This window comes from Salmo salar, chromosome 16 (assembly GCF_965601325.2).
Source record: "Salmo salar chromosome 16, fSalSal1, whole genome shotgun sequence".
Classification (NCBI taxonomy): domain Eukaryota; kingdom Metazoa; phylum Chordata; class Actinopteri; order Salmoniformes; family Salmonidae; genus Salmo; species Salmo salar.
The window spans coordinates 24,924,532-24,996,620 of record NC_138306.1 but is presented as its reverse complement, the minus strand read 5'-3'; positions in this window follow the sequence as shown (position 1 = coordinate 24,996,620).

The following is a 72,089-nucleotide window of genomic DNA, read 5'->3' as shown; positions in this document are numbered from 1 at the left end:
TGGCAGTTTGTAACAGAATTCTCTCCCCGTTTTCTGCGTGTTGTGGGTGACTCCCTAAGGCTGTAGAAGCTCTTCTGACTGATGTAATATTGTTCTTCCCTCTATTGGCTTGAAACCTCAACTTACTGCTTTAATACACTACCCTCCTACTGTATCTGCTACTTATTGGAGTGGAGAGAGCAGGAGACTGAGAATCAGACTGGTGACTAAGACTTTCTCCAAAAGAGTGTGTGTGTGCATGCTTGTGCGTGTGTTTGATTCCCTGATGAATGACATTAACAGTAGGTCTGTTTGGCGTGTGCTGTCTCGCCTGTCAGTGATTGGAGAAGAGAGGCGGTTTGAAGGACAGAGGATAGGGGTGTGTGTGTGTGTGTGTCTGGGTGAGTGCATGTGTGTGTGTGTGAGTGGGGATTGGTTAGAGTGAGAGAGTTTAATGGCTATTTGAAGGCTATATAGCGAGATCATGTCCTTCAAATCTGACAGTGTGTGTATTTGTGTTTGACTCTGTGTGTGAGTGGGTTGGGCGATAATGACATCACTTGTAACTTCCATGTTTCCTTAACTTCTGGCCTGTTTTGGAGCAGAGATTGCTTTATTACTGTGTGTCAATCTCCTTGTGTGTGTGTGTGTGTGTGTGTGTGTGTGTGTGTGTGTGTGTGTGTGTGTGTGTGTGTGTGTGTGTGTGTGTGTGTGTGTGTGTGTGTGTGTGTAAATTGGGCTGTCCACGGTTGTTTATACAGTACTAGTCAAAAGTTTGGACACACCTACTCATTCCTGTGTTTTTCTTTATTTTGACTATTTTCTACATTGTAGAATAAGAGTGAAGACATCAAAACTATGAAATAATGAAATTACCACATGGAATCATGTAGTAACCAAAAAAGTGTTAAACAAATCAAAATATATTTTATATTTGAGATTCTTCAAAGTAGCCAGCCTTTGCCTTGATGACAGCTTTGCACACTCTTGGAATTCTCTCAACCAGCTTCACCTGGAATGATTTTCCAACAGTCTTGAAGGAGTTCCCAAATATGCTGAGAACTTGTTGGCTGTTTTTCCTTCCCTCTGCGGTCCAACTCATCCCAAACCATCTGTCACCTGCATTCCAGGTTACCACCTCATGAAGCTGGTTGAGAGAATGCCAAGAGTTTGCAAAGCTGTCATCAAGACAAAGAGGGTCTACTTTGAAGAATATAAAATATATTTTGATTTGTTTAACACTTTTTTGGTTACTACTGTCGTGACTTGACTTTAACATGAATTCGAAGACTGCTACTTATCTAATTAACTAACTACGTTTAATTTTTACCTGATTAAATTAATCATATAACAATTAACTCATTAGGATCTGGGGCACCACGAGAGCGGTTATTTAAAGAGTTACCATCTTCCGAATTAAACTCTAAAAAGTCTTTACCTATCACGTCTATAAACAGTCAACTTTCAATCATAACCTCGTATCTTATCATCATTCTGAACAGTCCTCCTTGCATCTGCAAAAACCTTATTTAGAGGAATGACAACAACATGGCTGCTTTTTAAAGAAGAGATGAAGAGGGAGAGAGAGGGACAGAGAGAGGGACAGAGACACTTAACATTGGTATATTCAGAAACTACTCTCACCTACAGTAACCATATGTTTTGCACTACCACCGCCCGCTTTGAGTAAGAAGTCATGAATGTATTTACGTGAAATGCCTGGGTTCGTAGGGAATCTCTCTCGGTGAACAGGGCAGATACCGATATAGCGTTAAAAGGCCAATATCGGCTGATAATATCGGCTGATAATATCGGCTGATAATATCGGCTGATAATATCGGCTGATAATATCGGCTGATAATATCGGCTGATAATATCGGCTGATAATATCGGTGAATCGATATATTGTCTAGCTCTAGCTAAGATACTCAATACCAGAACCACACTATAGCCAAAAAAGGAAGGGCTATTACCCAAGGTCACTAAAGGGCACTTGATCCAGACAAATCTTTTGAGTTCAATATCATTACATTTGACATGTTTTATGTACATATTTCAGAGACAGCCATGGAGGCATGAACGAATCAATTATACAATCAATTCACTTAGTTTTTTCCAATCTAACTACATACAGTTGAAGTCGGAAGTTTACATACACCTTAGCCAACTACATTTAAACTCACATTTTCACAATTCCTGACATTTAATCCTAGTAAAAATTCCCTGTCTTTGACCAGTTAGAATCACCACTTTATTTTAAGAATGTGAAATGTCAGAATAATAGTAGAGAGAATTATTTATTTCAACTTTTATATCTTTCATTACATTCCCAGTGGGTCAGAAGTTTACATACACTCACTTAGTATTTGGTAGCAGTGCCTTTAAATTGTTTAACTTCAAATGTTTTGGGCAGCCTTACACAAGCGTCCCACAATAAGTTGGGTACATTTTGGCCCATTCCTCCTAACAGAGCTGGTGTAACTGAGTCAGGTTTGTAGGCCTCCTTGCTCGCACACGCTTTTTCAGTTCTGTCAACAAATATCTATAGGATTGAGGTCAGGGCTTTGTGATGGCCACTCCAATACCTTGACGTTGTTGTCCTTTAGCCATTTTGCCACAACTTTGGAAGTATGCTTGGGGTCATTGTCCATTTTGAAGACCCATTTTCCGACCAAGCTTTAACTTCCTGATTGATGTCTTGAGATGTTGCTTCAATATATCCACATACTTTTCCTCCTCATGATGTCATCTATTTTGTGAAGTGCACCAGTTCCTCCTGCAGCAAAGCAACCCCACAACATGATGCTGCCACCCCTGTGCTTCACGGTTGGGATGGTGTTCTTCAGCTTGCAAGCGTCCCTCTTTTTCCTCCAAACATGACGATGGCCATTATGGCCAAACAGTTCTATTTTTGTTTCATCAGACCAGAGGACATTTCTCCAAAAAGAACGATCTTTGTCCCCATGTGCAGTTGCAAACCGTAGTCTGGCTTTTTTAATGGTGTTTTTGGAGAAGTGGCTTCCTCCTTGCTGAGCGGCCTTTCAGGTTATGCCGATATAGGATTCGTTTTACTGGGGATAGAGAGACTTTTGTATTTGTTTCCTCAAGCATCTTCACAAGGTCCTTTGCTGTTGTTCTGGCATTGATTTGCATTTTTCGCACCAAAGTACGTTAATCTCTAGGAGACAGAACACGTCTTCTTCCTGAGCTGTATGACGGCTGCGAGTTCCTATGGTGTTTATACTTGCGTACTATTGTTTGTACACATGAACGTGGTACCTTCAGGCATTTGGAAATTGCTCCCAAGGATGAAACAGACTTGTGGAGGTCTACAATTGTTTTTTTGAGGTATTGGCTGATTTCTTTTGATTTTCCCATGATAGTCAAGCAAAGAGGCACTGAGTTTGAAGGTAGGCCTTGAAATACATCCACGGGTACACCTCCAATTGACTCAAATTATGTCATTTAGCCTATCAGAAGCTTCTAAAGCCATGACCTCATTTTCTGGAATTTTCCAAGCTGTTTAAAGGCACAGTCAACTTAGTGTATGTAAACTTCTGACCCACTGGAATTGTGATACAGTGAATTATAAGTGAAATAACCTGTCTGTAAACAATTGTTGGATATATTACTTGTGTCATGCACAAAGTAGATGTCCTAACCAACTTGCCAAAACTGTAGTTTGTTAACAAGAAATGTGTGGAGTGGTTGAAAAACGAGTTTTAATGACTCCAACCTAAGTGTATGTAAACTTCCGACTTCAATTGTAACAACATAATGGTAATAATTTATTTGAATGTTAAATCTCTATTGATAAAATAGGTAAATCAAGATGTAGCCTAGGCCTATTCACAATATTCAATTCGAGTGTGCATGGGGCTGTTTCCCTTCCATTTGGAACTTTTATTGTACTGATCAACAGCATTTGTATAGAAGAAGCAATCTCTTATTTTATAAAATGTGAAGAGAGGGAGACGAAGTGAATGAATAATGTTTTTGCTAATGACTGTATGGTTTTCGGTGACATCAGCTTTGAAATCAGCAAAGTTTGCATATTATCACAAAGTACTAAGGTACTAATCGCTCTAAGAGGAGTGGGTGCGGCTCCAGATGGTGAACGGAAGCAGGTATTTGTGTCTCTGCGGGTTTGTTACACTTTCTGTAGCTATTTTGTTTGTAAAGTCCAAAGTGAGTCAGTTTTTGTCCAGTTAGATGTGGCAAATGTACTAAATGTTTTTTATGAGATTGTTTGTTTCACTCATTTGGTGGATTATACTGAATCTCACCACAGGCCTGCATGAACTCCGTCCCTCACAAACAAACAGAAAACAATACTCACTGGAGCTCCTGCTACTGTGGGATCGCCCGGCTTTGTTGGAGAAATCCCTGAGGACTCTCTTCTGAAACACAATGTGTTGGCCACAGATGAATAGACAAATTATTGGAACTGTGAAAAGGCTGGGCGTGTTCACGTGTTCGATTACGGATTAAACATCAGCAGCAGGCTAACCGCATCCCCTTATGTTCTCTAATCCTGGCGAACGTGCAATCTTTGAGGAATAAGATGCCTGTTGTATGGCTTTCTCTGAGACTTGGCTGACTGACTCAGTCATGGACTCATCTTTGGAGATAAACGGATGTGGGTGTCCGCTTTGACTGGACCTAGTCTGCCTGTAAATCAATTGCTGATGGTGCAATAATGTAAGTGTCAGAGAGAGGCTATGTCTACCTGATATTGAACTGCTGTCAGTGTCAGTAAGACATTTCTATCTCCCAGGAGAGTTCCACCAAATATTCATCACTAAAGTGATCATATTTATACTATGACTCAAAAACTGCAATCTCTATCTCCCGATGCCCCCGCTATTGTTTTAGGAGATTTTAATCTCTGTAATTTAAAGAAATCACTGAGTTATTTAAATGTCACCTCCCCAAGAAACCATAACTAGACCCTAGGGGCCTATAAGTCCACAGCGAGAGCTCCGCTCAGCTCATCTGACCACAATACTGTGCATATTTATAGGACTGTGCTGAAGAGGGCGAAAGCACAAAAACATGAATTGAAGGTTTGGACCAGTGACAGCACTCTGGACTGTCTTTCAAGACTAGTGACAGTATAGATGAACTTACTGATGCGGTGTGCAGTTATATCTCCTTCTATGAAGATACAGTGATTTCTAGCAAAAGTGTATCTATCTATCCCAACAACAAGCCTTGAGTTACCAAGTCATTGCAGGGCTTATTGTATAATAATGATACTGCTAAAAGGGAATCTAGAATTGAGGTGAGATCAGAAATCAAGAAGGCCAAACTGAAATAATGATAACTATGGTTGGGCTACAATACAAGGGAATCAAGGTGATACAGGTTGATGGTTTTAACTCAAACAAATAACTGCCTGATGAGCTAAATGTTTTTCCAATCTCAGATTTGACAATCAGTACTTCAGTGGAGAAATCACTGAGATGTGTATGAGGACAGCTGCTACTCTCAAGATGGAATTTAGCATCCAAAGTGTCACCAGCCGATTCAGACAGACCAAAGTTATAAGAGCCCAGGACCAGACAACATTGGTGGACAGGTACTGAAGTCATGTGCAGAGCAACTGAGTGAAACGTTCCATTACATTTTCATGCTGTCACTCAAGTTGCAGAGGGTTCCCTAATTCTGGAAGCTCCTATGGCCAAAGCGAATTCCCCAAGGTGCTAAATGACTTCAGGACAGTGGCACTGACATCCTTGGTAATGAAATCATTTGAGAAGCTAACCAAGAAGGATGTACAGTACTTTGTCAGGTTGACTCCCTGGACACCCTGCAGTTTGCTTACAGAGTCAAGAGGGTGGTGGAGGATGCCACTCTAACCCTACTCAACTTCATCTACAAGCACTTAGAGGGTGCAAACTATGAAGTTAAATTATTGACATAATGATTTGAGCGTGTAGAATAGATTTGTAGTTGTAAACACAATTTGCAATTATGTTACTGATGAGTTGTGAACATGAAAGAGCAATCTGTAGTTGTTAACACATTACAACACATCTGTAGTTGTAAACACATTGTCACAAAATCCTTCGTTGTGTTGCAGGGAAGACCAAAATGCAGCGGACTTGTGGATACTCGTTTTTTAATTAACAAAAAAAGAGTAAAGCATCCACTTGACAAAACAATAAATGATACCCACAACACTAAACAGTTTTGCAGGCTCACCAACGCAGTGCAAAAACAACTACCCACAAAACCAAGTGACAAACATACTCCTACATATATGACTCCCAATCAGGAACAACGATCCCCAGCTGTTCCTGATCAGGAGTCACAAGACCAACACAGAACAATCACACACACACACACACACAAAAGACTGCCACGTCCTGACCCCAAAACTACTACAACAGCTCCATCTGCTGGTCAGGACGTGACACACATTCTCAAACGTGTAATTGATTGTGAACAATTACACGTTTGAACAGTTGTGAACATGAATAAAAAACAAATTTGTAGTTGTAATACTATTTGTAAACTTGTAACTTACTAGTTGCAAGCAATATTTGCATCTGTACACCCGCCCATGTCAATTTCGCACACTCAGACTTTTGGCAGTGCTTTACATTTACATTTACATTTAAGTCATTTAGCAGACGCTCTTATCCAGAGCGACTTACAAAATGGTGCATTCACCTTATGATATCCAGTGGAACAACCACTTTACAATAGTGCATCTAAATCTTTTAAGGGGGGGGGGGGGGGTTAGAAGGATTACTTTATCCTATCCTAGGTATTCCTTAAAGAGGTGGGGTTTCAGGTGTCTCCGGAAGGTGGTGATTGACTCCGCTGTCCTGGCGTCGTGAGGGAGCTTGTTCCACCATTGGGGTGCCAGAGCAGCGAACAGTTTTGACTGGGCTGAGCGGGAACTGTGCTTCCTCAGAGGTAGGGGGGCCAGCAGGCCAGTGGTGGATGAACGCAGTGCCCTTGTTTGGGTGTAGGGCCTGATCAGAGCCTGAAGGTATGGAGGTGCCGTTCCCTTCACAGCTCCGTAGGCAATCACCATGGTCTTGTAGCGGATGCGAGCTTCAACTGGAAGCCAGTGGAGAGAGCGGAGGAGCGGGGTGACGTGAGAGAACTTGGGAAGGTTGAACACCAGACGGGCTGCGGCGTTCTGGATGAGTTGTAGGGGTTTAATGGCACAGGCAGGGAGCCCAGCCAACAGCGAGTTGCAGTAATCCAGACGGGAGATGACAAGTGCCTGGATTAGGACCTGCGCCGCTTCCTGTGTGAGGCAGGGTCGTACTCTGCGAATGTTGTAGAGCATGAACCTACAGGATCGGGTCACCGCCTTGATGTTAGTGGAGAACGACAGGGTGTTGTCCAGGATCACGCCAAGGTTCTTAGCACTCTGGGAGGAGGACACAAGGGAGTTGTCAACCGTGATGGTGAGATCATGGAACGGGCAGTCCTTCCCCGGGAGGAAGAGCAGCTCCGTCTTGCCGAGGTTCAGCTTGAGCTGGTGATCCGTCATCCACACTGATATGTCTGACAGACATGCAGAGATGCGATTCGCCGCCTGGTTATCAGAAGGGGGAAAGGAGAAGATTAATTGTGTGTCGTTTGCATAGCAATGATAGGAGAGACCATGTGAGGATATGACAGAGCCAAGTGACTTGGTGTATAGCGAGAATAGGAGAGGGCCTAGAACAGAGCCCTGGGGGACACCAGTGGTGAGAGCGCATGGTGCGGAGACAGATTCTCGCCACGCCACCTGGTAGGAGCGACCTGTCAGGTAGGACGCAATCCAAGCGTGGGCCGCGCCGGAGATGCCCAACTCGGAGAGGGTGGAGAGGAGGATCTGATGGTTCACAGTATCAAAGGCAGCAGATAGGTCTAGAAGGATGAGAGCAGAGGAGAGAGAGTTAGCTTTAGCAGTGCGGAGAGCCTCCGTGACACAGAGAAGAGCAGTCTCAGTTGAATGCCCAGTCTTGAAACCTGACTGATTAGGATCAAGAAGGTCATTCTGAGAGAGATAGCAGGAGAGCTGGCCAAGGACGGCACGTTCAAGAGTTTTGGAGAGAAAAGAAAGAAGGGATACTGGTCTGTAGTTGTTGACATCGGAGGGATCGAGTGTAGGTTTTTTCAGAAGGGGTGCAACTCTCGCTCTCTTGAAGACGGAAGGGACGTAGCCAGCGGTCAAGGATGAGTTGATGAGCGAGGTGAGGAAGGGGAGAAGGTCTCCGGAAATGGTCTGGAGAAGAGAGGAGGGGATAGGGTCAAGTGGGCAGGTTGTGGGGCGGCCGGCCGTCACAAGACGCGAGATTTCATCTGGAGAGAGAGGGGAGAAAGAGGTCAAAGCACAGGGTAGGGCAGTGTGAGCAGGACCAGCGGTGTCGTTTGACTTAGCAAACGAGGATCGGATATCGTCAACCTTCTTTAGCACCCTAACCTGACAAAAATATTTGTAGTCAAGGAGAGTGAGAGAGAAACAGGAACATCCGGCTAGAAATTTAAAGGAAAATTATTTCAACAGACAAAAATGTCCTCAAGTGTGCTACCTACGGTATATCCCCCAAATAGAATCCCCATACTTTAACGATGACAGCTTCTCCATCCTAGAGGGGGAGATCAACCATATTCAGGCCCAGGGACATGTACTAGTCTATGGTGACCTCAGTGCCAGATCTGAACAAGAACCTGACACTCTCACCATGCAGGGGGACAAACACCTACCTGGAGGTGACAGCATTGCCTCACAAATATGGCCCCTTAGACACAACTAAACAACCAACAAAAATGGGTCACAACTCCTGCAGCTCTGTCGCACGCTGGGTCTGTGCATAGGCAATGGTAGGCTTCGAGGGGACTTCTATGGTAGGTACACCTACAGCTCATCCTTTGGCAGTAGTACCGTAGATTACTTTATCACTGGCCTCAACCCAGAGTCTCTCAGAGCGTTCCAAGTCACTGACACCCTTATTAGATCACAGAAAAATCACAGTCTACTTGAACAGAGTATTACTCAATCATGAGGCATCAAAGCCAAAGGAAATGCATAATATTAAGAAATGCTATAGATGGAAGGAAAGTAACGATAGCTAACACACTTTTGTACATCGCGCTGTTCCATACATTTGACCTTATTTTAGCACCCCAAAAACGTAATAATTCCAGGTGAACTGTAATATGTATACCACTGTAAAGCATAATGTATCTTCTTTCCAGCTAAATCGATGACGAGACCATCAGGCAGGCTCAGGGTCAGGGTAGGCAGAGGTCAATAATACAGTGGTGGGACAAAGGTACAGGACGGCAGGCAGGCTCAGGGAAGGGCAGAGTGGTCAGGCGGGAGGGTACAAAGTCAGAACAGGCAAGTGTCAAAAACCAGGAGGAAGAGAAAAAGAGAGGCAGGGAAAAAGACAGGAGCAGACAGGACGAACACTGGTAAGCTTGACAAACAAGACAAACTGGCAACAGAAAAACAGAAAAAACACGTTTAAGTACACAGGGGATAATGGGGAAGATGGGTGACACTTGGAGGGGGTGGAGACAAGCACAAAGACAGGTGAAACATATCAGGGCATGACAGAGACCTTCTTGCTGCCCGTCTCGGCATGATTGAAGAAGACAATGGAGCTCCGCCGGGTCTTTTTAAAAATGGCAGGTGGGGAAGCGAAAGCTTTGTCCAACTTATCACCTCTAAAATGTAAATAAAACACTATGAAGAGTTTATATAATGTCTCATTAAATACGTATTTGAAGGTTTGTGTCGAATTTCATTAGGGTTTTTAGGGCAGCGCTAAATTTATCTTCACAATTAAACTGCAGCTGTCACAGTTTTTGAGTCATGATGGCTCGCAGTGATTATTCAAAAAATGAGCAATTGATTGAATTAACTATTAATTAACTCACGAGTAATTAACTGTACAATCACCATTACACTCACCATTGATAATTTCTTGTTTTTAATCTGCGAGAGAAGCACTACACCTGGTGGAAATAGGCTGTATGGCACAGAATGAGTTAAATTTTACGTCACAATTTAACGTACAGCGTCAGAGGGTTCCGTTTTTTCAACTTTTCTCCACTATTGGTCCATTACCATGTAAATCAACGCTTGAACAGCAACGTAGTTCACACCCTGCATTTTGATACCAACACAGTCGCTACAGTCCCATTAGTTTTCATTGCAGCCTCTTTTGAATGCTGATGTTGCGCAAATGTGTACGAATCGGGGTTAGTCACCGATAGCGTAGAAGCCTAACAAAAAACAATTAGGCAACAAGAAATTCAATCCCTTTTAGAAAACTTCCTGGACTAAACCTTTCACTGTCATAGTGAAGGTGTAAACTTGGGAGTAGAAAGCCTAAACAGTATATTTGACCTTTTTTTTGTGCAACTTTTTCAAATCATAGTTGCATGCCTCATGAAGCCTAGCCCATATGCCTATATGTTTTGATAAGGCTTGTATCACAACAAAGTGGCCAAATAACTTTTTAAAATTAAGCACATTAATCTGCGTTACAAGGGGTGTAGAGCCTAACTGGCATACATAAACAGCATGTGTCACGAGTGTGCGTACTGGTGGAGAAGTCAGGTGCAGGAGAGCAGAGAGTTGTGAACAGGCGCACACTTTATTTAGGCAGGAGCAAACAGCAGACGGACGCAACTGCGTCAAAACCTCCAGCTACAATGGCAAAAGTGCAAAGCGCGAAAACAGTCACAAAAGCTATAGTTTACCAAATAAACATTTACCAAATAAACACGGATCATGGAAAACCAGCCTGGCGCGTCACATAAAACACGTAACACAAAACAATTCCACACAAAGACATGGGGGGGAACAGAGGAAGATATAGCAGTGTAATTAGGGAATGTAAACCAGGTGTGCAGGGAAAAAGACAAAACAAATGGAACAATGAAAAATGGAGCGGCGATGGCTAGGAGGCCGGTGACGTCGAACTCCGAACGCCGCCCGAACAAGGAGAGGAGCCAACTTCGGCGGGAAGTCGTGACAGCGTGTGAGTTTCAAGTTTGGAGAAGATCATTTTCACCATTTTCACCTTGTAGTAAAAGCATTACATGCATAATCGCATTTGAAGTCACTTTTGATAATGGTGTTTTCTCACTAACGGAACATTTGCGCTTATAGCCTAATGCCATGTGTACATTGCTGCCCTTATAATGTGAAGATATAGCCCAATAGTTTATCAACATTTTAAGCTAAACGTTCTGATCTGTTGCGTCAGCCACATTGCGTAAAAACGTTTTGTTGAAACTAGTTGTTGTATTAATTTGGGATCTATCGCATCCCACAACTGTCTCCGACTTTGTTTGTAATATTTATTTCTCGCACAGAATACTATGGGGGATAGTAGATTGACATATGCGAGTGCTTCTGCTGTTCGTTAGGCCTACTCATGTTGTTGGCTGTGGACAGTCCTTCCAACATCTTCAACATGCATCTCGGAATTGGATAAGGACCCAAGCAGTTGCCTTCCTGATGTGTCTTGTGTTCACTTGTAGCCTGTGAGAAACTCCCGGTCAAGTGCTGGAGAGCCATGTGAGTGAGAGGTGCTTCTGAGCGCAGCAGAGGGAGAAGGGCACAATGCAGCACTCAGGGCCAAGGGCACAACGGCCACTGGCCGCAAAAGGCATGGATATTTTTAGGTTGCATTACATCCACACGAAGGGGATGCCGCCATGAAGTTCGAGGCATTATCAACTACTTGTCAAATTGTGAATGAGAGACAGCCTGCGCAAGTGTGTACAGCCTGCGTAAAAAACTAAGCAGAGCTCATGCCTTTCAAGCAATCATCATTAGAGTTGCATCATACAGCCTTACAATGTAATAAACATCTAAACATATAGCCCAATGTTTGTAGATCAACTAAAGTTACATTAATAACTCTAAATGAAGCATATAGGAGGACCTATTTCTTTGTTATCCGCTCAACAAGGAATAGCCGCATGTGCACACTCCCTCAAATTGTTTGCCGAAAATGTCCTTTCTATTTTATTCAGCTTTGTTCAGTTGAATTCTTCATACCACAAAATGATATAAAATAATGCTACAGAATTCTAAGCAAGTCTTGTCTGCTAAATGAACTAGTGAGCCCACAGCCATTTGGCATAGCCAGATCGGGGCCTAACATAAAGACAACTCAGAGTATGCTATTCTGTTCTTCTGAAGTAGACTACTTTTTGCTCATATCATGCTTCATTAGACATGTCTAAAATAAGTAATAGATTTATTCTGATCGTGTAGGCTATATTAGAAGGATTTATTATACTTTTTAAAATGTAGATGTTCCAAAGGTCTACATCAGTGGCTTGTAGGCTATGTGTTAAAGCCAGGAGATGCTAAATGTGTTCATATTAATTAATGGTCAATTACTGTGAGACCGACAGTAATTTTCTTGACAATCACTGACTAACGATTTTCGTGACCGCCACAGCCCTAGGATGGACACAATCTTGTTGGCTGTCATGTAGCATCAGTGATATGGGAACCTGTCCAAATTGTGTTTTTACACAACTAGTTCAAGCCACTGTCAGCCAAACATTTTGAATTTTCAACTGATATATACCCCTTGATTATAGCTTATACCTTATTTGGTATAACTGTGATATGATACCAAAATTAGAACAACAAAGAACTGCTTCTGGATAGTCGCATGGGAGACTTCGAAAACAGATTACGTGGCTTGCCAAAACTAATGTTTACAACTCGGAAAGCATTAACACAGTTTCGCTAAGCGATTGTCCTCAAAGAACTTGTTTGAAGGTGAAATTACAATAGGATAATTCCTAGAACCTTAGTTTTGAGTTACAGCAGCACACTGACAATATGCAGCAGAAAGGCAAGGGGTCAAATGCTAATGATAAGTCCAATAGTGGATATCACATAACTTTTTTGGATGAGCTTGAATTTACACTCATTTAGTGATACTGTTTTTACCCCTATTTACGATTTTTGTAGTGGTTGACTGTCCTTAGTAGTTGCATTTATTTGTATTTATTATGGATCCCTATTAGCTCCTGCCAAGGCAGCAGCTACACTTCTTGGGGTCCAGCAAAATTAAGGCAGTTTATACAATTTAAAAAAACTAAATCTATGTGTATGTGTGTGTATAGTGTGTGTGTATAGTGTGTGTGTATAGTGTGTGTATAGTGTGTGTGTGTGCGTGTGTCTGTGCTTGTTTGTGTTGCTTCACAGTCCCCGCTCTTCCATAAGGTGTTTTTTATCTGTTTTTTTAATCTAATTTTACTGCTTGCATCAGTAACTTGATGTGGAATAGAGTTCCATGTAGTCATGGCTATATACAGTACTCTGCACCTCCCATAGTCTGTTCTGGACTTGGGACTGTGAAGAGACCTCTTGTGGCATGTCTTGTGAGCTATGCATGGGTGTTGGAGCTGTGTGCCAGTAGTTTAGACAGACAGCTCGGTGCATTCAACATGTCAATACCTCTCATAAATGCAAGTAGTGATGAAGTCAATCTCTCCTCCACTTTGAGCCAGGAGAGACTGACATGCATATTATTAATATTAGCTCTCTATGTACATCCAAGGGCCAGCCGTGCTGCCCTGTTCTGAGCCAATTACAATTTTCCTAAATCCTTTTTTTGTGGCAGCTGACCACACGACTGAAATGTAGTCAAGGTTCGACAAAACTAGGGCCTGTAGGACCTGCCTTGTTGATAGTGTTGTTAAGAAGGCAGAGCAGCACTTTATTATGTACATACTTCTCCCCATCTTAGCTACTATTGTATCAATATGTTTTGACCATTACGGTTTACAGTCTAGGGTTACACCAAGCAGTTTAGTCATCTCAACTTGCTCAATTTCCATGTTATTTATTACAAGATTGAGTTGAGGTTTAGGGTTTAGTGAATGTTTTGTCCCGAATACGCTTTTAGTTTTAGAAATATTTAGGGCTAACTTATTCCTTGTCACCCACTCTGAAAATAACTGCAACTATTTTAAGTGTTGCAGTCATTGCAGTCACTGTAGTAGCTGACGTGTATAGCGTTGAGTCATCTGCATACATAGACACTCTTGCTTTACTCAAGGTCAGTGGCATGCCGTTAGTAAAGATTGAAAAAACAAGGGGCCTAAACAGCTACCCTGGGTAATACCTGATTCTACCTGGATTATGTTTGAGAGACTTCCATTAAAGAACACTCTCTGTGTTCTGTTAGACAAGTAACTCTTTATCCACATTATAGCAGGGAGTGTAACACATGCGTTTCATAAATTGCTTATTCCAGTTTAGTACAACAGCTTTAGTACAACTGTCTTGCCCCATCATATAACTCCAAATAAATAGTTTTAACCCTTTCTTTGTTTTTGTAGTAATATAAGGCTTTGTACCACTTGTACCAACTGAGTCATATGTGTAGACCTGTCTGTCCTTGCAGCCATATTCCAGATAGCATAGTAGCCCACACATGCATAGTCATTTTATTCCTAATTGTATGGTCACTGTCTTAAACTCTCATTACTTAAAGGGCTGTGAAACAATGAACACAATATTAGGATGCAAAGCAGGGGCATATTTATTACGCCAATTTTGTTACAAAACGTTTATTAAACTGAAGCAAATGTAATGAAACAGGGCGGGACCTTTCTGAATTTGTCCAATATAAACTTGTCCAATAGAAACTTGTTTTTCTCTGTTTGGTTATGATATGGTAAATTGTTTCTGTAATGAATATGCTCCTGGTGCATGTAGGATCTTCTGAGCCTTTCCCTTTCATGGAGGACAAAACTTGCAGTCGTGCACCTCACTAAAGACAACTACTGAATTGGGAGTAGGATATGGTTGGGGGAGATGGTGGTGCAGAGGGCTTAGTAGACCTAAATGCAGCCCTTCTCACCCTTCTGGAGGCAGGAACAAAGCTAGCCCCCTCTTGGTTCTCACTGGCAAAGACTGTGGCCTGCACCCTAATGGTAGGAAGGTGCACTGGTGAAACATTACGGTACTAAAACCCATAGACAAATGGCTTTAAACAGATCAATTACACAGAACTCAGGTTGGGTTAGTGTTGAGATTTCATGTTAGACTCACCAATACCAATCTTCACCAAAGATTGTAAATGAACCCCTTTTAAGCTTATACCTATATTATAATCACAGTACACCTAACAGCACACATAACATACATAACATGGAATTATTGCTAGCAAATATTAAGCTAGAAGTTTGCGAATCTACACTAATGACTGTTGTAGCGAGTATGAAAACAGACACATCATCAAGTTCGATGATGATTCTTTCTTAGTCAGTTTACTACAGGATGGAGAGTCTGAGCATGGGCCTTTGGTAGATTACTTTCTGTCATGGTGTGACAACTGTTCGATGGTGGCCTGATTGACAATCTTTATGATGGCAACAAAAACAGGATAGACAGGGGTGTTAAAGGTGGCCAGCATGGTCATTGGGGTGGAACAGGCACAGCTCTCAGAGACATTTAGGAAGCAAGTTGTGAGGAGAGCTAACAGTATTCTAGACTGTCCGGATCACTCTCTCCTTGCCAATTTTGAGCTCCTCCCATCAGCTCATAGTTTTAAACTTCCCAAAGTCAAGAGCAACAGATCCAATAACTATTTTAAACTTTCTAAATCTCCATATTAAACAAAATAATTGTATTTATTGCTGCACTTTGCAAAATGACTGCTCCTCTTTATTGATCGTAGATTCTAACAGATCTCATTATTTATCTTATGCGTATATCGGTTGTATTGTTGTCACTGTTTTTATTGTTGTTGAGCATAAATATGTTGAGCATGAAATGCAATGGATGGCAGCCGTCTTACGGGCTCCCGATCAATTCTGACCAACTTTTTTGTACATAATGTCTCCACCATCACCAGCTTCACCAGACTCAGTTAAGATGAAGGACGGAATGGTGTGTTTCTTTGTTAATAACAGCTGGTGTGCAAGCTCTAATGTTAAGGGAGTCTTCAGTTTTTGCTCGTCTGAGTTAGAATACCTCATGATAAGCTGCAAGAAGGTTTTCATCTATATTTTTTTTGAGCTGTCTATTTACCACCACAAGCCAATGCTGGCACTAAGACCGGACTCAACAAGCTGTAAGCATTAGCAAACAATAAAATTGCGGGGTGATTTTAATGCAGGGAAACTGAAATCATAAACTCTAGATCACCTTTATTCCACTCACATAAATGCATAAAAGGCCCTCGCTCACCTTACATTTACAAAATCAAACCATGACTATATTCTCCTGCTTACTGCTTGCAAGCAAAACTCAAACAGGAAGTACCAGTGACGTGCTTAATACGGAAGTGGTTCGATGAAGCGGATGCTAAGCTACAGGACTGTTTTGCTAGCACAGTTTGAAATATGTTCCGGGATTCATCCGATAACATTCAGGAGTATACCACATCAGTCACTGGCTTCATTAATAAGTGCATTGACGACGACGTCCCCTCAGTGACCGTACATATATAACCCAACCAGAAGCCATGGATTACAGGCAACATCCGCACTGAGCAAAAGGCTAGAGCTGCCGCTTTCAAGGAGCGGTCCACTAATCCGGATGTTTATAAGAAATCCTGTGACAACCTCAGACAAGCCATCAACAGGCAAAGCGTCAATACAGGACTAACATCGAATCCTACTCTGACCCACGACTGATGTGGTAGGGCTTGCAAACTATTACAGATGACAAGGGGAAACCCAACCATGAGCTGCCCAGAGACGTGTGCCTACCAGACATTCTCTGCTTGCTTTGAGGCAAGCAACACTGGGCCATGCATGAGAGCACCAACTGACGACTTTGTGATCTCGTTCTCCGTAGCCGATTAGAGTAAGTCCTTTAAACAAGTTAACATTCGAAAGTCCATGGGGTCAGACACAATATCAAGACGTACTTAGAGCATGTGCTGATCAGCTGGTAAGTCAATTCACTGACATTTTCAAATTATCACTGACTCAGTCTGTAATACCAACTTGTTTGAAGCAGACCACCATAGTCCCCGTGCCCAAGAATTCCAAGGTAACCTGCTTAAATGACTATTGCCCCTCAGCACTCACATCTATAGCCATGAAATGCTTTGTAAGGCTGGTTTTGGCTCACATCAACACCATCATACCAGACATCCTGGACCCACTACAAATTGCATACAGCCCCAACAGATCCACAGATGACGCAGATGGCTCACTGTTCGCCCATGGCTGTGTGGCCAGGTACGACTCCAAAAAGTTTGCTGATGACACGACAGTGGTAGGATTGATCCCTGACGATGATGAGACAACCTATAGGGAGGAGGTCAGAGTCCTAGCAGTGTGGTGCTAGGACAACAACCTCTCCCTCTTTGCTGACGAAGAAGCTGATCATGGACTTAAGGAAAAGGAAGGCCGAGCGTGCCCCCATTGGCATTGTTGGGGCTGTAGTGGGTTGGGTCGAGAGCTTCAAGTTCCTTAGTTTCCACATCATTAAGGAATTAACATGGTCATACACACCTACACAGTTGTGAAGGGCATGACAGCACCTCTTCCTCCTCGGGAGGATGAAAAGATTTGGCATGGGCCCTAAGATCCTCAAAATATTCTACAGCTGCACCATTGAGAGCATCTTGACTCATTTCATCACCGCAAGGTGCTACAGAGGGTTTTGGGTTGGCCCAGTACATCACTGGGGCAGAGCTACCTGCCATCCAAGACCTCTATACCAGGCAGTCAGAGGAAGGCCCAAAAAATTATTAGACTCCAGCCACCCAAGCCATAGACTATCTTCTTTGCTACCACACGACAAGTGGTACCAGTGCAACAAGTCCGCAACCAACAGGCCCCTGAACAGCTTCTACCCCTAAGCCATGAGACTACTAAACAAGACTGCTAAATAGCTAATCAAATGGCTACCCGCTGCTGCTACTGTCTATTAACTATTCTGTTGTCTAGTCACTCTTACCCTTCCTATATGTACATAGCTACCTCAATTACCTTCTCCCCTGCACATTGACTCGGTACTGACTGTATATATAAAATAAATAGAGCCTGCAAACTCACAAGCTCCACCATGTACTTTTATTAATATACAAACAAGTTATGATCCTGCAAGGATCTACGTCAGGTCATTTCACCAAAAGTGTACCACACCCATATTTATAGACATAAGACAAGCACCAATTAGGCAATCTATATATATTTAACCTGTTTAGGATAGGGGGCAGTATTTTCACTGCCGGATAAAAAACGTACCCGATTTAATCTGGTTATTACTCCTGCCCAGAAACTAGAATATGCATATAATTATTTGATTTGGATAGAAAACACCCTAAAGTTTCTAAAACTGTTTGAATGGTGTCTGTGAGTATAACAGAACTCATATGGCAGGCCAAAACCTGAGAAGATTCTATATGGAAAGTGCCGTCTGACCATTTCTTGGCCTTCTGTAGCCTCTTTATCGAAAATAGAGGATCTCTGCTGTAACGTGACATTTTCTAAGGCTCCCATAGGCTCTCAGAAGGCGCCAGAACGGGGAATGATAACTCTACAGTCCCTGGGCGAAAAAACAGTAGGGCTTTTGGAAAGTGGTCGTTCGGAGAACAATGACACTGGGCGCGCGTGCATGTGAAGACTCCATTTTCTATTTTCATTGTTTGAATGAAAACAAGGTCTCCCAGTTGGAATATTATCGCTATTTTATGAGAAAAATCGCATAAAAATTGAATTAAACAGCGTTTGACATGCTTCGAAGTACGGTAATGGAATATTTTGAATTTTTTGGTCACGATACGCGCCGGTGTGTCACCCTTCGGATAGTGTCTTGAACGCCAGAACAAAACGCAGCTATTTGGATATAACTATGGATTATTTGGAACCAAAACAACATTGGGTGTTGAAGTAGAAGTCCTGGGAGTGCATTCTGACAAAGAACAGCAAAGGTATCTACTCAGAATATTGCAAAATGTGCTTTCACCGAAAAGCTATTTTAAAATCGGACACCGCGATTGCATAAAGGAGTTCTGTATCCATAATTCTTAAAATAATTGTTATGTTTTTCGCGCCACGCTCTATCATTGGATATTGGCGAGGCGTTCCGCTAGCGGAACATCTAAGGTGTTAGCACAAAAACAATAATATATATACAATTATTGAATATTATGACTTTATAACCATTTGTATCAGGTAGACAACACATACAGCACATTCGGAAAGTATTCAGGCCCCTTGACTTATTCCACATTTTGTTACATTACAGCCTTATTCTAAAATGGATAAAGTATTTTTTTCCCCTCATCAATCCACACGCAATACCCCATAATGACAAAGTGAAAATAGGCATTTTGAAATGTTTGCAAATGTATTAAAAATACTAAACAGAAATACCTGACTTACATAAGTATTCAGATCCTCTTCTATGAGCCTCAAAATTGAGCTCAGGTGCATCCTGTTTCAAGAACCATCCTTGAGATGGTTCTACAACTTGATTTGAGTCCACCTGTGGTAAATTCAATTGATTGGACATGATTTGGAAAGCACATGTGGCTATATAAGGTCCAACAGTTGACAGTGCATGTCAAAGCAAAAACCAAGCCATGAGGTTAGAAGGATTTGTCCGTAGAGCTCCGAAACAGGATTGTGTCGAGGCACAGATCTGGGGAAGGGTACCAAAAAATGTCTGCAGCATTGAAGGTCCCCATCATTCTTAAATGGAAGAAGTTTGGAACCACCAAGACTCTTGCAAGAGCTGGCCGCCTGGCCAAACTGAGCATCGGGGGAGAAGGGCCTTGGTCAGAAAGGTGAAGGTGACCAAGAACCCAATGGTCACTCTGACAGAGCTCCAGAGTTCCTCTGTTTAGATGGGAGAACCTTCCAGAAGGACAACCATCTCTGCAGCACTCCACCAATCAGGCCTTTATGGAACAGTGGCCAGATGGAAGTCACTCCTCAGTAAAAGGCACATGACAGCCCGCTTGGAGTTTGCCAAAAGACACCTCTAAAACTCTCAAGAGTTTCTCTAGTCTGATGAAACCAACTCTTTGGCCTGGATTCCAAGTGTCACATCTGGAGGAAAGCTGGCACCAGCCCTACTGTGAAGCATGGTGGTGAAAGTATCATTCTGTGGGGATGTTTTCAACGGCAGGGACTGGGAGACTAGCCAGGATTGAGGGAAAGATGAATGTAGCAAGCTTTAGAGAGATCCTTGATGAAATCCTGCTCCAGAGCGCTCAGGACCTCAGACTGAGGCGAAGGTTTACCTTCCATCAGGACAATGACCATAAGCACACAGCCAAGACAACGCAGGAGTGGCTTCGGGACAAATCTCTGAATGTCCTTCAGTGGCTTAGCAAGAGCCCGGACTGGAACCCGATCGAACATCTCTGGAGAGATCTGAAAATAGCTGTGCAGCGACGCTCCCCTTCCAAACTGACAGAGCATGAGAGGATCTGCAGAGAAAAATGGGAGAAACTCCCCAAATACAGGTGTGCCAAGCTTGTAGCATCATACCCAAGAAGACTTGAGGCTGTAATTGCTGCCAAAGGTGCTTCAACAAAGTACTGAGTAAAGGGTCTGAATACTTATGTAAAAGTGATATTTATTTATTTTTTGCAAAAGAAAATTCAAAACCTGTTTTTGCTATGTCATTATGGGGTATTGTGTGCAGATTGTTGAGGACAAAAATATTTTTTATCCATTTTAGAATTAGCCTGTAAAGTAACAAAATGTGGGAAAATGCAAGTGGTCTGAATACGTTCAAAGGAAATGGCTAATTGGAAAGTCCTCATTAAATCCTTTTGGAAACATGGTTCCAACCCGAATATCCAGTAGGATTCTCTTTGCAATAGAAGTCTATCGATGTCCCCCCCTTGCCTCGGGACTTTGACATGCTCGATACCCATGAATTTTAATGAAGCAATGTGTCTGGCAGTCATAAAGTGCATAGCAACTGGACTTTGGGGGTCTTGGATTCTGATGCTACTCCTATATTCAGATATGCATCTTGCACGGCGTCTCTTTCCCACATAGGCCAGGCCACAAGGGCATTTCAATAGGTGGACTACGTTCTTTATAGAGCATGTTATGATACCTTTCATTTTGAAATGTTTTCCTGTCATAGGATGGTTGAATGTGTGGCATTTGTTCATGAAATTGCACTGTGCATACACACCTGTAATTGCCCTCTTGGACATGGTCATGCAAGATGTTCATTTGTGTGTTTGTGTGGGGGTGATGGGGGGGGGGGTGTATAGTCTGAGGTCTGTGTTCAGTGCCAGTGTTTTTTGATTATCCCTTCAAAATCTTTTTCCAACGGGAAATATTGGAGGAAACAAAGTGTTGAATCATCTGAGTTCTTTTTCCGTTTAATTTCCAGACACCCGTCTTGGATTACATTCTTGAATTTTTCAGATGCCCTGTCCAGCCAATCCTCTTGGTGGCCCATTTTTTTTTTAAATCGGTTATACAGGTGATCTGCCTGTTTGTCAAAGTCATCTTGTTTGGGACAGTCTACATACACAGCTATATTTGCTGATTGGGAGGATCCTTAAGATGGTCATACCATGGGTCATTTAGCTTTTTTATTTAGGATTTTAGGACCCATTTAGGTATACAAAAATAAAGTAAAAAAAGATTCACTTGGGTAACTTGTTGCTCTAAAACACAGATTGATTTGGTGTTCAGTAATAAACCAGAGAGAGTGACTAAATCATTCAATATGGTTACTGGGCTGTCTGATCATAATCTGACACTTATAGCCAGAAAGCTTTCTAAGAGCAGGTTTAACCTCTCTACTGTTAGAAAGCCGGATCAACTAAGAATACCTAAGAGTGAATTAAACTATTTTGAAAATGCAATTAATGGAATTAACTGGAATGATCTCTTGTCCTATACAGACGTGGAAGCTGATAGTGAGGTTTTTCTATCCACAATCCAGGCTACAATAAATGGTTTCCTAAAGAAAATCAAATCCAAACCTGGCCAAAAGAGCACTCTTCCATGGCTAAATGGAGAAATCTGGAAATTGATGAAAGAACGAGATTATGCTCTAAAAACAGCCCTAAAATTAAAATTAGAGCATGACAGACGTAGGTTTACCATGTTGAGAAATAAGGTGATGAAAGAAATCAGACAGGCCAAGGCAAACTTTTTTATTAACATAATTGGTGAGGCAAAGGGAAATTCTAAATTGATCTGGGAGAATCTAAAAAAGTTAACAGGGAAAGACCATAATAACAATGCAAAAAGACTAGAAATCATGGTGAATAACAATCTAACACAGGATGCAGTCGAAATAGCAATAGCCTTCAATTCCTACTTTATTGACTCTGTCAGGGTACTGACACAGAACCCCTCCACTGGTTTATTGGGCTCAGTGCTAGTGAATGACGCTCAACCTGTTTTCATCATAAGGGAGGTTTCTGAGTCAAAGGTGAACAAGGTGATTAGCTCACTAAAGAACTCTAAATCCAAAGATGTGTTTGGGCTGGACTCTACCTTTCTTAAAAACTACAAAGAGTCACTCATTGGCCCCATTACTAAGGTCACCAACACATCTATTGGTCTGGGGGTGTTTCCAAGGGTATGGAAGTCAGCCATAATAACGACCATCTTTAAATCGGGCAACCCTGCTGACGTGAGTAACTACAGGCCCATTAGTATACTACCTGTAGTGTCGAAGGTTGTTGAAAAGTGTGTAGCAGAACAACTGATTTCCCACCTCAACAACAGCCCCTTCACATTACACTCCATGCAGTTTGGCTTCAGAGCGAAACACTCCACAGAAACGGCCAACTGCTTTCTTCTGGAAAATGTGAAGTCCAAGATGGACAAAGGGGGCATTGTTGGGGCTGTGTTTCTGGACCTAAGGAAGGCTTTTGATACTGTTAACCATGAGATTCTCATCACAAAATTGTCCAAGTTCAACTTTTCCCCCGATGCCTTGAGATGGATGAAATCATACCTTGAAGGCAGAACTCAGTGTGTCAGAGTGAGCAATGAGCTGTCGCCCACTCTTAGCTATGATGTGGGCGTACCCCAAGGGTCAATACTGGGGCCCCTCCTGTTCAGCCTGTACATTAATGATCTGCCTTCTGTCTGTACTGGGTCTGAAGTTCAAATGTATGCAGATGATACAGTGATATATGTGCATGCAAAGAGCAAACAACAAGCTGCACAAGAACTCACTATGGTAATGGTCAAGGTTACAAAGTGGCTCAGTGAAAAAAAACTGTTTGCATGTTCTTCACAAAGAGGGCAACAGATGCTACTGAGCCAGATGTCTATGTGTCGGGGGAGACCTCTCTTTTCAAAAGCATGTGAAAAAGGTAATTCAAATAACCAAATTCAACCTAGCTAATTTCCGATTTATACGAAATTGTTTGACCACAGAGGTAGCAAAACTGTACTTCAAATCGATGATACTTCCCCACTTAACATACTGCTTGACTAGTTGGGCCCAAGCTTGCTATACAACATTAAAACCTATTCAGTCTGTCTACAAACAGGCTCTCAAAGTGCTCGATAGGAAGCCCAATAGCCATCATCACTGTTACATCCTCAGAAAGCATGAGCTCCTGAGTTGGGAAAATCTTGTGCAATACACCGACGCATGTCTTGTATTCAAGATCCTAAATGGCCTAGCTCCCCCTCCACTCAGTATTTTTGTTAAACAGAAAACCCAAACATATGGCAGCAGATCCACAAGGTCTGCCATGAGAGGTGACTGTATAGTTCTCTTAAGGAAAAGCACCTTTAGTAAATCCGCTTTCTCTGTGAGAGCTTCCCATGTCTGGAATACACTGCCATCAGACACACATAACTGCACCACATATCACACTTTCACAAAATGCATGAAGATATGGCTAAAGGTCAATCAGATTTGTGAACATAATCGCTGTGTATTGCCACTTTCCATGTTGTCTGTTGTCTGTAGCTTGTGAGGTGTGGAAACACTTTGTTGATTTATGGATTTTGTCATGTTGTTCTATGTTGCTCTGTCAGTATGCTACATCTTGCTTGTCCTATGTTGCTCTGTCTGTATGCCATGTCTTGCTTGTCCTATGTTACACTGCGTGTGCTCACTGTTCAATGATTGTCTATATTGTAATTGTTTTCAATAACCTGCCCAGGGACTGCGGTTGAAAATTAGCCGGCTGGCTAAAACTGGCACTTTTACTGAAACGTTGATTAATGTGCACTGTCCCTGTAAAAAAATTATAATAATTTTTTTTGGGGGGGGATCAAATAAAAAAAAAAAAATCAAATCAAATGTATTTATATAGCCCTTCTTACATCAGCTGATACCTCAAAGTGCTGTACAGAAACCCAGCCTAAAACCCCAAACAGCAAGCAATGCAGGTGTAGAAGCACGGTGGCTAGGAAAAACTCCCTAGAAAGGCCAAAACCTAGGAAGAAACCTAGAGAGGAACCAGGCTATGAGGGGTGGCCATTCCTCTTCTGGCTGTGCCGGGTGGAGATTATAACAGAACATGGCCAAGATGTTCAAATGTTCATAAATGACCAGCATGGTCAAATAATAATAATCACAGTTGTCGAGGGTGCAACAAGTCAGCACCTCAAGAGTAAATGTCAGTTGGCTTTTCATAGCCGATCATTGAGACTATCTCTACCTGTCTCTAGAGAGTTGAAAACAGCAGGTCTGGGACAGGTAGCACGTCCGGTGAACAGGTCAGGGTTCCATAGCTGCAGGCAGAACAGTTGAAACTGGAGCAGCAGCATGGCCAGGTGGACTGGGGACAGCAAGGAGTCATCATGTCAGGTAGTCCTGAGGCATGGTCCTAGGGCTCAGGTCCTCCGAGAGAGAGAAAGAAAGAAAGAGAGAAAGAGAGAATTAGAGAGAGCATACTTAAATTCCCCCAGGACACCAGATAAGACAGGAGAAATACTCCAGATATAACAGACTGACCCTAGCCCCCCAACACATAAACTACTGCAGCATAAATACTGGAGGCTGAGACAGGAGGGGTCAGGAGACACTGTGGCCCCATCCGACGATACCCCTGGACAGGGCCAAACAGGAAGGATATAACCCCACCCACTTTGCCAAAGCACAGCCCCCACACCACTAGAGGGATATCTTCAACCACCAACTTTCCATCCTGAGACAAGTCCGAGTATAGCCCACAAAGATCTCCGCCACAGCACAACCCAAGGGGGGGCACCAACCCAGACAGGAAGACCACGTCAGTGACTCAACCCACTCAAGTGACGCACCCCACTAGGGACGGCATGGAAGAACACCAATAAGCCAGTGACTCAGCCCCTGTAATAGGCTTAGAGGCAGAGAATCCCAGTGGAGAGAGGGGAACTGGCCAGGCAGAGACAGCAAGGGCGGTTCGTTGCTCCAGAGCCCCGTATTCTCAGCATAAGGCGCTCGTAGATTCAGGCGCAGTTGGGAACTTTATTGTCAGATTTATTGTCAGATTATTTGCCCATAGTTTAGGGATCCCTATTGTTCCAGTGGATAAGCCCTTCCCAGTTCACGCCCTAGATAGTCGACCATTGGGGTCGGGGCTAATTAGGGTGGCCACCGCTCCACTGGGCATGGTGACGCGGGAGGATCACAAGGAAAAAATCTGTTTTTTCCTTGTTGATTCTCCTGCGTTTCCCATGGTGCTGGGTTTACCCTGGTTGGCCTGTCATGACCCCACTATTTCGTGGCAACAGAGGGCTCTCACGGGGTGGTCACGAGAGTGCTCGGGGAGGTGTTTAGGGGTTTCCGTCGGTGCGACTACGGTGGAAAGTCCAGACCAGGTCTCCACCGTGCTGTAAGAAGAAGGCGACTCAATTACCACCCCATCAACGGGGGGATTGTGCGATAAATCTCCTGGTAGACGCAGCACTTCCCAGCAGTCACATGTATCCCCTGTCACAAGAGGAGACGGAAACATATGGAAACATATGTCTCCGAATCCCTGGAGCAGGGGTACATTCGGCCCTCCACTTCACCTGCCTCCTCGAGTTTCTTTTTTGTGAAGAAGAAGGATGGAGGTCTGCGCCCGTGTATTGACTATCGGGGTATCAATCCGATCACTGTGAGGTACAGTTACCCCCTACCTCTCATAGTCAGTGCGATTGAGTCAATGCACGGGGTGCGCTTCTTCACAAAATTGGATCTCAGGAGCGCTTACAACCTGGTGCCTATCCGGGAGGGGAACGAGTGGAAGACGGCATTTAGTTCCACCTCGGGGCACTATGAGTACCTCGTCATGCCGTACGGGTTGATGAATGCTCCATCAGTCTTCCAGGCCTTTGTAGACAAGATTTTCCAGGACCTGCATAGGCAGGGTGTAGTGGTCTATATCGACGACATTCTGATATACTCCGCTACACGCACCGAGGATGTGTCCCTGGTGCGCAGGGTGCTTGGTCGACTGTTGGAGCATGACCTGTATGTCAAGGCTGAGAAATGCCTGTTTTTCCAACAGTCCGTCTCCTTCCTAGGGTACCGCATTTCCACTTCAGGGGTGGAGATGGAGAGTGACCGCATTACAGCTTTGCGTAATTGGCCGACTTCCATCATGGTAAAGGAAATGCAGCGGTTTCTAGGGTTTGCCAACTACTACCGGAGGTTTATCCGGGGCTTTGGTCGGGTAGCGGCTCCCATTACCTCACTGCTGAAGGGGGGACCAGTGCGTTTGCAGTGGTCAGCTGAGGCGGACAGGGCTTTTGGTCAGCTGAGGGCTCTGTTTACCTCGGCTCCCTTGCTGTCTCATCCGGATCCCTCTTTGGCGTTCATAGAGGAGGTGGACGCGTCCGAGCCTGGGATACGAGCCGTGCTCTCTCAGCGCTCGGGTACTCCACCAAAGCTCCGCCCCTGTGCCTTCTTTTCTAAGAAGCTCAGCCCGGCGGAGCGAAACTATGATGTGGGGGACCGGGAGTTGTTGGCTGTCGTCAAGGCTTTGAAGGTGTGGAGACATTGGTTTGAGGGGGCTAAACACCCTTTTCTCCAGACAGAAACTCAAACAAGAAGTACCCGTGCTAAGATCTTTTCAACGCTGGTCTGACCAATCTAAATCCATGCTTCAAGATTATTTTGATCCCGTGGACTGGGATAGGTTCCGGGTAGCCTCTGAGAATAACATTGATGTGTACACGGACATGGTGAGTTCATCAGGAAGTGTATAGGGGACAAATTGGAGTCGCAATTCAACAGCTCAGACACGAGAAGTACATATGTTGCAGGGTATACAGACAATCACGGATTACGAAGGGAAAACCAGCCACATCGCGGACACCGACTTCTTGCCCCCCCGACAAGCTAAACACCTTCGCCTGCTTTGATGATAACACAGTGCCACCATGACGGCCCGCTCCCAAGGACTGTGGACTTTCGTTCTCTGTGGCCGACGTAAGACATTTAAGGGTGTTAAGCCTTGCAAGGGTGCCGTCCCAGACGGCATCCCTAGCCGCGTCCTCAGAGCACACCCAGACCAGCTGGCTGGAGTGTTTACAGACAAATTCAATATCTACCTATGACTGTCTGCTGTACCTAAGAAAGCAAAGTTAACTGAAATAAATGACTATCGCCCTGAAGTAAATGACTATCGCCCTGAAGTAAATGACTATCGCCCTGTAGCACTCACCTATGCCATCATGAAGTGCTTTGAGAGACTAGTCAAGATCAGATCACCTCTACCTTACCTGACACCCTAGACCCAATTCAATTTGCTTACCGCCCAAAAAAATCCACAGATGATGCAATCGCCATCGCACTGCACACTGCCCTATCCCATCTGGACAAAATGAATACCTACGTAAGAATGCTGTTCATTGTCTATAGCTCAGCCTTCAACGCTATAGTACCCTGCAAGCTCATCATTAGGGCGGGGTCTGAACCCCGGTCTGCTGTGTATCTGGGTCCTGGACTTCCTGACGGGCTGCCCCCATGTGGTGAAGGTAGGAAACCACACCTCCACTTCGCTGATCCTCAACACAGGGGCCCCACAAGAGTGCGTGTTCAGCCCCCTCCTGCACTCCCTGTTCACCCATGACTGCGTGACCATGCACGCCTCCAACTCAACCATCAAATTTGCAGACGACACAACAGTAGTAGGCCTGATTACCAACAATGATGAGACAGCCTACAGGGAGGAGGTGAGGACCCTGGCGGAGTCATGCCAAGAAAATAACCTCTCCCTCAATGTCAACAAAATGAAGGAGCTGATCGTGGACTTCAGGAAATAGCCCCTATCCACATTGACTGGACCGCAGTGTAGAAGGTGGAAAGCTTCAAGTTCCTCGGCCTACATATCACTAACAATCTGAAATGGTCCACGCACACAGACAGTGTGGTGAAGAAGGGGCAACAGCACCTCTTCAACCTCAGGAGGCTGAATAAATGTGGCTTGGCCCCTAGCACCCTCACAAATGTTTACAGATGCACAATTGAGAGCATCCTGTCGGGCTGTATCAAAGCCTGGTATGGCACCTACAATAATGTAGCACTAGTCACTTTAATAATGTTTACATACTGCTTTACTCATCTCATATGTATATACTGTAGTCTATTCAACTGTATTTTTGTCAATGCTACTCCGACATTGCTCGCCCTAATATTTATATATTTCTTAATTCCATTATTTTACTTTTAGATTTGTGTGTATTGTTGTGAATTGTTAGATACTACAACACTTTTGGAGCTAGGAACACAAGCATTTCGCTACACCCACAATACAATCTGCTAAATATGTGTATGTGACCAATAACATTTGATTTGATGTGATTTATTCTAACAGGCAAGATTTCGAGACTTCCTTAACATTGGAGATCACACATCAACTGGTGTTAACAAAGAGGCACACTAGTGTGTGTCAAGACAGGGTGTTTAAGGATACAGAGGTAGTCTTGTGTGTTGTATCTGCCTTGTCCTGGAGAATCTAAAGATAAGGTCCTACTTGAGAATTCAGGGGAAGTCATTGTGTTTGTGTAGTCCCTCCCTCCCTCCCTCTTCTCCCCTCTCTATCTCTCCCTCCGTCTTTTTCTCCCCCTCTATATCTCTCTCTCTCCTCCCTGCCTATATCTTTCCTCCATTCTCTATCTCTCCCATCCTCTCTCTCTCCTTCACTCTCTCTCTCTCTCTCTGTGCTTCTCTCTCTGTCCATCTTGCCCCCTCTCTCTCAATTCAATTTCAACTCAAAAGGCTTTATCGGCATGGGAAACATATGTTTACAATGCCAAAGCAATTGAAATAGATAGGAAATAAACAAGGGAAATAAACAATCAAATATGAACAGTAAATATTACACTCACAAACATTGTATATTATTGGCTATGTACAGTGTTGTAACAATGTGCAAATAGTTGAAGTATGAAAGGGAAAATAAATAAAAATAGACATATAGGTTGTATTTACAATGTGTATGTGCTCCACTGGTTACGATTTTCTTACGGGGGTTTATCAACATTCTTTGTGGGTCTGTGTAATTTGAGGGAAATATGTGTCTCTGATATGGTCATACAGTTGGCAGGAGGTTAGGAAGTCCAGCTAGGTTTCCTCCTCATTTTGTGGGCAATGGGCACATGGCCTATCTTCTCTTGAGAGCCAGGTCTGCCAATGGTGGTCTCTCTCAATATCAAGGCTATGCTCACTAAGTCTGTACATAGTCAAGGATTTTCTTATTTTTGGGTCAGTCACAGTTGTCAGGTATTCAGCTACTGTGTACTCTCTATTTAGGGCCAAATAACTTTCCAGTTTGCTCAGTTTTTTATTGTTGATTCTTTACAATTAATTATCTTTTTGTTTTGTCATGATTTGGTTGGGTCTAATTGTGTTGCTGTCCTGCGGCCATGTCGGGTCTATTTATGGTCCTGGCAACCACCATTATTTTTGTCTTACTGAGATGAACTGTCAGGGCCCAGGTCTGACAGAATATGTACAGAAGATCTAGGTGCTGCTGTAGGCCCTACTTGGTTGGGAACAGAAGCACCATATCATCTGCAAACAGTAGACATTCGACTTCAGAGTCTAGTAGGGTAAGGCCAGGTGCTGCAGACTGTTCTAGTGCCTTCGCCAATTCATTGATATATATTTTGAAGAGGGTGGGGCTCAAGCTGCCGCCCTGTCTCACCTCTCAGCCCTGAGGAAAGAAATGTGTGTTTTTTGCACATGGATTTTATAATGTTGTATGTTTTTCCCCCAACACAGCTTTCCAGACCGTCATGCCAAAATGAGTCAAAAGGTTTTTTGAAATCAACAAGGCATGAGAAGACTTTGCATTTGTTATGGTTAGTTTTTTGGTCAATAAGGGTGTGCGAGGTGAATACGTGGTCTGTCATATGGTAATTTGGTAAAAAGCCAATTTGACATTTGCTCAAGACATTGTTTTCACTGAGGAAATGTTGGAGTTTGTCTCCACTCTTTCTGATGCAGTTGTGCATGTGTGTGTGTGTGTGTGTGTGTGTGTGTGTGTGTGTGTGTGTGTGTGTGTGTGTGTGTGTGTGTGTGTGTGTGTGTGTGTGGTGTGTCAGGTCTTTATGGATGCAGGTCCAGGGTGCTCTGCAGATAAGAAATAAGGCAGCCTTTTAAGATGATTCCCATTTAGTTTTCTGATTGAATCTCTAGTCCTTTATCTCTCTTTCTCTTTCAGGCTGAAGTTACACACACTGAAGGAATTTTCATGATATGAAGAAAGTACCCTGGTGGTGCGAGACTTACATATTCTGCTGTATTCCTGTTTTTTTTATCATTTGAAGGTATTCAGATTAAAGTACAATACTGACAGTGTCCATCATGATAGTATCATGTTAGATGAGCATCAGACAGTTAATATTTCCAATGTTAATTACATTTAGAGCGGTACGCTTGAGATTATTATCTCTCCTTTTAACAGGCCCCGAATCAGGCCACCACACACACACACACACACACACACACATGGAAAATGCTGAGGCTGGACTTTTCCTAATTAACGTCAACGAAGCGTGATTTATATTGTCCATTTGATACGATTAGTTGGCTTTAATTTGTGTTAAAGTGGCTTGGCGACAAGGTAAGGTGTGTGTGTGTGTGTTTGTGTGTGTGTGTTGTAAGGTGTCTGAGCCTTGTAGCCCATTAACCTGTTTTAATTCAATCAGGGGTCATACTGTCGCTCTCGCTGTGTCTCGGGGGTATAGTTAGTTTAACAGTCTGCAGCCCCCAGGGTGTGTGTTCATGGAATGGTTTTTGGAAAGTCTTCAGTAAAACTCCATAGTGTAGACTTTACAGGCGGATTTAATATATGCAAAGGCACACACACACACACACACACACCACACACACACACACACACACACACACACACACACACACACACACACACACACACACACACACACACACACACACACAAGGGTAGGAGACAGGTTAAAGAAGGATTTGTAAGCCTTGAGACAATTGACACATGGATTTCTATGTGTGCCATTCAGAGGGTGAATTGGCGAGACTAAATATTTAAGTGTCTTTGAACAGGGTATGGTAGTAGGTGCCAGGCACACCTGTTTGTGTTAAGGACTACAATGCGGGGGGGTGCAACTATATTTTAGGAAGGTTTCGTTAATGTTTTGTACACAGTGTATATTGAAAGGCAACTCATTTAATGTAACAAGCTTTTAAAATTCAATATTGGTGCACAACAATTTCTACGTAAAATACTGTCTCAAAGGGACGCAAAAGGCACTATTTTTGTGGAAGGACCCTAATAAATGTATAAGTGGAGAGGTGTCTATCTATACTGAACAAAAATATAAATAAACTACAATTTCAAAGAATATACTGAGTTACAGTTCATATAAGGAAATCAATCAAATAAAAAAAATAAATGAGGCCCTAATCTATGGATTACACATGACTGGGCAGGGGTGCAGCAATTGGTGGGTGTGGGAGGGCATAGGCCCACCCACTTGGAAGCCAGGCCCAGCCAATCAGAATTAGTTTTTTTGCCACAAAAGGGCTTAATTACAGACATAAATACTGAGAAAGTATCATTAAATTATCTGGCAACAGCTCTGGTGGACATTCCTGCAGTCAGCATATCAATTGCGTGTTCCCTCAAAACTTGAGACATCTGTGGCATTATGTTGTGTGGCAAAACTACACATTTTAGAGTGGCCTTTTATTGTCCCCAGCACAAGGTTCACCTGTGTAAGGATTCATGCTGTCTAATCAGCTTCTTGATATCCCACACCTGTCAGGTGGATGGATTATCTTGGAAAAGGGGAAATGCTCACTAACAGGGTTGTAAACAAATTTGTGCACAACATTTGAGAGAAATATGCTTTTGTCCGTATGGAACATTTCTGGGATCTTTTATTTCCGCTCATGAAACATGGGACCAACACTTTACATGTTGCGTTTATATTTGTTTTCAGTATATATTACCATCTGGTCACACCGAGATGAGTCCTCCAGATCTCTACTGCATGAATGGTGCTTTATAACTATCCATGGGACATGTGATCAAATGGAATCAATGGGAAATACAGATAGAGGTTGTTTTGTAGTGGATGGCCAGATGTGTCTAGATGTGGTTCCATGACAGACATGCATTAGGATAAACCTGAACGCCCAAATCAGAAAAGAACAAGAAATATTGGTATCATAGAATCAGTGACAGGCAATAGGGCTGTTTTCCCCCAAAACACCACTGTTTGTTGTGTGTGTGTGTGTGTGTCTGTGTGAATGCTTGTGTACAAGTGCTTGTGTGTGCGGTGTGTTGGGGGCAGGCGTTCTGTGCTGTGTTTACGTGCATGTGTGCATGTGTATGTGTGTATGTGTGGGCTCTCCACACCCTAGCAAACTTCTCCGTAGCAGTAACTTTTAATTACAGGCCCCAACTGTGACTGATTCTCTGCAGCCTCATTTGTCACTCAGCATGAATAAGTTAGGTAGCGAGACGCTGATTGTTTTCTCCTCACACACTCTTGTCGTGAAAATGTCACAAGCATATCTGTAAAGGTTGAAGGAATGCTTGGATGCTACTCAATTAAATACAGTAAACTGTATATCTTCTCACTGGATACATTTTAGTTATTGTGTGCTCTGTTGAGATGATCAGATTAAATTATTATACATAGCTATTGGAATATTTATGTTGCCAATTGTATAGCAATCCTGGGTCAAATACATATCCTTTGAAATATTAAAATACTTTTAAAATGTAGAGCTGTATTTAGCTTGCCAGGTAACCTACGAACAAACCAATAAAATAGTCCACTAATGCAAACTCCACTGCCATTGTTGTACAATTCAAGCTGTTTATAAAAAGATGTGATGCATTGAGAGACTTTATCATTCAACAATGGACGTCACTTCAATAGAAAGATAGAAGAGGGTCTGTGGGTCTGTAGGCATCTAACCCATCTGTACCCATCTGTACCCATCTGTACCCATCTGTACTCCGAAATTACGTATTTACTCTGAATGATGCTGAAGAATTAAATATCTTGTGCAAGGCTTGCTTTGAGTGTGTGTGTGTGTGTGTGTGTGTGTGAGTGTGATTGTGTGTGTTTGTGTATTTTTGATGTATAACTGATTGTAGATCGAGCTTTCCTTCCTATGTGTGAAATTGCATGTCAGGGTCTCTTGTTACAGCAAGTCTAACGCTGTAATGGCACTGATGTGATGTTGAATATCACACGCTGGCTGTGTGTGTGTGTGTGTGTGTGTGTGTGTGTGTGTGTGTGTGTGTGTGTGTGTGTGTGTGTGTGTGTGTGTGTGTGTGTGTGTGTGTGCACGCGCATGCATGCATGTGTGTACCGTGCTGTGTAGTGCCACTGATGTCATGTTGAATATAACACAGTGTTTATCTTCCGTTATGCTCTGTTACTCTGGTGACAAGACAAGCCTTCAGAATGTGATGTGGTTTACAAGTACAGAAACAAAAAAAATGCATTTGTGTGACTATTCCATTGGTTCCAATAATCAAGTATATTAGTGGATAGAAAATGTGTGTTATTTTGAGCCAGGAGTGGTGGGGTACTGATACTAAATGTCTTCCCCACCCTTAGTCATCTCTAGTCTGGCAGCCAGAGCTGTTAATTGGTGTATATGTCATCTGATTCCTGACTGTGGGTAGTCTAGGGAGATACAGACAGGGTTTCACAATCCATCACCTCTTTCTTCTCTTCTCTCTCTTCTCTACACCAGTGTTAATTCTGCCACTCTTTTTTAGATTGTGTCTAGTCTTTGACATTTTGACAAAAATATAATTAAGTCTTAGTCACATTTTTGTCATTTGAATAATGATTTGGTCTAGTTATTGTCTAAATGACTAAAACAGTGGGACATTTTAGTCAACTAAATGCCCTTTCATTTTAGTCACCTCACATTTGTATTGACTCATTCACCTGTCGTAAACATAAATCATGGACTTCCATGTGCACACACAAACATACATAGCCTTGTACTACCAACATAGTTTTCTGCATAACATCTGATTCTCTTCCCAACAGCAGAAATATGACAAACATATTTAATAATAATATTATATAACAATTTTCTGGCCATGTAAATTCCCTATTCAGCCTATATAGATATTGCACATTACATACAAAACAAACCACAGGATGTTTGTGGCACCCTAATTGGGAGAACGATTTCGTGGTAATGGCTGGAGCAGAATCAGTGGAATGGTATCAAATCTATCAAACACATGGTTTCCATATTTTTGATGCCATTCCATTAGCTCCGTTCCAGCCATTATTATGAGCCGTACTCCGCTCAGTGAAACAAAAATACACACACAAGCACAGAGAGAGAGAGAGAGAGAGAGAGAGAGGAGAGAGAGAGAGAGAGAGAGAGAGAGAGAGAGAGAGAGAGAGAGAGAGAGAGAGAGAGAGAGAGAGAGAGAGAGAGAGAGAGAGAGAGAGAGAGAGAGAGAGAGAGAGAGAGAGAAGCACAATCACCATATGTTGCTGCAAAGTAGTATGGGTTGCACCTCCATCACTCGGTCACGTCATTGCGATTGTTATTAACGTTCCACAGATGCCACAGCCACATTGATGTCCAAAAGTAGAACGGGGTCTAATGACTTTGAACGGAAGCTAATGACTGTTTCGCCCAGTGATGTAGTCGAGTCACTAAACCTCAAGTCCGAATCTAGTCCCAAGTGTCCTGTGCTCTATTCCAAGTCCAAGTCACCAATGGTCGAGTCACGAGGTGAGTCACAAGTCCCCATGGCTGAAGTCTGATTTCCCTGAAGCTATCCAAGTGCTGAAGTCTGAGTCACTTAGTCCATATTAACTCAAAATAAAGTTATTTACCCAGTCAGATATAGTGTAGTGGCAAGAGGCATTTTGTCAATGAATTGTTTGCTATCTATTTTCCTTTCTTTCTGTGCCACCAAATGTTTGCATATAAGAGAGAGATTGAGATAGAGGGAGTCTGTAGTGATTCCTAAGATGTGTTTTAAACCCCAATGAAAGAGTTTGAAATCACTGGCAGGACACATCCATAGGGGAAATGGGTCCTTTCACTTTGATTTATTCTTGAGCCATCAGTTATACCTGAGTGGTGATTACCATGGGCCTGCTGGGCTGTGACCACACCCCAATCCCGTCAACACAATCGCATTTCAGGGCCCCATCGAATTTCAGGGCCCCATCGAATTTCAGGGCCACCCAATCCTGCAGAGTGAGAGGAAAAAGGAATGTCCGTGTGAACTGCCTGCTTAGAATTCAAATGAAGAGGCCATTTGTTTACTTGCTACCAACATAAAGCCTCCTCCTCCCTCATGGTGTAGGTAGATGGCTGTAGTCGCTGTTATCCACTCTTCTGGAGATGTTGTTGGTCAATTTCTTTAACAAATGATCTGGTCTATATAATTAGCAAACATACATTAGTAATGGAAAGGAAACACAGACTGTTTGTTAAAGTTTTCAAATTATCTTTTGGTAATAGAGGTTGTTACAGAGTACAGTATATGATAGCTCTCCCCAGGTTCTGCAAAATGTCTAAGACATCCTGTAACTCATATAGCCTCTCCCAGTCCTCCTTGCGTGAGTTTCCCTAGCAACAACATTTTAATAAGTCTAACCTCCCCCTGACAGCAGCAACCATCTTATCAGCAATTAAAAGCTCAGAAGTGGGTTTGACCGAAACTTGACCTTTCATCACAAGTATAGGGTCATAACAACGTGAACGAGTCCAAGCATCTTCTGACAGATGGCTGTTTTCATCAGGCCTGCGGCCGCCTTGTGTTCTCAGACAGCCAGTCCTATTCTCTTCAATGTATTGCCGCTGCTGTATCATCAAAGGAATTATCTATAGGAGTCTCAGAGATGGTAGCTTATCTGAGATAGAAATAACAAACAGTCCGCATTCGAAGCCACAACGGCTAACCACATTGTACGCTGTGTTCAAGCATTCAGGAAACCTTGCTAGCTTGATAGTTAGCAGCTGGCCTAGATGCTAACTGTGACAAGCAGCTTTTCAGACTTTTTGTTGTCAGGATACCTGGACATACAGTACAAGCACAACAGGTGTCACATCCGCTCTGACATCAACAACATGAGGACAGCCCACAACATGCTCATCTCGCAGAACCTGCATTAACTCAAGCACACTCTTCCAGTCCCTGCCTCATTTCGTGTACTTTTCACGTACACCATTTATTAAGAAAGAGAGATAGAGGATAAAATATAGTGTGAGAGAGATTAATATTACCAGGGCCACGTTCAATTGGAAAACGTTCTTGAATGTTGCAGATAGACATTCTGTGAATAGAGCCAACGTTATTTCTGTTGAAGAGGCATGTTTGTTCTACATCGCATACTTCAATCTGAATGTTCCAAAACGTTGCGACCTGCTGAACGTTCCCCAGATTGTTAGCTGGAGCTAGCTAATGATGTAATGTAATATGACCAGTGGTGGAAAAAGTACCCAATTGTCATACTTGAGTGAAAGGAAAGATACCTTAATAGAAAATAAGTAAAAGTAAAAGTCACCCAGTAAAATATTTATTGAGTTAAAGTCTAAAAGTATTTGATTTTAAATATACTGGACTTAATTATTAAAGGTAAATGTAATTGCTAAAATATACATACTGTAAGTATCAAAAGTAAAAGTATAAATCATTTAAAATTATTTATATTACATTTATGGATAGCCAGGGGCAAACTCCAACACTCAGCACTCCAATACTCAGACAAGATTTACAAACAAAGCATATGTGTTAGTGAGTCCACCAGATCAGAGGCAGTAGGGATGACCAGGGATGTTCTCTTGATAGGTGTGTAAATTTGACTATTTTACTGTCCTGCTTAGCATTCAAAATATAACAATTACTTTTGGGTGTCAGGGAAAATGTATAGAGTAAAAGTACATTATTTTCTATAGAAATGTACTGAAGTAAAAGCAGCAGCTTCTCTTTCTGGGGTCCATACAAACCATGAAACATTACATAATACAGAACATTTAAACAAGAACAGCTCAAGGACAGAGATAAACTATTTTTTTAAGACACACGTATCCTACATATCAATACATGCACACAAACTATCTTTGTCAAATAGGGGAGAAGTGTTGTGCCGTGAGGTGTTGCTTTATCTGTTGTCTGAAACCAGGTTTGCTGTTCATTTGAGCAATATGAGATGGAACGGAGTTCCATGCAATACTGTACGCTGGATTTGGGGACTGTCAAAAACCCCTGGTGGCATGTGGGGCAAGTGTGTGTGTCAGAGCTATGTGTAAGTTGACTATGCAAACAATTTGGGATTTTCAACACATTGTTTCTTATAAAAAAGAAAAAGTGCTGCAGTCAGTCTCTCCTCAACTCAATGCACATGACTGAAAAAGGTGTTGCCTAAACAAATAGTCCAGAGGTAGCCTAGTTTTAAAACGGACCGTTTAGTCTTAGGAAAAGAGGGAGACTTGGCTACATTGGACACAGAACCTGTATATGAAATATAGTTGGATAACATTTCTATAGCCTCTCAAGGGAGAGAAAAACCTAGCTAGACTGTTGTTTTACTATTTAACTCAATGCTGCTGTTGTTTTAAATATCATTAAGCAGCTTGTGTTTCTTAAGAATGCAAAGGTTAACTAACTACAAGACGGGAAAGGGTGACTGGTAAGAGTGGCCTGTGCGATGTGTATAATTGGAGGCGGAGCTGGAGCAGAGCCTGTCTGCCCACACTAATCGCTTGCTCTCCCGCAGCTCACCAGCTGATGTAGGCTGTGTTTGCCGGGTGTGACGCCTCCTTCCCACTGCTGAACAGAACTGCACTGCACATCTGTGCTGCGAATATTAGTTGTCGCTTAAAAGCTCTGTCTTTCCAAAAACTCTTGTCCAGACCACTTAGTAGTCAGATTTTAGTCACAGAGATAATTTTGTAATTTTTGTTTAGTTATAGTTTTTTATGGGTCTATTTAGTCAGTTATAGTCTCGTCAATTGCCACTGAAAAATAAGTGTTTGGCGAATATTTTAGTAACTTTTTTTGTTGACGAAATTAACATTGCTCTACCACATCACCTCTCTCCTTTCTCCTTTCTTCTGCAACCCTCAATTACTTCTCTCCTCGCTTCTCTCTTCCCTCTCCTCACATCACTATCACCTCTTCTCTTTTCTTCCCAAAATTTCTTCCATCCCTCCATCACCTCACTCCATCATGCCCTGTATAAAAGTCTGGGTGGTGCTGTGCCTATTGAGATAAGCTCATCAAAATGTCTCTGTTTCATGATGTCCTACTGCATGGATCACTCATCTGAGGCTTTCAAAGGCCGTTTGGGCAGTTTCTTGGTTTCATTGTGCATAAAATCTATTTTCTCTCCACATATATTGTCTCTCTCTCTCTTTCTCTCTCTCTCTTTCTCTCTCTGTCTCTCTCTCTCTCATGCTCTCTCTCCCTCTCATGCTCTCACTCCATCTCATGCTCTCACTCTCTCTGTTGTATCCAATCAGGCGGGCGCTGCATTGCAGTTCATAGAGGGAGAAAGGGAGGAGGGAGATATTCTATAGGGAGAGAGGAGGGAGGGAAAGCAAAAGATTGAATGGAAGGAGGGAGGGGGAGACAAGCAATACGGGGAGAGAATAGGCTAATGGGAGATGAGGGAGAGATGGGTGAGGAGAGAAAGAGGAGTGCTAGCTGCACAATAGAGCAGACAGATTACACTGGATACAAAAGAGAGAGGGAACAGAAAAGAGAGACGGGAAAGCAATTTGGATGAAAAGGAAACTGTTAGAGGAGAAATGGAGCTGGAAGTCTGTACAAGTCTTATCCTCAGTGTGGAACAACAATGGTACTGAGAATATTATGATGTTTCACACCAGACAGTGGGGAGCATCTTGACTCTACATATCTTTATTTGTTGATACCTCTGTGATACCTTTGCACCACAACTTGGTCATTGCATCCACAGAGAGGTTAATATACCCTGCTACAGGATTTTTTTCTCAGCTCTAGGGATTCTCCTCAAGACCTTGATTAGCTGAATCAGGTATTAAAATTCAGCTGGAGCGAGCCTTCCGTGTAACTCAGCGGTCTAAGGCACTGCATCGCAGTGTTGCGGCGTCACTACTTGGTCACCTTTTATTATCTATGCATAGTCACTTTACCCCTAGCTACATGTAGAAATTACCTCGACTAACCTGTACCCCCGCACATTGACTCAGTAGCGGTACCCTCTGTGTATAGCCTTGTTATTGTTGTTTTATTGTGTTACTTTTTATTTTATTTTGTACTGTATTTTATTTAGTAAATAATTTCAGAACTCTATTTCTTGAACTGCATTGTTAGTTAAGGGCTTGTAAGTAAGCATTTCATGGTAAGATCTACACCTGTTGTATTCGGCGCATGTGACAAATTTGATTTGATTTGACTACAACCGGCCATGACCGGGAGTCCCATAGGGCGGCGCACAATTGGCCCAGCGTCGTCCGGCTTTACTTGGCTCATCGCGCTCTAGCGACTCCTTGTGGTGGGCCAGGTGCCTGCAGGGGGCCTGCAGGCTGACTCCAGTCGTCAGTTGAATGGTGTTTCCTCCAACACATTGGTGCAGCTGGCTTCCAGGTTAAGCGGGTGGGTGTTAAGAAGCACGGCTTGGCTGGTCATGTTTCGGAAGAAACATGACTCAACCTTCGCCTCTCCCGAGTCCATTTTGGTGTCGCAGCGATGAGACAAGATCGTAATCACGAAATTGGGGAGAAAAAGGGAGGTAAACATTTTTTTTTAAATAATACTGCTGGAGCAAAAACCTGCACATTTGCTCTCCAGGAGGAGGGTTTGCAAGCCAACACTTCTTTGGGGCTTTAGAGCCTAGATTTTCCAATATCCTAGATGGGACTTAGAAGGAAACGTTTGGTATTTTCTGCTAATGTCTCTGTTACTGTATGAACAAGAACTGGAGAAAGTGGGAAAGGAGAGTGAGAGAGAGAGGGAGATGGCTGGAGAACGTAAAGAGGGAGAGGTTCTGGAGGGCATACTGAATTGGGAATAATTTATACACAGGTGATGGAAAAAGAAAGACGAGAATAAAAAGGGGAGAGATGGAGAGATAGAGATATGGGATATGGACAGAGAGAAGGTATGTTTTAGAGTAGTCAGTAGAGAAATAACTGCAGAGATAAAAGCAGAGAGAGAGAGAGAGAAGGGTATGGATGGGTGAGGTTGCCTCATTACAGAGTAAACCCTGGAACAGGAGCCCATCCACTGGAGGACATTGTATTTTATGCACACACACACACACACACACACACACACACACACACACACACACACACACACACACACACACACACACACACACACACACACACACTTTCTCTCGCTCTCCTTTCTCTAACCCAAAAACCAAAACAAAGGTCAGTTGAGTGAGCAAAGAAAACAGATAGTGTCTGATGAGAGAAAGTGAAAGTCACCTGGGTTGTCCCATCAGAGAATACACATGCTGCCCTCTCTATTTCTCTTTTTCTCTCTCTCACGCATACATTTCCCTTTGGAAATACCTCGATTTCTGCATAAATTGGTCATAAAATGTGATCTGATCTTCTTCTAGGTCACAACAATAGACAAACACAGTCTGCTTAAACTAATAACACACAAACAATTATACGTTTTCATGTCTTTATTGAACACACCGTGTAACATTCACAGTGCAGGGTGAGAAAAGTATGTGAACACTTGGATTTAATAACTGGTTGACTCTCCTTTGGCAGCAATAACCTCAATGTCTTCTGTAGTTGCGGATCAGACCTGCACAATGGTCAGGAGGAATTTTGGGACCATTCCTCTTTACAAAACTGTTTTAGTTCAGCAATATTCTTGGGATGTCTGGTGTGAACTGCTCTCCTGAGGTCATGCCACAGCATCTCAATCGGGTTGAGGTCAGGACTCTGACTGGGTCACTCCAGAAGGTGTATTTTCTTCTGTTGAAGCCATTCTGTTGTTGATTTACTTCTGTGTTTTGGGTCGATGTCTTGTTGTATCACCCAACTTCTGTTAAGCTTAAATTGGCGGACAGATCGCTTAACATTCTCCTGCAAAATATCTTGATAACCTAGGAAATTCATTTTTCTGTCGATGATAGCAAGCTGTCAAGGCCCTGAGGGAGCAAAGCTGCCCCAAACCATGATGCTTCCACCACCATACTTTACAGTTGGGATGAGGTTTTGATGTTGGTGTGCTGTGCCTTTTTCTCCACACATAGTGTTGTGTGTTCCTTCCAAACAACTCAACTTTAGTTTCATCTGTTCACAGAATATTTTGCCGGTAGCGCTGTGGAACTTCCAGGTGCTCTTTTGAAAACGTCAGACGTGCAACAATGTTTTCTCTTCAACAGCAGTGGCTTCTTTCTGTGGTGTCTTCCCATGAACACCATTTTTGTTTAGTGTTTTATGTGGCATGTTACAGAGATTTCTGTAACTCTTTTGCTGACACTCTAGGATTCTTCTTAACCTCATGGAGCCTTCTGTACTGTGCTCTTGCAGTCATCTTTGCAGGATGGCCACTCATGGGGAGAGTAGCAACAGTGTTGAACTTTCTCCATTTATAGACAATTTGTCTTACCGTGGACTGATGAACGTCAAGGCTGTTAGAGATACTTTTGTAAACCTTTCCAGCTTTATGCAAGTAAATAATTCTTAATCTTAGTTCTTCTGAGATCTCTTTTGTTCGAGGCATGGTTCACATCAGTCAATGATTCTTGTGAATAGCAAACTCAAATTTTGTGAGTGTTTTTATAGGGAAAGGCAGCTCTAACCAACATCTCCAATCTCGTCTCATTGATTGGACTCCAGGTTAGCTGACTCCTGACTCCAATTAGCTTTTGAAAAAGTCATTAGCCTAGGGGTTCACATACTTTTTTCCCACCCTACACTGTGAATGTTTAAATGATGTATTCAATATAGACAAGAAAAATACAATCATTGTGTGTTATTAGTTTAAGCACACTAGGTTTGTCTATTGTTGTGATCAGCTAAAATTTGATGACCTATTTATACAGAAATCCAGGTAATTACAAAGGGTTCACATATTCTTTCTTGCCACTGTACCTGTTTACTGAAGTAGAGATATTCTGTCTGAGAGAGAGAAAGTCTGAGAGAGAGAAAGAGAAGAGTAATCTCAGTTAACCCAGAACTAAAGTCATCTGGTTCACAGTTTGTAGGAACCATGTTTCCCAGCAATGTACTCTCTCTCTCTCTCTCTCTCTCTCTCTCTGTCTGTTGGTCTATTTCTTTGTCCGTTCCTTTTATTATAGCTTCTATTTTCTGTCTGCGTCTCTCTTCATCTTTGCATTTTAGACCATCTTTGTTGTAGTGAAAGTCACCCAGAAAAGTAACTTTGGTGAGGTGTTGTTTATATATTGTATTATTCTAAGGATAGCAGGTTATAGGTTCAGTTTAGCTATTGTCCTTAAACGTTTGATTGAAGGAGAGTGAAGGACGGCAGAAAACCGTTGTGGAATTTATTAGAGACTGAATGCAGCTGTAGACAATGGCATTGGACAAAATAGGCTGTACAAAACCTGTCTGAATCAGCTAGGCCCTACAGCCAAGAGGGCAATTCCACGCTAACAGAATTGTGCTGAGATTCAGATTTTTGAAATGTATGCCAAACAAAAACCATTGATTTCAAAATTTAACAAACTATACAGCTCTATGCACAATGACTACTTTTAACAATTTACATGAGAACATACATTTACAGGAAAAGCTGTGCAGATCCAAAGTTTGGTAACAAAATGTAGGTAAAATCTCCCTCAGTTTGTGTCCATGTAACTCTGTTAAATATCTCTTAAGATATTACGATTCAACAAATTCTGCAGAAAGAATGGTTTGCAGAGATGAACGTGGTACCTTCAGGCATTTGGAAATTGCTCCCAAGGATGAACCAGACTTGTGGAGGTCTACAATTCTTTTTCTGAGGTCTTGGCTGATTTCATTTGATTTTCCCATGATGTCAAGCAAAGAGGCACTGAGTTTGAAGGTAGGCCTTGAAATACATCCACAGGTACACCTCCAAATGACTCAAATTATGTCAACTAGCCTATAAGAAGCTTCTAAAGCCATGACATCATTTTCTGGAATTTTCCAAGCTGTTTAAAGGATGAACGTACTTTGGTGCGAAAAGTGTAAATCAATCCCAGAACAGCATGCTGGAGGAAACAGATGCAATAGTAGCTATATCCATAGTAAAACGATAGTACGATAGTATCAATAGTATCTATATCCACAGTAAAACGAGTCCTATATTGACATAACCTGAATGGCCGCTCAGCAAGGAAGAAGCCACTGCTCCAAAACCGCCATAAAAAAGCCAGACTACGATTTGCAACTGCACATGGGGACAAAGATCGTACTTTTTGGAGAAATGTCCTCTGGTATGATGAAACAAAAATATAACTTTTTGGCCATAATGACCATCATTATGTTTGGAAGAAAAAGGGGGACGCTTGCAAGCCGAAGAACACCATCCCAACCGTGAAGCACGGGGGTGGCAGCATCGTGTCATGGGGGTGCTTTGCTGCAGGAGGGACTGGTGCACTTCACAAAATAGATGGTATGATGAGGAGGAAAATTATGTCGATATATTGAAGCAATATCTCAAGACATCAGTCAGGAAGTTAAAGCTTGGTCGCAAATGGGTCTTCCAAATGAACAATGACCCCAAGCATACTTCCAAATTTGTGTCAAAATGGCTTAAGGACAACAAAGTCAAGGTATTGGAGTGGCCATAACAAAGCCCTTACCTTAATCCTATAGAGAATTTGTGGGCAGAACTGAAAAAGTGTGTGCGAGCAAGGAGGCCTACAAACCTGACTCAGTTACACCAGCTCTGTCAGGAGGAATGGGCCAAAATTCACCCAACTTATTATGGGAAGCTTGTGGAAGGCTACCCGAAATGTTTGACCCTTTTTAAACAATTTAAAGGCAAAGGTACTAAATACTAATTGAGTGTATGTAAACTTCTGACCCACTGGGAATGTGATGAAAGAAATACAAGCTGAAATAAATCATTCTCTCTACATTTCACATTTTTAAAATAAAGTGGTGATCCTAAATGACCTAAAACAGGGAATTTGTACTTGGATTAAATGTCAGGATTTGTGAAAAACTGATTTAAAACGTATTTGGCTAAGGTGTATGTAAACTCCCGACTTCAACTGTATAATTTGGACCATATATTAAAACAGTGATTTAATTTAAGCCGAAATACAATGTCATTAGTGGAATATTACAAACATTAATTTGAATTAATCTTATAAACAATCTGACAAAATATCTTTCTCGTAAACTTGCTCCAAGATCACCTTCAATCTCCTCTCTCCTTTATTCTCCGCTCTTCCTCACTCTTCCTCCCTCTTCTCCCTCTTCTTCTACTCAGTTGCTCTGATGCCCCAGGAGTAAAGCAGGACTGCACAGCTTCCTCTCCCACTGAGCGAGGAAAATCTGTGTGAGGTTCCACATATGGTATGAACATATGGATAAACAATGCTCTCCCTCCTGTAGTAAGCACTTGTAGTAAGAACCCAGGTCATCTTTGGTCAAGTTGGTGGTGCAGAGAAAGAAGCTATTCTCAGTCAACTTCAGCTTGATGCATGAAAGACTGTCAAACTGGAACCATTTAACTCTCATGTTGTCACCACCTCTTGCTCCCAGACATGGCAGGTCTACTCTCTCTCCTATGAAAAACTCCATGTCAACCGGATGAAACCGCCTATAGAGAGGAGGTCAGTGACCTGGCAGTATGGTGTCAGGACAACAACATCTCCCTCAACGTCAGCAAGACAAAGGAGGTCATCATGGACTACAGGAAACAGAGAGCAGAGCACGCCCCCATCCATGTTGACGGGGCTGTAGTGGAGCGGGTCGAGAACTTCAAGTTCCTTGTTGTCCACATCACTAAGGAATTAACACGTTCCACACACACCAACATAGTCATGAGAAAGGAACAACAAAGCCTCTTCCCCCAGGAGGCTGAAAAGATTTGGCATGGGCAGCTGCACCATTGAGAGCATCTTGACTGGCTGCATCACCGTTTGACATGGCAACTGCTTGGCATCCGACGGCAAAGCTCTACAGAGGGTAGGGCACACGGCCCAATACATCACTGGGGCCAAGCTTTCTGCCATCCAGTACCTCTATACCAGATGGTGTCAGAGGAAGGCCCTAAAAATTGTCAAAGACTCCAGCCACCTAAGCCATAGACTGTTCTCTCTCTGCTATTACACGGCAAGCAGTACCGATGCACCAAGTCTGGATCAACAGGCCCTGAACAGCTTCTACCCCCAAGCCAAAAGACTACTAAATTGTTAACCAATAGCCACCCGGACTACTCTACCTATATTTACATATCTACCTCAATTACCTCGTACACCTGCACATCGACTCTGTACTGTTATCCCGTCTATACAGCCAAGTTGTTGTTACTCCTTGTGTATTTATTCCTTGTGTTATAATTGTTTTCTATATATTTTTCCCAGCAAATCAAAAACTGTCCAGTCGTGCAGATTATTATAGACTGTTTGTATAATACATTCACCTGATGTTGCAAGACATTTCCTAAGACACGTTTAATCTGTTCTTTAAATACCTATGTGAAAATGCTGTTCTTTAAATACCTATGTGAAAACGCTGTTCATTGACTACAGTGCAGCATTCAACACTATTGTCCCCTCCAATCTTGTCACCAAGCTTAGGACTCTGGGTCTGAACACCTCCCTCTGCAACTGGATCCTGGACTTCCTGACGGGCCAACCTCAGGTGGTGAGGGTAGGCAACATCACCTCAGCCACGCTGACACTTAACAAAGGGGCCCAACAGGGGTGTATACTTACTCCCCTCCTGTACTCCTTGTTTACCCACAACTGTGTGGCCACGCACAACTCCAAAACCATTATCAAGTTCGCTGACGACACAACGGTGGTAGGCCTGATCACCGGCGACGATGAGTCAGCCTGCAGGGAGGAGGTCAGGGACCTGGCAGTGTGGTGCCAGAGCAATAACCTCTCTCAACGTCAGCAAGGACAAGGAGCTGACGTGGACTACAGGAAATGGGGGGGGTGAGCATGCCCCCATCCACATTAGACGGGGCGACAGTGGAGCAGGTAGACAGCTTCAAGTTCCTCGGTGTCCAGGTCACTAAAAAACTTCAAATGATCCAAGCACACATGCACAGTCGTGAAGAAGATGCGACAGTGCCTCTTAACCCTCAGGAGGTTGGAAAAAGTGTGGCATGGGCCTTCAAATCGTATTGACTGGCTGCATCGCTGCTTGGTATGTCAATAGCACCGCCCTCGATTGCATGGCGACAGGCTCTTGAACAGCTTTTATCCCCAAGAAAACAACTGTTAAATAGCTAACAAAATAGCTACACGGACTATCTAAGTTAACCTTGTATCTTTATAGACCTTTTATTTCAATCTTGCTCTGTCTCTATGCACAATCACAGGGCCCTACGTACTCACACACACACACTGTCACTCCAACACACACACAAACACTCACTGCATCATTTGCTCAGTCACATAATATGCACATACATTTATACTGAGTCTACACACCAAAACACACTCACATGCAAGGTGCTGCTACTCTGTTTATCTTATATCCTGTTGCCTAGTCACCTTACCCCTATACATATCTACCTACATCAGTCCAGTATCCCTGCACATTGTAAATATGGTATTGGAACTGTCTTTTTAAATATTTCCTATATATAGTATGGTTACCTACTTACTTATTTCCTTTATTGTGTATTTCATATTTCCTATTCTTGTTTCTCGTGTTTTTTTTTCAATATATACGTTGTTATTGATTATTGCATTGTTGTTTTTTCTGCTTGCAAGAAAGGCATTTCATGTGACATTAAAACTTGAAATGTTCCCAGAATGTTTCATTAGGTTGTGGGAACAGTCTTTTTGAGAACATTATAGGGACATCACAAGAGATATCCCCACGGGGGACCAGTACGGAAAAAAACATGTATGAAATGTATGCATTCACTACTGTAAGTCGCTCTGGATAAGAGCGTCTGCTAAATGACTAAAATGTAAATGTAAATATGTTCCCAAAACCCAAAAGCTGTCCAGATGTGCGGATGATTTATTTTCGGGTACAAAAAAGATTCACTTGATCTTACAAGAACGTTCCCAGAACACATTTTGTCTGTTCTTTAAAGGTTCCCAGAATGTTTCTTTAGGTTGTGGGAACATTGTTGGGATATGAGAAGAGGTAGGTTCCCAAAACACTAAAACTCTCCAGTTGTACTGACATTCAGATCATTTTTGTGTCAGGGTGCACAAAACATTCCTTTGATGTTGTAAGAATGTTGACAGAATATCCTTCCTGAGTTCTTTAGCCCTCCTGTTGTATTCGTTTCATGTGAATTAATTCTGTGTTCCCAGTCCAAAATTACCGCCCCATTATTGCTGATTATAAATCCATAATAATACATATATTATCACCTAATGTTGTGTTAGATCTTTTTATCAACTTAAGTTATTGTGAACATTACAAGTTTTGAACTTCTATTTGCTATTTATGGCCTGTAGGCCTTATTGACCTGAGCTCATACAACTCATTTTTGAGTAAAAAAATAGCAAAATGTAAGGATTATTTTGACTATAATAAATACTCAGATGAAACATATTTTGCTATTTATCACAGACTACTTTGTGTCAAAGTTTAACAAGGACTCTCTCCTCCTCATGTCAGGGATTTCGTCGTTCAGACGAAATGGCGAAATCATCGTCGGAAAAGGAGGATCAATATGCAGCAGAATTGAGATTGTTCATCTTGAACATTTGATAAACTCGAAATGAACATACAAAATAACAAAACGAACTCACGATGTACAGACAGTCTTCTCAGGCTCACATACGCTAGACAAGACACAATCTCCCACAAATGACAAACACACCCTAATATATGGGACTCTCAATCAAAGGCAAAGAGAAAACACCTGGCTTCAATTGAGAGTCCCAACCCCAATTAATCAATCATAGAAACACACTGACTAGACTTCACATAGAAATACATAAACATAGACCATAAACCAAAAAACCCGGAAATACTAAATCAAACGCCCTTTTACCAAAACACCACCCCGAACCACATAAAACAAATACCCTCTGCCACGTCCTGACCAAACTACAATGACAATTAACCCTTATACTGGCCAGGACGTGACACCTCACCAGTGTCATGATCAAAGATATGATCAAGAGCCTCACATACAGTATATCGTTTGGTCATTGTGCTGCCACAGAATGAAATGTGAGCAAGGCCTCAAAGAATATTTATATACCAGAGCTGCCAGAAACGTTCTATATATTATTGAAACAATGTTGCGATTGTTGGTAGAGCATGGTGTTTGCAATGCCAGCATGGTGTGTGCAACGCCAGGGTTGTGGGTTTGATTCCCACGGGGGGCCAGTACAAAAACCCAAAAAATAATGCATGAAATGAAATGTATGCATTCACTACTGTAAGTCGCTCTGGATAAGAGCGTCTGCTAAATGACTAAAATGTAAAATGTTTGTGAGAATGCCAACAGGTGTGGTTCCCGTGGGGGAAAGATTCTATTGGGGAAAGGTTCCTGTGGGGGTTGCCATGGAAGCCAAGAAGGAGAGTGAGGTGTGTGTGTGTGTGTGTGTGTGTGTGTGTGTGTGTGTGTGTGTGTGTGTGTGTGTGTGTGTGTGTGTGTGTGTGTGTGTGTGTGTGGTGTGTGTGTGTGTGTGTGTGTGTGTGTGTGCTCAAACACACATGCATGTGGAGGTCTGGGAGAGGAAGTGTGTCCATCTGATGAATGGTCATGTGCCTGAATTCAATTTTATACAGTAATTGTAGTCCCACCCATTCATGTCTAATGACCGGGAACGCCACAGGTGTACAAAAGTTAAATAAAATACCCAGAATGTATTGAAAATCATCCAAATGTGTTTTGTGTGTTCAGATGCCCTGTGTGGACAAAGTCATGGAACCTTATTGTCACGACTTCCGCCGAAGTCGGTCCCTCTCCTAGTTCGGGCGGCGTTCGGCGGTCGACGTCGCCGGCCTTCTAGCCATCGCTGATCCACCTTTCATTTTCCATTTGTTTTGACTTGTCTTCCCTCACACCTGGTTTTAATTCCATCAATTACATGTTGTGCATTTAACCCTCTGTTCCCCCCATGTCCTTATCCGGAATTGTTGAGAGTTTGTGCACGTTATGTCTGGCGTGCAAAGGGTTTTGTCCCATTGTATTTATTTATTGTTTTTGTTCACGATGATTTTTATTATTAAACTGCACCGTTGTAACACAGTCTTTGCTCTCCTGCGCCTGACTTCTCTGCCGCCAGTACGCACACATTACACTTATGACAATCAGATTAAATGAACTACATTTATGGGTGTTGCAAGAATATTATTGTGATATTCACGAAGGTTGCACAGAACATTCCCACAATGTTCCACAATTTTCAAAAATAAAAATTATGGTCGTTCATAACATATTTGTTTTAGGTTTAACATAAAATTCCATTGATGTTCACACAATATACATTTGACCTTGTATTGGAGGTCCTTAGAACATTTCAAGAACATTTACAAAATTGTATATATATATATATATATATATATATAAGTTATAACTAATATTACCACATATTCTCAACATGCAAATGTGTAGCTCCTTTAAAGCAGATTGAAATACATCCCCATTATGTTTCTCACCAGATTTAATGGCAATTCACATTTGAAGGTGATATACATGGCATTTTAATTTCATTCATAGGACATTTGAACAGAATTGAATCATTCAGACTCAACCATATTTGTTTTACACTTCATATGTTGACAATCTGCTCATGTGCAGTTTGAACCTGTGCCACCAGAGAAGCTCTCTTACATAGTTTTAGTTATGGCAGTATGGTCAATCAGGAATTCCACGTTTCCTTTATAGCCTTCTTATACATAACTAACCCAGGGAAATACTGGTAGATTGGTTATTCACCATCACTTCACCATCCTCTTTATATGCTGCTCACTTCTGGGCCTATATTTACAAGGTATCCAAGACTATGACCGCTGATCTAGGATCACTTTTCGTCTCAAAGTAGGAATTATATCAGATGTTTCAAGTTGAACAGTCAATTTTAACACAAATGTTATTTTTTTTACAGTTAGTCTAAATTCCGCACCCATAAAAATATTGTTGCATGTGTATGATTACCGTAACTTCCGGACTATTGAGCGCACCTGAATATAAGCCGCACCCACTGAATTAAAAAAGATATATTAGTTTGAACATAAATAAGCCGCACATGTCTATAAGCCGCAGGTGCCTACCGGTACATTGAAACAAATGAACTTTACACAGGCTTTAACGAAATACGGCTTGTAACAAAAATAAATAGGCTTTATCGAAACATGGCTTGTAACAAAAATAAATAGGCTTTAACGAAACACGGCTTGTAACAAAAAATAAAGAATTTGCAGTAAGCTTTAGTTGTCTTTTTGCACTGAGTCAATTCCTCGCGCTGCTGTTTCCAACGTCTTATCATCGACTCATTAAGACCAAGCTCCCATGCAGCAGCTCTATTTCCTTTTCCAACAGCCAGATCAATCGACTTCAACTTGAAAGCTGCATCATATGCATTTCTCCGTGTCTTTGCCATGATGAGGGTGACAAAATGACTACCGTAATCAGAATGATGGGAAATTTGAGAGTGCTCGATTTAATCTAAACAGTAAACCAAAAAGTTGTTTGATCTTAACCCGTTCGGCAATTTCATTGGTCTAATGAAAGCTTCATGCCGCCAAAAAACTGAGCACGTCACAGAATGTGTTTTTTTGGAAGATAAAAAAATGAAAGCGGGAAAAATCCATATATTAGCCGCGTCATTTTTTATGCCGCGAGGTTCAAAGCGTGGGAAAAAAGTTACGGCTTTTAGTCCGTAAATTACGGTAAATGCTGTTCAAATGTCCTAAGCATTAAATAATGTGTAGATTGTCAACATATGAAGTGTAAAAAATATGGTTGTGTTTGTATAATTAAAGGTAGAACCATTTCCCTTACAAAAAACCCTTGTCTTCCAAAAAGGGTTATTCAAATCAAGACGGTCCCTCCACAACGAACCCTTTTGGAAATCTTTTTTCTAAGAGTGTAGCTCAGTGCTCCACAATGGGGTAACTAGAGGGAATGCTTTACCAAAACATACACTATGTAGGTCTCCTTTGACAAACAGGTTTTATGTTATATATAACGAATACGTTTTTTTACATTGTAGTATGACTAGGAATAAAACCTATAAAATAAAACGCTGATCAGATGGTCACTGATATCCTAAATACTGTATGGCACAGCTGGCTTCAGACCTGCTCTTGAGCCAGACACTTCAATACCTCCAGTTAACATTGAGACCAAGCGTAATGTATCAAGATAGGGGCCTGAGGTGGGAGTTCATGAGTCTGTTGCTGCAACCTCTTCTCTGGTCAAGGGTTTCTAACACCATCCTTGTGATTTGTTCTCTATGGCAGGAAATAATTGATCAATGATTATATTATTTGATAACTGTGAATTATTTAGTTCATTATAAGGCGTGCATGCTCTCTCTCCCTCTCTCCTCTTTCCTTTACTTTGCTCTGCACTGCGGTCTGTGCAGAGTGGGGTGTTAAACTGTGTTTTCATTTGTTTGGGTATACACACACATACTGTATTATAAGCCACACCTAACTTTCCCCTGCTCTCTCCTCTCTCCCTCCAGAAATGTATGAAGTTCGATGCGGACGCTCCTATCTGGTTGTCTAAGCAGCGTATCCTGTGTACTTTGAACCACAGCCTGAAGGACGTGCTGAACTACGGCCTCTTCCAGCCAGCTTACAATGGAAAGGCTGGTAAGTTCCTGGACGAGGAGAGGCAGCTGAAGGAATACCCACTACCTTCTGCTACACCTGTACCATACCTGGAGGTAGGCCTGCCCCCTCTTTCATTAACATACTCTTTCTATGTGTGTCTTATGGTGCGTATTAGTATGTGTTGTCTGTGAATGTATGTTTGTTTGTGCGTGTGTGCTTGAGTGTGTGTGTTGGAGTGTATGTTCTCACTCCTGTTGCTGTCATGGTATTGCTATCATATGCCTTTTCCCATGAGAGACGAAACCTTAGGAGCCGGATATCACCTGTCAATCATTCAATTATCTACTCTGTTCTGTGAGTTAGATATGTGTGCATATGTGTGTGAGAGAGACTCAGCAGAGATAGTCACACTCTGACAGCAGTGTTCTCAGCTCCCAGATGTCATCTCTAACAGTTCATTGTAGCCTGTGTCGATCATGGTTGGTGATTATATAAAAACACAGCCAATGTGAAGATGTGGTGTTTTTACAGTGACTAAACGTCATTAGATCTCTCTCTGACAGGATTCTAGATATAGAGCGAGTTCACTGGAGTGCACTCCAACCTTCTCCAGCGAATTGATTATATAATCCATTATTTGATTTATTAAAAGTCAGGCTACATTGTTTGAACACAAATGTTTAATTCCTGGGGGTTTTGAAAATGTAATATTATTCTTATATCTGCGTTTGCCGTGAGCAAAGTGCAATGTTTCTCCCTATAAATACAGATTGAGTGTTTTCTTCAGATGTCAAGGATGCAGCAACAGTAGGCTAGATGCTGTTGTTGCAGGTAGTTGGATCTTGTTCAGGTAGCAGAATGTCTGCAGGTAAATCTTCGATGCAGGTAGATTTGGTCTGAAGTCAGGGGGATGATGGAGCTGGAGAAAGCCCAAGGGTTTTACTGTGGCATGATGAAATCATGTTGTACAATTCCACCCTGGTGATAAAGGACAACTTCTTTATGTCTAATTTTATTCCTCATACTACAATGGGCACTATATTATTCCTAGCTTCCATGGGGCGCTGTGCCTGGTTAATAAGAGAGTTTTGTGGTATATACAGGTAACTGACAAAATAATAAAGTATATTGAAAGCAGGTGCTTCCACACAGGTGTGCTTCCTGAGTTAATTAAGCATTATTTTGGCTACCATGGCTATGCCCCCATAAGATGACAATGCCCCCCATCCACAGGGCATGAGTATTCATTGCCATGGCCGTCTCAGTAACCAGATTGAACACTTATGGGAGATTTTGGAGTAGAGCCTGAGACACCACCATCAACAACACACCAAATGATGGAATTTCTCGTGGAAGAATGGTGTCACATCCCTCCAAAAGAGTTCCAGACACTTGTAGAATCTATGCCAAGGTACATTGAAGCTGTTCTGGCTTGTGGTTGCCTGTGCGTTTGTATAGTATAGTATGTAGCTGTGTGTCTGTGTGTACTGTATGTCAGGCAGTCATAACTGACTGGTGTTTTATTGAACTCATTGTGAGAGGCCCTGCACATTTAGAAATATCTAACTACCCAGGGCTATGCTGTGTGTATGTGCGTATCGTGGGTGTGTGCTCGCGTGTTTGTCTGTGTGTGTGTCTGTGTGTGTACAGTAAGCCAAGGGCCATGGTCTATAGTATTTGTCTCTCATGAAGATCCATCCCTGATGAAAAAACAGCATAGACCAGCATAGGCTTGAATCCAGGCTTGTATTTCTGCTGGTGACCAGTCTTCGTTGTGTTTTCGCTAGTGACCAGCCTTCGTTGTGTTTTTTTCTGGTGACCATCTGTTGTTGTGTTTTTGCTGGTGATCAGCCGTTGCAGTATTTTGGACACTGGTCACCCGCTAAACCAGCAGCAAGTCACATTATGCTGCTTGCAAAGTGATGTCTAACAATCCAACAACTGGATCTTTTATTCAGCCGCAATCTGCATTCCGAATGACTGCCAGGGTTAGGAAGATTATTTGGTACACCCATCTAGGGTCGGACCGGGTCGGACCCACCTTTGCATCCAGAACAGCCTGAATTCTTCAGGACATGGATTACACATGGTGTCATAAATGTTCTACAGGGATGTTGGTCCATGCTGAAGGGATGACATCACGCTGTTGCTGTAGATTGGACGGTGGTACATTTACCGGCTCAATTTGGTCTTATGTAGCAAACTTGAAATTGTGTTTTTTTTACATTGGATGAAAGTGTCACGCCTGCTCCCGCTCTCAAACTCTGGCACTCGAGGGCGCCTGACTGCCTATCATTATGCACAACCGACCCCTTTATTACGCACACCTGCGTCTCATTGGACCCACCTGAACTCCATCATTATTTGAATGCCTCCCCTTTATCTGTCTGTTTCCTCTGTTTGTTCCCGGTGTCTGCATTGATATCGTTACTTTGTCCCCTGTACAGACGCTGTTTCTGTCCTGTTTCATGTCCATAATTTATTAAATGTTTTCCCTGTACTTGCTTCCTGTATCCAGCGTCGATCCTCACAAAAAGTAAAGACTCAGAGCTAGAAAATTGTATATCATACACTGCAGTTGTGGAACAATGAGAAAGTAATTCTCCTTTGAATGTTGATAAACCACTTTTGAGAAAATGGTCCTTGAATATTTTGACACACCTACTGGAGAGCTCTTCTTTGTCTACACCCATTCAGCATCATTCACACCCTCTAAAGCCTTAGCTCCACCCACCTATAACTATTTTGCCAATTGGATTGGTCCCCTCTATCACACGGAACCCCACTAATCTACCGACGGAAACGCACGAGGTGGCTAAAAACAGACCTCCGTCTTCTGCTAGCTTGCTACCCATGGCCCGGCTAGCGGTCTGAATCGCCGTGACCCCAACCAACCTCACTACCTCACCCTTATGATCACTCGGCTAAGCATGCCTCTCCTTAATGTCAATATGTCCATTGTCCATTGCTGTTCTGGTTAGTGTTTATTGGCTTATTTCACTGTAGAGCCTCTAGCCCTGCTCACTATACCTTATCCAACCCTTCAGTTCCACCACACACATATGCGATGACATCACCTGGTTTCAATGATATTTCTAGAAACAATATCTCTCTCATCACTCAATGCCTAGGTTTACCTCCACTGTATTCACATCCTACCATACCTCTGTCTGTACATTATACCTTGAATCTATTTTTTTGCCCCCAGAAACCAGCTCCTTTTACTCTCTGTTCCGGACGTCCTAGACGACCAATTCTCATAGCTTTTAGCCGTACCCTTATCCTACTCCTCCTCTGTTCCTCTGGCGATGTAGAGGTTAATCCAGGCCCTGCAGTGCCTAGCTCCACTCCTATTCCCCAGGCGCTCTCTTTTGTTGACTTCTGTAACCGTAAAAGCCTTGATTTCATGCATGTTAACATTTGAAGCCTCCTCCCTAAGTTTGTTTTATTCACTGCTTTAGCCCACTCTGCCAACCCGGATGTCCTAGCCGTGTCTGAATCCTGGTTTAGGAAGACCACCAAAAACTCTGAAATCTCCATCCCTAACTACAACATTTTCAGACAAGATAGAACGGCCAAAGGGGTTGGTGGTGCAATCTACTGCAGAGTTCTGTCCTACTATCCAGGTCTGTACCCAAACAATTTGAACTTCTACTTTTAAAAATCCATCTCTCTAAAAACAAGTCTCTCACCGTTGCCGCTTGCTATAGACCACCCTCTGCCCCCAGCTGTGCTCTGGACACCATATTTGAACTGATTGCCCCCCATCTATCTTCAGAGATCGTGCTGCTTGGTGACCTAAACTGGGACATGCTTAACACCACGGCCATCCTACAATCTAAGCTTGTTGCCCTCAGTCTCACACAAATTATCAATGAACCTACCAGGTACAACGCCAAAGCCGTAAACACAGGCACCCTCATAGATATCATCCTAACCAACTTACCCTCTAAATACACCTCTGCTGTTTTCAACCAAGATCTCAGCGATCACTGCCTCATTGCCTGTATCCGTAATGGGTCAGCAGTCAAACGACCTCCACTCATCACTGTCAAACGCTCCTTGAAACACTTCAGCGAGCAGGCCTTTCTAATCGACCTGGCCCGGGTATCCTGGAAGGATATTGACCTCATCCCCTCAGTAGAGGATGCCTGGTTATTCTTTAAAAATGCCTTCCTCACCATCTTAAATAAGCATGCCCCATTCAAGAAATGTAGAACCAGGAACAGATATAGCCCTTGGTTCTCTCCAGACCTGTCTGCCTTTGACCAGCACAAAAACATCCTGTGATGTTCTGCATTAGCATCGAACAGCCCCCGTGATATGCAACTTTTCAGGGAAGTTAGAAACCAATATACACTGTAAAGTCCATGGAGAATAAGAGCACCTCCTCCCAGCTGCCCACTGCCCTGATGATAGGACACTCTGTCACCATTGATAAATCCACTATAATTGAGAATTTCAAAAAGCATTTTTCTATGGCCCTCCATGCTTTCCACCTGGCTACCGCTACCCCTACACCTACCGCGATCAACAGCACTGCACCCCCCACAGCAACCCACCCAAGCCTTCCCCATTTCTCCTTCTCCCAAATCCAGTCAGCTGATGTTCTGAAAGAGCTGCAAAATCTGGACCCCTACAAATCAGCCGGGCTACACAATCTGGACCCTTTCTTTCTAAAATGATCTGCCGAAATTGTTGCAACACCTATTACTAGCCTGTTCAACCTCTCATGTCGTCTGAGATTCCCAAAGATTGGAAAGCAGCTGCGGTCATCCCCCTCTTCAAAGGGGTGAAACTCTAGACCTAAACTGCTACAGACCTATATCTGTACTACCCTGCCTTTCTAAGGTCTTCGAAAGCCAAGTTATCAAACAGATTACCGACCATTTCGAATCCCACCGTACCTTCTCCACTATGCAATCTGGTTTCAGAGCTGGTCATGGGTGCACCTCAGCCACGCTCAAGGTCCTAAACGATATCTTAACCGCCATCGATAAGAAACAATACTGTGCAGCCGTATTCATTGACCTGGCCAAGGCTTTCGACTCTGTCAATCACCACATCCTCATCAGCAGACTCAACAGCATCGGTTTCTCTAATGATTGCCTCGCCTGGTTCACCAACTACTTTTCCGATAGAGTTCAGTGTGTCAAATCGGAGGGCCTGTTGTCTGGGCCTCTGGCAGTCTCTATGGGGGTGCCACAGGGTTCAATTCTTGGGCCAACTCTTTTCTCTGTATACATCAATGATGTCGCTCTTGCTGCTGGTGAGTCTCTGATCCACCTCTACGCAGACAACACCATTTTGTATACTTCTGGCCCTTCTTTGGACACTGTGTTAACTACCCTCCAGACGAGCTTCAATGCCATACAACTCTCCTTCTGTAGCCTCCAACTGCTCTTAAATACTAGTAAAACTAAATGCATGCTCTTCAACCGATCGCTGCCTACACCTGCCTGCCCGCCCAGGTTCACTACTCTGGACGGTTCTGACTTAGAATATGTGGACAACTACAAAGACCTAGGTGTCTGGTTAGACTGTAAACTCTCCTTCCAGACTCACATCAAACATCTCCAATCCAAAGTTAAATCTAGAATTGGCTTCCTATTTTGCAACAAAGCATCCTTCACTCATGCTGCCAAACATACCCTTGTAAAACTGAGCATCCTACCGATCCTCGACTTCGGTGATGTCATTTACAAAACAGCCTCCAACACCCTACTCAACAAATTGGATGCAGTCTATCACAGTGCCATCCGTTTTGTCACCAAGGCCCCATATACTACCTACCACTGCTACCTGTACGCTCTCGTTGGCTGGGCCTCGCTTTATACTCGTCGCCAAACCCACTGGTTCCAGGTCATCTACAAGACCCTGCTAGGTAAAGTCCCGCCTTATCTCAGCTCGCTGGTCACCATAGCAGCACCTACCCGTAGCACACGCTCCAGCAGGTGTATTTCACTGGTCACCCCCAGGGCCAATTCCTCCTTTGGCCGCCTCTCCTTCCAGTTCTCGGCTGCCTATGACTGGAACGAACTACAACAATCTCTGAAACTGGAAACACTTATCTCCCTCACCAGCTTTAAGCACCAGCTGTCAGAGCAGTTCACAGATCACTGCACCTGTACATAGCCCATCTATAAATAGCCCAAACAATTACCTCATCCCCTACTGTATTTATTTATTTTGCTCCCTTGCACCCCAGTATTTCTACTTTGCACATTCACCTACTGCAAATCTACAATTCCAGTGTTTTTTAATTGCTATATTGTATTTACTTCGCCACTGTCGCCTTTTTATTGCCTTTACCTCCCTTATCTCACCTCATTGTATATAGACTTGTTTTTGTACTGTATTATTAACTGTATGTTTGTTTTACTCCATGTGTAACTCTGTGTTGTTGTATGTGTCGAACTGCTTTGCCTTATCTTGGCCAGGTCGCTGTTGTAAATGAGAACTTGTTCTCAACTTGCCTACCTGGTTAAACAAAGGTAAAATAAATCAAATTTAAATAAATCTCTTTATGGATTCACATGTGAGGCCATGTACTAAACAACCAAAGATTTCAAGACTAAAGGCTGGTTTATACTACAGGTGTGTTCATAAATGTAATCTGGAGTGCCAGAGTGTGCTCAGAGTGTGCTCTGGGCATTCGTAAACTCAGATTCTTGTCAGATTGTCCGTTGGTAAATTTGAGCGTTCAGAGCGCACACTGGATGCTCTGGCCGTGGAGTAGGGTTGATCTGAGCGTTCTGACCTAACAACAGCACTCAAGCACCCAAGCTAACTAGGTAACGTTGGCTAGCTTGCTAGCTACTTCCAGACACAAATGAGAGCACAGCTCAGTCTGACCATTTTACACGCCCTAGCAGAGCTGGTTAGGCTGTTTTTATGTTATCCAGAGCATTGGTTACTGCAACTGTGTTGCTGGCAACAATTTAGTTACACTTTTTTGCCTATGTTTACTGACACCAGCCATATTCAACGGGTGTTGAGCGTTTGTAAATGTGTTAGTTATTCTGCCCTCTGGCACACTCAGATGAGTGCTCTGAAATCGGAGTAGTTAGCCAGAGCGAATTTACTTGCTACGTCTATCGACAGTTGTCGTAGTGACATCACGAACATTCTATTGAAATGGTTACTTGCATAGTGGAGTCTTTTGTTTAGACATGTGGCTAGCTAGCTAAACAATGAACCACAATCTGCAGGTTTGCTAACCAACCAGGTTCAATATTAGCTAGCTAACATTAGGCTATAACTAGCAATGCAAATAGCTATGAGATACAAATAATATTACTACACAGATCATACACGTAACTTTAGCTAGCCAGCCAGCCAGCTAACATTAGCTAGCTAGCTAACAGTACACTTTAACTTGAAATTAAAATGACTTTCTGACAAAATTTGAAATGTGTTATAAATAAACGCTAAATTTCTAAAATGGAATTGACATTCAACCCTCGGAGCCAGAACTCGCGGCATACACTTATCCCCCATCCCCAACCACAACACCCTAGCAAGTTGTAAGCCTACTTAATGGTAATAGCACTCACCGCTGCCCCAAGTGGCCGGCTTTGAAGGCATCTCCCGACATCCTGGGGACCTGAATGAGTGCTGAATACTGCCTTGGATCTCAAGTGGCCTGGCTAATAAGAAAGCACACATGATGGAAGCATAGGAATAAGTAAAAAAGTGAATGCATTTAATTGTGTCTTTGTGCGTGCACTTTGGAGTGTAATCTATGGGAGGGGAGAGGGCACTTTCACATGAGAGTAGGCATGGGCTGTATGAGAGTGGTCTTTACTGCAATCTCATAAATTAAATTGATCAGTCACCAGTCCTTCCCTCCCTCAAGGAAGGAGTTTATAAATATGAGTGATAGGTTACTCCATCCTCACTAACCTCTGCTCTCCCATAGATTCACACTCATAAAACACACACACACACACACACACACACACACACACACACACACACACACACACACACACACACACACACACACACACACACACACACACACACACACACACACACACACACACACACACACACACACACACAACCACCTCTCAACCCCAAGGTTTACAGTTTTTAACTACAGTCTGACAGTGTTCAATGAGACCTGTTTATCAAATCTGTGGTTTGTAACCAAACTAATAAACGTCCGGGCTGTTGACAAGTTGAGAATGGAAGGCAGAAGATAACTTACTTTTTTTAACTTACTTTTCTCTAGATATGTTCTATTTTCATACTAATGAACTAGCAGACTAACTAACTAACTAATTAACTAACTAATAGGTTTATTCCAGTAAACCTGTATGGTCTCTGTGTGTTCCTCTCCCAGTTCCGATATAAGAGACGTGTCTACACACAGACGCACCTGGATGACAAGCAGCTCTCCAAACTACACACCAAGGTAAGAACACACATACACACACAAGCAAGATAAGACTACACACCTGTGTTCCACACCGAGAACACCTGCTCTTTCCATGACATAGACTGACCAGATGAATCCAGGTGAAAGCTAATATCCCTTATTGATGTTACCTGTTAAATCCACTTCAATCAGTGTATATGAAGGGGAGGAGAGAGGTTAAACCCCTTAGAGTCCGATTGACAAACTGGTGCTTCAATCTAAGTAACATAATAAAAAAATCCCCATTAAAATCCGTCAGTTTAAGCTAGAGATATCAATTATTTTGCTTTGGATGCGTCTCAATCTACCACATGCGCTTCTCAGTTCTGACACTTCCACATCTGCAGTGAAAGATGGACGAGCTAGAGTGGTGTTTGTCAGACCATGAGACATCCCGAAAATTGGTCTTCACACGAAAAAATATATATATATAATTTAAAAATATATATATATATATATATATATATATATATATATATAAACTCAGCAAAAAAAGAGATGTCCCTTTTTCAGGACCCTGTCTTCCAAAGATAATTCATAAAAATCCAAATAACTTCACAGATCTTCATTGTAAAGGGTTTAAACACTGTTTCCCTTGCTTTTTCAATAAACCATAAACAATTAATGAACATGCACCTGTGGAACAGTTGCTAAGACACTAACAGCTTTCAGACGGTAGGCAATTAAGGTCACAGTTATGAAAACTTAGGACACTAAAGAGGCCTTTCTCCTGACTCTGAAAAACACCAAAAGAAAGATGCCCAGGGTCCCTGCTCATCTGCGTGATTGTGCCTTAGACATGCTGCAAGGAGGCATGAACACTGCAGATGTGGATAGGGCAATAAATTGTAATGTCCGTACTGTGGGACGCTTAAGACAACGCTACAGGGAGTGAGGACGGACAGCTGATCGTCTTCGCAGTGGCAGACCACGTGTAACAACAATGCACAGGATCGGTACATCCGAATATCACACTGTCGGGACAGGTACAGGATGGCAACAACAACTCCCCGATTTACACCAGGAACTCACAATCCCTCCATCAGTGCTGACTGTCCGCAATAGGCACATGTGTAACAGTATCTTTCTTTTTTACGTTTATTTCAATTTGTGAGATGCTGCAGTTTTGCAAATTGTTATATATTTTTATTTTATATGGTGCAATATTCTATTATGCTGTTCAGATTGTATTCGTTTTGAATGGTTAGATTTATATACACTTTTTTTATATACTTAAAAAAGTTATACTTTAAATGAAAATGTTTAATGTCATTTTTCATAACAAACCAATGCATTTTTAAAAACATTGTGGTTATGGTAGAGAGTCACGCCCTGACCATAGAGAGCCTTTTATTTTCTATGTTGGTTAGGTCAGGGTGTGACTAGGGTGGGTTATCTAGGTTGTTTTATGCCTATATTGGCCTGGTATGGTTCCCAATCAGAGGCAGCTGTTTATCATTGTCTCTGATTGGGGATCATATTTAGGCAGCCATTTCCCCACTGGTTTTTGTGGGATCTTGTTTTGAGTGAGTGCATGTAGCACCTCTGTCGTCACGGTTCGTTGTTTGTTTCTTTTTGTTGTTGGTAAGTTTCAGTAATAAATTATGTTGAACTCAGAACACGCTGCGCCTTGGTCCGTCTCTCCACCCAATCGTGACAGAGTATGATTTCATTTAATAATTTAATTAGAATTGTTTTAACACCAATCATAGTCAAACTATCGCAAACTATTTGTCTTGAAAAAATATAAAACAGCCATTTGGGAGCCAAAAGAGCCGACTCTTCTTGGTAAGCTGAGCCGGAATGCCCATCACTATCAGGTGCATACAGCCCAGTACATCACTGGAAACAATTTCCCTGTCATGATTTTGTTTTGCATACACTGACTAGATGCTAGCTAAGTTCAGTGATGCCAACTTACCAATTTTGTTGCTAGATTTAACAACTTTTCAGACTACCCTGGCAATTTGTTTTTCAAACAGCACCTAGCAACAAATGTTGCTACTTTTAAAAATGTATTTGGAACTTTTAGCAACTTTTGAAAAGTGACTAAAATGCACGCATTTTCCCTCTAAATGACACAACACACGTGCCTGGCTGCAAAAGTGCATTGTGAGTGACGTCAGCAGCAGGCGCTCAGCTCGTGCACAGGCAGCAGCAGGCCAGCAGCAATTTCAGTAAATTTCAAATCGTTGTTGGCTGACTGCAGCAGCACGGGTTCGACGAGCCAAACCCAATGAATATAGTTGGTCAAGAATGTTTGATCTTGAACAGAACTTAGAATATCAATCAACATGTCTCAATCAAAATTGTACAGCCAGAAGTACAGAAAAGAGTGGGAGTCCGTACCTGAACAAATGTCAAATCATATTTTTTGCAGAGATGGCCAGTGAATTTGAGTAACTGTATTCTACGTAATGACGCAGTTTAGACCGTCATTACGTAGAGATTACTATTGCAACACATCAGTAGGGTAAAACTAACCTGTCTCACGATGGTCTAAACATCACAATGTCATTTAGCAACTTTTAGCACCAAATCAACCTGCCTCTAGAAACTTACCCTGAAAAGTAGTTGGCAACACTGGCTAAGTTAACGTTGTTTTGTTCTTTTTGTTTTACTCTGCCTGCAAACACGCTGGATGATTCAGAATCCATTGAAGAGCTTGAACGATACATTGACGAGAGATACTTACGAACTCACAGAAACATGTCGCTGGTTTCAGAGGATTCAAGCACTGTTAAGGACAACAAACCCAATCAACAAAACAAAGCCAAGTTGGCCAAGCGGTATCAACGATGGAACCAAACCATCCTCAAGCAAGAGGGCGCGCATGGTGAGAGGTTTACTGATATGGATGTTGACTTGTTAAAATCCATCAATGAAAGGCTTGCTAAACTTGATATCTTGGATATATTACGAGAGGACATCAATGCATTATGTTCCAGTCTAGAATTCAGCCAATGTCAGATTGATGATCTAAGGAAAGAGAACACGGAGCTGAAAGGTACTGTAGACTATTCATAGCAAGGTGGCGGTGGTGCAAAGGGAGAACAAACAACTTAAAGCCTTGCTTGATGTAGTGTCGATCAACGCAGGACAATCTAATATTTTCAGGGATGCCGGAGAATGACAACAGCAGAATCTGTGAGGACACTGTCCGAGACTTTATGTCAACTCAACTGAAATTGCCCACTGATGTTGTGCGTAATGTCACTTTCTCCAGAGTCCATAGGCCTCTGGAAATTGGCCACGGCTATTGTTGCATGTTTTGACAAATTTAAGCAAAAAGAAATGACGAAGAGCAGGAGCAGAGAATTCAGAAAAACTGATTTTGGAATAAATTATCACTTCCCCACCGAGATCAATGAAAGTAGGATTTTTTTTTTATCCCATCATGAAGGAAAAGCGTTGCCTGAATCAACGAGTCTCCATGGTGATGGATAAACTTTACATCAATGGGCAATTGTATCGGGACTCTAGAGTAACTCCCTGTCTATTTTAATTGAATGTTCAAATCTGAGTTTGTGTGTTGTAGTGTAACGGTTGTCGTCTGGAATGGAGGACCAAAACACAGCAGGAATGTGGATGCTCATCTTGATATTTATTTTAAACCAAGAAAACACCAAAAAATAACAAAATGAAGAACGAACGATCAACAAAACAATCTTGTCAGGCTCACACACGCAAAACAAGAAACAATCTCCCACCACACTACACCAAACAATTACCCATATATAGGACTCTCAATCAGAGGCAACGAGAAAGCACCTGCCTCCAATTGAGAGTCCAACCCCCCATTAACCGACACATAGAAATACACCAACCCCGAAAGAACATAGAAGTACAAAACATAGAACATAAATCAAAACCCAGAAATAATAAATCAAACGCCCTACTAAATAAACCACCACCCCGAACCACATAAAACAAATAACCTCTGTCACGTCCTGACCAAACTACAATAACAAATAACCCTTATACTGGTCAGGACGTGACAGTACCCCCCCCCCCCCCCCCCCCTTAAAGGTGCAGACCCCGGATGCACCTCAAATAACAAACCCCCCCCCCCAAAAAAAAAAATCCCCCTAAACTAAAGGGAGGGAAGGGAGGGTGGCTGCCGTCACCGACGGCACTTGTGCTACACCCCCCCCTCCCGAACCCACCTATACAGGAGGTTGTTCTGGCTCCGGCCTACTGTCCTCCAGAATGCAGACAGACTTGATTAGTTTCGGGCCGTAGGCAGACTCCCCTTGTTCCGGATCGTAGGCAGACCTCTTCCTTTCCACACTGAAGGCAGACTCATTAAATACATAGTTAATCATTTTTAGTTCTGGATCGTCAACTGACTTGGTTCCAGGTCACAGGCAGACTCACACGGTTCCGGGTCACAGGCAGACCCTCGGTTCCGGGTCGCAGGCGGACTCCCTCGGTTCTGGACTGCACACCGTTGCCGGATACTCTGGACTGCACACCGTTGCCGGATACTCTGGACTGCACACCGTTGCCGGATACTCTGGACTGCACACCGTTGCCGGATACTCTGGACTGCACACCGTTGCCGGATACTCTGGACTGCACACCGTTGCCGGATACTCTGGACTGCACACCGTTGCCGGATACTCTGGACTGCACACCGTTGCCGGATACTCTCGAGGCTGGGCTGACGCACTGGAAGCCTGATGCGTGGTATTGGTACTGGATGTGCCAGTCTGGGACACGCACCTCAGGGCTAGTGCGGGGAGCGGGAACAGGCCGAGTCGGACTGGGTTGACGCACTGGAAGCCTGATGCGTGGTGCTGGTACTGGAGGTATCAGCCTGGGAACACACACCTCAGGTCTAGTGCGGGGAGCGGGAACAGGCCGAGTCAGACTGGGCTGACGCACTGGAAGCCTGATGCGTGGTGCTGGTACTGGAGGTATCAGCCTGGGAACACGCACCTCAGGGCTAGTGCGGGAACAGGCCGAGTCAGACTGGGTTGACGCACTGGACCGTAGAGGCGTACTGGCGGTCTCGAGCGAAGAACTGGCGTCGCTCTTACTGGCTGGATGCCCACTTCCCCCTGGCAAATGCGGGGCGCTGGTATTGCGCGTACCGGCCTAAAAATACTTGGCCTCGCCACAGTACCCATTACCCCGAAGCACGGGACCTGTCCATTCACTGGTTGCCCAGAAAAGGTACAGGGATTTGGACTGGGGCCCTCTCCTCACCCAGCCAAACTACCCGTGTGCCCCCCCCAAAAAAAATTATTGGGGCTGCCTCTCAGGCTTAAACGCCAGTCGTGTTCCCCGGTAGCGTTCCCGGTCCTCACTAGACTTCCTCCATGGGCCCTCTCCGGACAGAATCTGCTCCCACGTCCATTTCTCCCGCCAGTCCATATTGAATTCCCCTTGCTCCTTACTCCGCTGCTTGGTCCTTTTGTGGTGGGAGATTCTGGAATGGTTGTCGTCTGGAATGGAGGACCAAAACGCAGCAGGAATGTGGATGCTCATCTTGATGTTTATTTTAAACCAAGAAAACACCAAAATAACACAATGAAGACCGACCGATCAACAAAACAGTCTTGTCATGCTCACACACGCAAAACAAGAAACAATCTCCCACCACACTACACCAAACAATTACCCATATATAGGACTCTCAATCAGAGGCAACGAGAAAGCACCTGCCTCCAATTGAGAGTCCAACCCTCCATTAACCTACACATAGAAATACACCAACCCCGAAAGAACATAGAAGTACAAAACATAGAACATAAACCAAAACCCGGAAATAATAAATCAAACGCCCTACTAAATAAACCACCACCCCGAACCACATAAAACAAATACCCTCTGCCACTTCCTGACCAAACTACAATAACAAATAACCCTTATACTGGTCAGGACGTGACATGTAGTCTTTCATGACAACGTAATCTATAACGAATACATGCTTTATTGATCTCCACTTGACAAGGAAAGGGTTGCATATAGCGCAGGTAACTGTATTTAGCCTTCCTAACAAAATACATGAGGTTTTTAACTTGGTCAACATAAATAATACTCATATTTTGGCTTTGACCGAAATGCATTTAGATGCATCTGTAAATGATGGGCAAATTAACATTCATGGATATAGTCTCCTTAGAAGGGACAGGAATAGGAATGGTGGGGGTGTAGCACTGTACATTCAGAATCATTACATTTTACATTTAAGTCATTTAGCAGACGCTCTTATCCAGAGCGACTTAAACCTTTTAAGAGGAGGGATGACCTTAATGTATGTCAAATAGAGGCACTATGGGCTCAAGTACATCTGCCTCACCAGGCAGCCATATTGGTAGGATGTGTGCATAGACCTCCTATCTCTAAGGTGTCCTATCTGGATAACTTATGCACTGGGTTTGACCAGGCCACAGATAGCAACAGAGATGTATTTATCTTGGGTGATTTTAATATAAATTGGAAGGATCATAATTCGAATAGAACTAAATTGATGAGATATGCCGAGAACTGTGGTTTGAAACAAATGGTTGATGATACTACTAGATCATGAACTAAGTTGGTGTAACACTCGAGTTTAGAAGGAGAAGTGGACCAAGTCGCAGCGTTGTAAGTGTTTATGATACTTTATTTCAAGAAACACTCAAACAAGAATAACCAAAAGCAAAATACGAAAGCACACAGTTCTGTCAGGCTCAGATGCTAAACAAAAAACAACCTCCCACAAACACAGGTGGAAAACAGGCTGCCTAAGTATGATTCCCAATCAGAGACAACGATAGACAGCTGCCTCTGATTGGGAACCACACTCAGCCCAAAAACAAAGAAACAGAAAACATAGACTTCCCCACCCGAGTCACACCCTGACCTAACCAAACATAGAGAATAATAAGGATCTCTATGGTCAGGGCGTGACAGTACCCCCCCCAAAGGCGCGGACTCCGGCCGCAAACCTGAACCTATAGGGGAGGGTCCGGGTGGGCATCTCCTCTTGGTGAAGGCTCCGGTGCGGGATGCAGATCCCCCTCCGCTTGGGGCTCCCCCCACTTTCGTGGAACCGGACAGTGGATCGTCGCCGGAGGCTCCGGACCCTGGATCGTTGCCGGAGGAACCGTACCGGAGGCTCTGAACTGCCGACCGTCGCTGGAGACTCCGGACTGGGGGCCGTCGCTGGAGGCTCCGGACTGGGGACCGTCGCTGCAGGCTCCAGACAGGGGACCGTCGCTGCAGGCTCCGGACAGGGGACCGTCGCTGCAGGCTCCGTGCCATGGATCGTTACTACAGGCTCCGCACCATGGATCATCACTGGAGGCTTCGTACATGGAGCCGTAACAGGTCTCACCGGACTGAGGAGACGTACTGGCAGCCTGGTGCGTGGAGCTGCCACAGGGCTTACCAGGCTGGGGAGACACACAGGAGGCCTGGTACGTGGAGCCGGAACCGGTCTCACCGGACTGGGGAGACGCACTGGAGGCCGGGCGCGTGGAGCAGGCACAGGGCTTACCAGGCTGGAGAGACGCACTGGAGACCAGGTGCGCGGAGCTGGCACAGGATATACTGGGCTGTGGAGGTGCACTGGAGGTCTGGAGTGTAGGGCTGGCACAACCCGTCCTGGCTGGATGCTCACTTTAGCCCGGCAAGTGCGGGGCGCTGGCACAGGATGAACTGGGCTGTGAAGGAGCATTGGCGACACAGTGCATAGAGCTGGCGCAGCATATCCTGGACCGAGGAGGCGTACTGGAGACCAGGAGCTCTGAGCCGGCACAACCCGTCCTGGCTGAATGCTCACTTTAGCCCTGCAAATGCGGGGAGCCGGCAACGAGCGCCCCGGGCTGTGAATGCGCACTGGAGATAGGGTGCGCATCACCGCATAACACGGTGCCTGACTGGTCACATGCTCCCCACGGTAAGCATGGGGAGTTGGCTCAGGTCTAAACCCTGACTCTGCCAACCTCCCCGTGTGCTCCCCCCCAAAACAATGTTGGAGCTGCCTCTCGGGCTTCCGTTGTTGTGCTAATTCCTCATATCGTTGCCGTTCATCTCTTGCTGCCTCCATCTGCTCCCTTGAATGGCGATATTCCCCAATCCGCGTCCAAGGTCCTGCTCTGCTCATGATCTCCTCCCATGTCCAACTATCCTGGCCATGCTGCTTGGTCCGTTTTTGGTGGGACGTTCTGTAACGCTCGTCGTTAGAAGGAGAAGTGGACCAAGGCGCAGCGTGGTAAGTGTTCATGATACTTTATTTCAAGAAACACTCAAACAAGAATAACCAAAAGCAAAAAACGAAAGCGCACAGTTTTGTCAGGCTCAGATGCTAAACAGAAAACAACCTCCCACAAACACAGGTGGAAAACAGGCTGCCTAAGTATGATTCCCAATCAGAGACAATGATAGACAGCTGCCTCTGATTGGGAACCATACTCGCCCAAAAACAAAGAAACAGAAAACATAGACTTCCCCACATGAGTCACACCCTGACCTAACCAAACATAGAGAATAATAAGGATCTCTATGGTCAGGGCTTGACAGTTGGGTCATCGTTCAGACACATGCATTGATCTGATCTTCTGTAATATACCATTGCAATGCTTAGAAGCTAGATCAATGCCAGTGGGCTGGACAGACCATAACATTGTGACCATAACGATGAACACCAAGGTTACAAAGAAACCCCCAAGGATTGTGGTCAAGAGAAACTTTTTAACATTTAATTATGAGCTATTTCAAAATGATTTGGCTGCTGTACCCTGGGAGCTGATTTATCTAGAGGATGATTTAAATCACGCTACAGAATGTTTTATTGATTTGCACACTGAGTTAATAGACCATCATACCCCAGTAAGAAAGAGTACAGTTGGTGCTCATCCATCTCCATGGATTGATGATGAGGCTTTTTCTCAAAGAAATATGTCAAAAGTCTTAGCAGCCAAATCTGAACTAGAAATTGATGAACAGAATTATAGAACATTACATAGACATGCAGTTAAATTGAATTGTGAGAAAAAAACATTATTTTACAACAATGCTTTATTGAAGGTAAAAATGATTCTAAAAAGGTATGGAATACAGTTAAGGGCTTACTTAGTACATCTATCTCATCATGCCCATCTACTGTGGAGGTTGGCGGGAGAACAATAACAAAACCAGCTGATATTGCCAATAATTTTGCAGATTTTTTTACAAAGAATGTTAATTTATTGAGCAATTATGTGAACAGACATTCTTCCAAACAAGCTATTGTCCAATGGATTGAGTATCATATTATGAGCAACAAGACGTGCTCTTTTAGTCTACAAATGGTGTCAGTAGAGGAGTTTTAAACCTATTGAAGTCATTACCCGATGGTAAATCTACAGGTTATGATCTTATGATTGCAGCTCCACTGAAATACATATTTAATTGGTCACTGGAAAAGGGGATCTTTGCATATGTATGGAAGCATGCTAAACTGCGTCCTATTCCAAAAGACAGTAAAGAACCCATTACTCCTGCCAATAGTCGACCAATTAGTCTACTCCCTTCACTCAGTAAAATATTGGAGGGTATTGTGAGTAGACAAATATGGGAGTACATGGAAAATAATGATCTGATTACAGCCAATCAGCGTTCTTATCGCAAAAGCCATTCCAGTACCACTGCATTGGTTGACATGACTGACAAGTGGCTCAATACTATGGATAATGGCAGGTTTGTGGGTGTACTATTTTTAGATTTTAGTGCAGCATTTGATTTGGTGGATCATGAAATAATTTCGACAAAATTAATGCATTATGGTTTTAATAAGGAGGTAGCATTGAATTGGGTACAGTCATATCTAACTGACAGGAAACAGTCCACCTATATCAATGGTTCATTTTCTTCTGTGAAAACTGTGGAATACCGCAGGGCAGCTGCCTTGGGCCACTTCTTTATGTAATATATACCAACGATCTTCCTTATGCCTTATCTGAAACTCAAGCTACTATATTTGCAGATGATACTACAATTTATACAGCAAGACAATCGGTTCAACAAGTACAGCAAGTTTTACACGGAGATTTGGAGAATATCAGGGAGTGGGTTTGCCGGAACAAACTTATTTTAAACACCAAGAAAACCAAAGTTATGTTGGTCTGTTCCACTATTAAAAGGCCAACACAGCATGGGATACAATTAAGTATGGGGGAGTACAAATTGAGGAAGTGGCAGAAACCAAACTACTAGGAGTGCAGCTAGACAACTGCTTATCATGGTCGTCTCAAATAACTCATCTATGTAAAAAAAATATTAAAACACCATGCATGATCAGAAGGATAGCTAAATATTTACCAGGAAAAATTCTTAAGCAAATAACACAAGCATTAATTGAGAGTCAGGTGAACTACTGTTCTGTCGTCTGGGGAAATGCATCAGCAAGTGAAATTAAGAGGCTGCAGATTGCACAGAAGCAGGGATTGTTTTAAGGTGGAGATGTGGTTCTTCTGTTGTAGTCATGCACAATGCTGTTGGTTGGTCATCAATCAACAAGATAATTGAAAAAAACATGCTTATTTTATTTCATAATATACACCATGTAAAATGGCCAAACTCTATTCACAACGGTATTCAGTTGGTAAGAGACAGACATTCCGTAAATACTAGGAATAGATTGTCCACCATCTATGTGTTATCCAGACAGAAAAGAGAAATAGGCAAAAGAACATTTCGATTTAGAGCAATAAAGAAATTGACTAATTTAACTGAGCAAACCAGAAACCTTTCAATATATAACAATACTTTAAAACAATTTAAATATAATACATAGGAAAGTTGTGCTGTACTATGGTAGATGAAGAATCAATAGACCTTTTAGACTGAGTATTTATCGGGTCAGTATGTTAGTGTATTATATCTGTTTGTAACTGTGTGTTATATGTGAAAAATGTGTTCATATTATACATTATATTTTAATGTTTAAGGACTCTTGGAAGATTAGTCCAAATGAGAACTAAAAGAAATCCAAATAAAATAAAATAAAATCAATCCAGGATGTCTCGGAAAAATGTTAAAGACTCCAGCCACCCAAGCCATAGACTGTTCTCTCTGCTTCCGCACAGTAAGCAGTACTGGTGCATCAAGTTTGACATCAACAGGCTCCTGGACAGCTTCTATCCCCAAGCCATAAAACTGCTAAACAGCTAACAGAATGGCTACATCTACTATCTGAGTTGACCCTACACACATAACATGCACATACATTTATACTGACTCCACGCATACACACTCACATACAATCATCACTTACGCTGCTGCTACTCTGTTTATCATATATCCTGCTGCCTAGTCACCTTATTCCTGTACATATCTACCTATATCACTCCAGTATCCCTGCACATTATAAATATGGTATTGGAACTGGCCCTGTATATATCTTCTTACTTTCTCGTGTTCTTATTTCTTCTTTTTATTTCTTGTATGTTTTTGTTCTACATGATGTTATTTTTTGTGCTA